This window comes from Geotrypetes seraphini, chromosome 10, assembly GCF_902459505.1.
Source record: "Geotrypetes seraphini chromosome 10, aGeoSer1.1, whole genome shotgun sequence".
Lineage (NCBI taxonomy): Eukaryota > Metazoa > Chordata > Amphibia > Gymnophiona > Dermophiidae > Geotrypetes > Geotrypetes seraphini.
Genome location: NC_047093.1, coordinates 134,731,119 through 134,796,529, shown reverse-complemented (window position 1 = coordinate 134,796,529; position 65,411 = coordinate 134,731,119). Strand labels below are relative to the sequence as shown.

At 43.2% G+C, this 65,411-nt stretch overlaps 2 protein-coding genes across 2 annotated transcripts in view; both read left to right on the top strand.

Moving 5' to 3' along the window:
- Positions 1 to 5,168: 5,168 nt before the first annotated feature.
- On the top strand, positions 5,169 to 40,323 carry LOC117368597 (extracellular calcium-sensing receptor-like). Its single transcript, XM_033962326.1, has 8 exons — positions 5,169 to 5,389; positions 14,789 to 15,080; positions 20,777 to 21,607; positions 26,985 to 27,317; positions 29,822 to 30,073; positions 34,830 to 35,057; positions 37,665 to 37,788; positions 39,413 to 40,323. The coding sequence occupies exons 1-8, from the start codon at positions 5,169 to 5,171 to the stop codon at positions 40,321 to 40,323; spliced, it is 3,192 nt and encodes a 1,063-aa protein (XP_033818217.1).
- Positions 40,324 to 57,294: 16,971 nt separating this feature from the next.
- Positions 57,295 to 65,411, top strand: part of LOC117368596 — a 172,245-nt gene continuing 164,128 nt past the window's right edge. The window contains exons 1-2 of the mRNA XM_033962325.1: positions 57,295 to 57,463; positions 59,292 to 59,581. Of these exons, the coding sequence (XP_033818216.1) occupies positions 57,295 to 57,463; positions 59,292 to 59,581 (459 nt within the window). The remainder of the gene's footprint in view (positions 57,464 to 59,291; positions 59,582 to 65,411) is intronic.

Genomic DNA, 65,411 nt, shown 5'->3' with positions numbered 1-65,411 from the left:
AAACAGATTTATGTGTATGTAGCCTATATCATACAATTACTGAGTTAAAATGAAGCATATAAAGTTAAAACATTTTATAGAGAAAATAAAACGTTTAAAGTAAGTCACGTCACACACATTATGTTATTGTTTAATATTTGTTTAATATGTGTTTTATATTAATGCATGAGTTTTGATGTTGAAATGCTTATCTGTATATGTACAGTAGAGTCTCTGTTAACCAGGTCTCAGATAACCAGGACTGTCACACAACCGGCAAAAATAAATCACCGGTAGGAAAAATAAAGGTCCCCCAAAGCACCAGTGGCAGTGCCTAGAGCTGGTGTAAATATTAACATGCAAAGGTCAGTTACACATGTAACATAAGAAAACCTAAGAGAAGATAAGAAATTTTGATAATTATGTGCATAAGTAGGAGCTCCACCCATGTAAACCCCCTCCCAGACTCACTCTTCCCTTGCCTATCTGTAGGTTGCCATTGCCACTGGCAGGCCTATCTTACCACACTTGTGTGTTTTTTTGGCAAAAGCGATCCCCAGTTGCTTCTCCACATTCAATGGCAACAGTCAAAATGGCTGCCACAAAACTGCAACTAGAGGTTGCAGTAACCATTTTGGGATTGGATCTGGCATGGGAAAGGAGTGACTGTAGATCTCAATAAAACACCAGCATTCATATATAAGTGCCTAATACCATATAATCCTGTGAGAACCTTAAGATCAAATGAACAAAACTTATTAACTATCCCTTCACTTAAGATCATAAATACAAGACGCCAATTTATTTTTTCAGTGACCGCGCCACAGACCTGGAACGCTCTCACAATTTATTTACGAAGCGAGCAGGACCTAGGAAAATTCAAAAGTAATTTAAAAACTTTTCTTTTTAAAGATGCCTTTGATATTTAATTTCTTAATACCCAGGTCATTGATTTTATTCTATTAATATGCTTTTATTTTTTGATCCCTTATGTATCTTTCCTTTTTTTGTTCTACTTTCCTATATTAGATTGTATTTCACTATCCCTTTTTTACCTTATGTTATGAATTTGATGAGTTAATTTTTAACCTATTGTATTGTCTTAAGTTTGTATTGTATTGTTTTGTATTGTTCCCCTTTGAATGTATTTTAAATTGTTCATCGCTTAGAACTAAGCGATTAATCAAAAGAATTAATAAACTTGAAACTTGATCTCTCCTGCCCATGCTGGCTACAGTCTCAAAATGGCTGCCATGACCTCTAGTGGCAAATCTTGTGAGATTGCTGCTGGAAATTGTTGCCGTCATTTTGACTGTGTACACAAGATGGACAGAAGTATCTGGGGCTCTCTCCTGTCCTGACTCACCAAAACGATGAACAAAGGAGCAGAGAACCAGACCTTCAAACTGAAGCTTTTAATGTCAACAATAGGAAGGAACAAGAAAAACAGACTCGACATGGACTGTGTTTCGGCTACAAAACCTGCACTAAAAGCCAAATATCATCTCACAATAACAAACTTCTCTTTATTATGACAGGGGTTGCTATACAGCTTATTTTAAGGAATTGGAAAAACTGGGATTGATTGAACTATACCTTTTGGTGGGAGTCTTTGTGTCATGTCTTTAAAACGGAACGTATTATGGCTATAAAACAGGGGCATTATAAGAAGTTTCTGAGGATTTGGGAGCCAATGACAACATTTTGCAGAGTTATTGTTGATTTTGCCCTTTGATCATGCACGTCCAGGGTGGGTGGGTGGGAGTGGGGATTGGAAAATATTTTTTAATTCTTTAATTTGAGTGCAATTTTTGAATATAAGTATGGGAGGGTGATATATCTATTTGTCAAAGATTACAATTTTGATTGAATTTAAGTGCTTTTATAGTGTAATATGATTGTACAATATGTTGAACTTATTTATGGCTTCAAAATGAATAAAGATATTTTTTTTAAAAAACTGCATCATGAGTTCTCAGGTTATCCATTCAACAATTAGACAATAGAAATAAGCTAATGTAGTAATCTAATTCAATGAACATTCTCATCCAAAAATTTGTTTGAAGGTCTGGTGGTCTCAGATCCTTTTAGTTTTGTGCAGTTTTGTCATCTTCTTTTTGTTTTCCTCCTGACTCACCAAAGACCACAAGAGAGGTAAGGTAGGCCTGGGGGTGACAGACTATGGCAGGTCCAGGAAGGAAGGAAGGGAGGGAGGGAAGACAAAAGTGGGAGCATAAGCTCCTGTGTCCAGTTTTAACTCTCTGTGTCCCTGTTCCCTTCATGGCCACAACCATCTCTTCTGTGTCCCTGCCCCCCCCCCCAATGTCTTGCCTCTTTCCATCCTCCTGTACCCTGACCCCTCTCTTCTCTGTGATCTGACATCCTTGTCAACCTCCATTGGTCCAGTATCTCCATTTATTCTCTCTGCTTCCCCACCCCCAGTCCAGCATCTTCCTCCTATTTCTTCCAGATCTCTCTCTCTCTCTCTCTTTCCTCTGCTTCTCAGCCTGGTTCCAGAATCTGCCTCCTCTCTTCCTCCTTTCTTTGTTCCAGGGTTCTCTCTCTCTCTTCCCTTCCCTTTGCTCACCCTCAGGTCTAGCACCTTTCCCCTATCCCCAGTTAAGCATCTCTCCACCCAGATTGGCTCCAGCTCATTTCTTAGCTCCCTTCCAGGTGCTGAAATTTGCAGCAGAGAGAACCAGCAGGGCCTTTCCTGTGCACATTCTGTGCCCACAGGATGTTGCATCAGAGATATGGAATATGCCCCCCCCCCCCCCCGGCTTAAGTAGTAGCTTTCAGTCTCTCTCTGCAATGACTTATAGCATGTAGAGACCTGATAAGAGGGAGCTGAGGAACTGGAGCTGAAGCGATTGTGGTCCTGGGGGCAGAGGGGGTAATTCAGGTGTGCACAGATTTAGGTGGCTGCAAGAATTTACTGGAATCACTCAATGGTAGGTATCCCCTGCTATGTTATATAAATGTTCTTCTGTGCTGCCTATTATAATAAAGAAAAATGGGGAGACCCAATGATCCACAGTGAAAACAATCCACCAATGAAAAGAAAACAAAAAACTGTGGATACAGATGTTCTGGAGATAATTTATTAAACACTGACATAAAACCATGAAAACTCAATTAAAAAAGTACAATGATAAAAATCCAACCGAACCCTACACGGTCCATGTTTCGGCAAACACGCCTTCCTTAGGGATCCAATGGTTTGCAAACTCACATATAAAGAATTGGACTGAAAACAGTCTATTGTCTTTAAACCTGTGAGCAAAGAACACCACAGCTATCCTTTCCTTCAGGAACATTTCCAATATTTTCCCAATAACTGAAGTGAGGCTTACTGACCTGTAGTTTCCCGCTTCATCTCTATAACCACTTTTGTGAAGAGGGACCACATCCGCTCCTCTCCCATCTCTAAAGATTTTTTTAACAAATCTTTAAGAGGACCCGCCAGAACCTCTCGGAGCTTCTTCAATATCCTGAGATGGATCCTGTCCAGTCCCACAGCTTTGTCCACCTTCAATTTTTCAACTTGTTTATAAACACTTTGTTCCATGAATGGTGCTGTATCCATTCCATTCTCAGGTGTCTAACTTAAGATTGAAATGCGCTATGCGCCACTTTCCTCAGTACCTATGCTTTAGGCGCCATGTGAAGAATTGAGGCCGCGGTCTCCCAAATTCCCAGGTTGCAGAAATTTCGGCATGCAAATATGAATGTAGATCACAGATCCAGGAGTAAACTAATTAGCCAATTAGGTGATAACAGTCAACAACTGTTGTTAACAAGCTCTTGGCAGTAATTGGAACTGCCCTGCACCCTATTCTCTAACATATGCATCTCCTTCATTATGCATGTAACTCCAAAGAGGGTGTGGTAGCAGAGATGGATCGCTCTGGGTGCTGTGGGGGCGCCAGCATCTCTCCTCCTCTCTGCTCCGCTCCTTCCCAATTCTTCCCTACCGCAAACGAGCCTTCACTTCCTTGCCCCGTACCTCTAGCTACAACCTGCTGCTTGCACTGGCTTCGACTCGTCCTCTGACATTACTTCCTGGTCGCAGACTCTTGCATATGCATAACCAAATTTTGGATTGGGCCAGTTCTCATGCATTTCCGGATGTCATCTGGGGCGGGCAGAACAGGGTGTGACAGAGGGGGATCTGGGCTGTCTTGGGGATGTAGCTATGGATCTGGATTTTCCTGAAAGAAAATCTGGTAACCGTACCTTAGAGGCCCCCTATTTATGCTAGGGTTTTCTTGGCATAGATACCGGCGCCTAAGTCCAAAACAGATGCGTACATGAAAAACACGCCCAGGAACTGCCCCCTAACCATGCCTAGGCACCTACCATCCAATTAATTTTAAGACAGTTATGAGGTGCTAGTTGCTTATTATTGGCGCCAATTAAGCTTCTTAAATAATTAAATTAAGCTCCTAGATTGGCTAGGTGTATCAATCTAGGTGCCTAACTTTACACATCTTTTACTACTATTAACGCACTACACTTCTATTCTATATAGGACGCTCCATGCAGTGAGCCTTTTACGAAATTCTAGCTTAGCACGGATCATTCTGGAGCCTACTTTGGGGGGCCATTTATTGAATCTAGCCCAGTATATTTTGGAGTGCAGTTGGGTGCTCACAGAACATGTTGGGGAACAAGAGGTAGAGAGTAGGTTTAAATGGCTAAAGTGCCTAAGTTTGACTTCTGCCCACATCAGCTAAACAGAAATCCAGATGTTGTCCTTTTCTTGGAAGCTCCTCTTTACTGCACCTGTGTATAAAAATCTGTTTTTCATCTCGTTGTGCCCCACAGGATTGTAATAACAGTTCCTCCTGATTACTGCTCTGAAGTGTTAGTTAGATTGTTGACCTTGGATCAAGGTCATTCTATGGTGGTTTACATTTTGTCTGAAATCACAGAGGAAAATACCTGGTTGTTTTTCCACACAGCTTTTAAAGAGCTGCTTTTGCTTTTAAAGAGCTGTTTTGGGGACTGTGTAGAGAGTCAGACAGTATTCCTCTCACTGGGAGATGGTCACATCACCATCAATGCGTATGGATCTCACAGCCATGCCAATAGCTTGGTGACCCGAGAATGGTATTTCTGGCTCATCTGATCAAAAAAAACTACATCACCAGCACCTAAGCCTGGAAAATCTGACTCCGGTAAGCGCTATGTTGATCCTTCTCTCTTTCATGTTTCTGATTGTTGCTCATCTATTTGAGAAAGCTGTGAATCAAGCTACTGGGTTTAACCTGAAAATCAGACAAGACCTGTCCATGTACCATAAGGACGGAGACCTGATCCTTGGTGGAATCTTACAGATTCACATGCAAAGTAATCCCCTTGGTTCTACAAACTTCAAGGAGCCTCCAGCTTCTACGGATTGCTTTATGTAAGTAGCTTCTTGAAGCTTAAATCAAGTTATGAGTGAAAACGTTGAACAGGGTAATAGAAACATGACATCAAATAAAGGACAAATGGTCCATCCAGTCTGCTCATCTGCAGCATCCACTATCTCCTCCTCTCCCTAAGAGGAGGAGATAGTGGATGCTCACCTTTACTGTCTATTGACAATGACAACTACAACACATATGCTGCATCAAATAGATGTTATATTAATAAGTCAAAAAGTCAGTTTACAACATTTGCATCAATAAGATGAATATACAGCAAATGTGCCAAGTGGAGGAGACGACCAAAGGCTAGCAAGTTTGTAGAAGTCTCAATCCACTCTGGCTTGGATACATTAAGCTTGCTTGTTTATAGAATATTACATGGCTACTTTGATTGGTGGATACATAGTCAGTCTGATTGGTTATTACACTTTCAAACTACTAATTGGTTGCCATGTCAGGTAACTTTGGGTCATTCCAAGACTTTGGTGGTGTCACAAATGACTTCCCTATTTCCCATGACAGGGTGTTTTTGGTACTTTATCCTAGACCAGGGGTAGGCAATTCCGGTCCTCGAGAACCGGAGCCAGGTCAGGTTTTCAGGATATCTACAATAAATATGCATGAGATAGATTTAGGAGGAGCTCAGGCTCTCGAGGACTGGAATTGCCTACCCCTGTCTTAGACCATCTGGACATGGGCCCCTCCCTTCTCAGTAGCCATTCTTGCTTCTGCTTTCTTGGATATTGTGGTTATCAGTTCCTTTAGCTTGTTGTGTTCTTAGGTCATATGAGTTATTTCCAGCCTCCACCCTGTAACTATCTATACAGGGCAGATCATGTTGACCTGCTGTGGCCACCAGTGTTTTTTTCTTGGAATTTTCCACAGCAGCTGTCTGCATATTGTTCAAAGTTCATGTTGTTCATAGTTCAGGCAGTTTTTGTATCAGAGATGAAGTCTTTAGAATCCATTTTTCCTAAGTAGGCCCAATTTCTTAGTCCTGATCTCAGGGGTCTCATGAGGGGTCCTAGCTAGATCCCAAGTAGTAAAACTCTTCCACTCTATTCCTTAGACTTGTTTATTTACGAGGGTGGTTTGAAAAGTTTGATAAAAAAAGCAAGTTAAACAACATAGTCTCCATGGAGGACTATACACTTAGTCCAGTGAGTTTCTAGGTTTGTTGAATTGTAGGAAAAATAGCTTATGAAAAAAACCTGGGAACTCACTGGACTAAGCCTACAACCTTCCATGGAGACTACGTTGTTTAACTTCCTTTTTTACCAAACATTTCAAACCACCCTCGTACTGGGATTCACCCAAGGTGTGTTCTGCAGGTACAGCTTAACAAAACGCTTACAATTTGGTTAACAGCTTAATAATAGTAAAATGATCAATTATAAGCTTAAATACAATCGAGGAGGTAAACTTGGAATTAAATCCATTTAACAGCAGTATAAAACAATCATATGATAGAGATATGTTAAATGAAAGCAGAATACAAATGAAACAGCTCATAGGATCCAAATACAAGATTCTTGCCGTTTGGGCAATTTTAACAAAGATATTTTGTATTTTATACTGCAGATTAAGCCATAGTAGCATTTTAAAAAAAAAAAGCATACCACCAATGGCACTTAATAATTTCCCAAATGCAGCCTGAGTGACAAAAAATACTAGATGATTTCGATGGGAATCAGGGAGGGACATAAGAGGTGTCAGGAACAGAGGATACTGAAAGAATTTAAGAAAGTTCTAGTGGCTCTGCTGTCTTATCTATCTAATGCTTCTCCAGAAGGAAACTCTCCTTTGGTCAATGGCTGCCGTAAATTGGAGAACTTGAGTTGACATCCAGCACTGCCTTTCGTAAGAGTGAAGTTCATCTCTGACATTCTATGCACATTGTGGCCGGGCCAGACCCCATGTAGGTGGGAAACCCCGGCTCGGATCATAGGTAAGATTTTTAGGAGCGCCTTTTATATGGTTGGTCAAAGAAAAAACCTGGAGACTGGACTTCTAGCAAAACTTCCTTGGGTTTATTAACGTACAAGCCAAAACATCACTGCATGCACATTTGTCACTGGACACAGTCATTGAGTCCACAGTATATTACATAAGTCCCGGGCACGCTGGATGTGCCTCGGCCTGTGACTGTCAATATTCCTCAGTGCATTGAAATCATACCCCCAAAAAAAACAGAAAAAAAAAATGCTTTTGCAGCTTCTTCACTGCCTCTGAAGCATCCCCTCTCAGGACTAAGAATTCTCCCAACCCAAACTGGTTTATTAATTCACAGCTGAGCACAACAGGTGTCAGCAAGCTTTCCCCTATACTTTGTAGAAAAAAAAACCGTTTTTGGCTTTTATTATTTTTCCTCTTTCTCTCCTAGTCCCTCCCTTTGAAGGACGTTCACAACCTGAACCCAGGTTGTGCGGGCAAACCTCCCTTATGCTAAAGGTCTTATCGCCCACCCGAACATGCCTCTAACATCCAGAATTTTAATTCAAAGGGCACTTAAGAGAACTGAGGTTCAAAAAATTATTTTGGCATTACTTAATTAGGCACTGCTGCCATGCCTTTTCCAGCTCAAGACTCCATGTCCATGTCTTCCTCAAACCTGTATTCTCCAGAGCCTTCCTCACTGAGCATTTCCCAGGCTGGCTCCAGGGGATTAGGGCTCTCTATGAAGTCCTGCACTTCTGCGGGTTCTTCCCATCCCCCTCTTTGAATAACTGCCAGCCCTCTCAAATCATTTTCCCCTTCAGGAACAACCTCCAGCCCCTCACCCCAAAATGTGTTAGGAAAGTGATTGTACTTCCCTGGAGTTAATCTCTCTCCCCGGGTGGGCTGGGTCCTGGAAACTTTCTTAGCTGGCTTCTGTCTGAAGGGAGATAGCAGCTATCATGGTTTGCTGCTGAGCTCCTATAATCAGGAACAGGTGAGCCACCTCCTCCTCCCTGATTACTCTGCCTTCTGCCTATTTGAGGTTTGCTTGGTTGCAAGGCTCGGTGACCAGCTCCACCCCCTTCTACCTGGATTCCTCTAACCTGGGGAAAGGAGTAATAGGGACTGGCATGTGGTTTCAGTGCCCTCCCTTCCTGAATTCTGAGCTGACCCCACCCCTGCTTTTCCGACATGTTATTTGGTTGTGCTACTCTGCTGCTTTTACCAGGAGAAACAGGCTTTATTTTAAAGCTTACAGCCTTAAGGGCAGTATTTCTGACTGGACCCCCAGTCTTTTTACCTGTGACAGGAGCTTTCCTGTCACAACATACAAGTAGAGATAGCGATCACTTCTGGTGACCCAAGGTGGAATTACAGAGTGAATGGTCTTCCAGAATGGTAGTTTTGAATAACATCCTTGATGTAAATTTTTGACCTTTGCAGCTGCTCCAATGTTTCTTTTTTACCATTCTCCTCATGTTATCATAGTCACCTTTTTTACAGTTAAGTGCTGTTGTATTGGATTTCCTGTGTGAACTTATTCCAAGGATTATGTTTAAATGATTTTTATTATTCCAGCAGTAAGAAGCAAATACAAACAGTAGTACCATTCAGGAAATAACATTTTCAACAATATAATCAGTTCCCCTCCCATCCCCCCCCTCCCCAAGAATCCATGGCCGGTCCAACAGCTGAGAGTGGGAATAAAATCTTAAAGATTCAAAAGTCTACTGCGAGCATGCGGTGTGAGGTCCTGCCAGAAGTGCTCCCACACCTGACAAAATTTGCGACCCGGGCCAAGAGTCAAGTCTCCCACCATGCGTCTCTCCAGTGTTGCTTGCACTATCATTAGGGATCTCCATTGTGCATATGATGGGGGATCACGGGAGAGCCAGTTGGTGAGGATGGCTTTTTTCCCCATCAAAAGGGCTCTGGGTTTGGGCGAGGCTATAAAATACAAATAACGCCCTCGGTTGCGGAAGCCATCGCCTTCCCCAAAGCGATGTGGTATATAGGCCAAGATGTCTCCAAAACTGTTGGATTACAGAGCAGGCCCAAAACATGTGACTCAAAGATGCATGAGCCTGGGCCCACTCCTTTTCAACATATTCATAGGGGATCTGACTCAGGGGCTCTAGGGTAAAATAACATTATTCGCCGACGACGCTAAACTATGCAATATAGTAAGTGAATGTAATTTACAGGATAGTATGGCACAGGACCTGCTTACATTGGAAAGATGGTCCTCGACCTGGCAGCTGGGCTTCAACGCTGGGAAATGTAAGGTTATGCACCTCGGTAGCGGTAATCCATGCAGAAATTACACCTTGAATGGAGAAACTTTAACTAGTACTTCGGCGGAACGAGACCTAGGAGTAATCATCAGTGCAGACATGAAAACTGCCAATCAAGTGGAGAAGGCTTCATCTAAAGCAAGGCAGATGATGGGATGTATCAATAGAAGCTTTGTCAGCAAGAAGCCTGAAGTCATAATGCCATTGTAGAGAACCATGGTGAGACCTCATCTGGAATACTGTGTACAATTCTGGAGGCCACATTACCGTAAAGATGTGCTTAGAATCGAGTCGGTTCAACGGATGGCCACCAGGAGGATCTCGTGGCTCAAAGGTCTCTCGTACAAGGAGAGACTAAACAAACTACAGCTCTACACTCTAGAAGAACGTAGGGAGAGGGGAGACATGATTGAGACATTTAAATACATCACAGGACGTATCGAGGTGGAAGAGATATCTTCTTTCTCAGGGGACCCTCTGCCACTAGAGGGCATCCGCTCAAACTCAGGGGCGGGAAATTTCATAGCGACATCAGGAAGTATTTCTTCACAGAAAGAGTGGTTGACCGTTGGAATGAGCTTCCAGCGCAGGTGATCGAGGCCAGCAGCGTGCTGGACTTTAAGAATAAATGGGATACCTATGTGGGATCCCTACGAGGGTGGAACTGAAACATCAGTTGCTAGGTATAGACTTAAGAGGATGGGTCAGCAGACTTGATGGACTTTAAGAATAAATGGGACTTTAAGAATAAATGGGATACCTATAGGGGATCCCTAAGAGGGTGAATCTGATTAAATAGTCACTAGGTATAGACTTAAGAGGAAGGGTCAGTAGGGTGGGCAGACTTGATGGGCTATAGTCCTTTTCTGCCGTCATCTTCTATGTTTCTATGTTTCTATGCATTTCGGGCAAGAATGCGACGCAGTAATCCCCATCCGGGCTGCACGTTCCGGTGGAATGTAAAGTTTAAGAACAATTTTCAATTGCATTTCCCAGTGAGTAATATTGGGTGACACCTTCTGAATGTTCTTCAGGACCCGTTGTAACTGTTGAGCAGTCAACTGGCAATGCAAGTCCTCAGCCCACGCTGTCGCTAATATATCCAGATTCGTACTTGGTTGGCAATCCCGGATCCCCACAATATGAAATCGTAGAGGAATCCTCTGTTGGGCTGAAAGGCTGAAGAGTTCTGATAGCGCCTCCCTGCAGACTTCAGTAAGGGCAGCCACTGGGAGGGACTGAACATAGTGACGGATCTGGTAATAGGCGAAGAGATCATTACCCTGTAGGTCAAAAGTTTGTTGCAGCTCAGCAAATGTGACCAGGCTCCCCTCCTCCGAAAACAGGTGAAAAAGATATTGTAGACATTGTGCTTGCCACCTAAGAAAGGTGACATTTTGCATGCCCGGCTGGAAAGCTCCATTGCCCAGTATAGGCAAATATAAAGACACCCTAGAAGACAATTTGGCTGTTTTACAGACCCATCTCCATGTCCTTCTGGCCGGCGTAAAAATGGGGTAGTGAGACACCAAAGGACGCATCCTCGGATCCGCCACATGTAGAAAATAGCTCACATGGAACGGAGCCAGCAAAGATAACTCCAGTGGTGTAGCAGAAAAATCAGATGTGCCTCTAAATGTTCGTCCTGGATTACCTGGGAGTAATAGTCCCTTAAAAAAGGACTAAGCTGTCCTGAGAGCAGTTTATAAAATTCTGCCGTAAAGCCATCCGGCCCTGGAGCCGAAAAATTTCATTGATTGTGGATAGCTTTATGTAGTTCTTTAGGGGTGATGGGTGCATTAAGAAACCTAGCATCCGAGTCAGAGAGCGGCTGTAAACCGGAATCCGTGAAATAGTCCTTAATAAGGGGTTCAGCTCCCGAGTCCCGGCGCCCATATATCTTCCCGAAGTGGGACTGAAAAAGTTGTGCAATGTGTTCAGTAGTGTGGTGAAATTGGCCCGTACTATCCCTCAATCCCAGAACATAACGGTGACCCCGCACCTGGGAAGTCAAGCGGGCTAATAACATCCCTGCCCGATTTCCATAGCGATGGTAGCGAAATTTTTGATACGAGAGCATTTTCACCGTGCGCTCATGTATATAGAAGTTGAGGGTCGTTTCCACAGAAGCTAAGTGTTCCCTAGCATGGCGGGTTGGGTACAGGGTATACTGATGCTTAGCGCTTGCTAGTTCATATTACATAAGCTATACAATCTCCTCTGAGCACCACCTTAGCCGTGCTCCAAAACAGTGTCGGATCACTGCTATGCTGACCATTAAAGTCTAGGAATTCACCCCATTTAGTCGTTAGGTATGTTTTGAAATGGTCATCAGAAAATAGATAACTAGGAAAGCGCCAACGTACAGGTCCGCGTAAACCGAAGCCCACATTCACATCTAGCCAGATCATCGCGTGATCTGAAATCACCGCCGGGCCTATTACCGCTGTATCCACATTTAGAAATGCTCTGCGCGTGGTAAGGATGTAATCTATCCTAGATTGTGTTATGTGCTCTGGAGAGGTGTGTGTAATCCTGTTCAGTGGTATGGAGAATTCTCCACGGGTCCACCAGATCTAAAGTGGCGCAAAGATAGGGCAAGCCTCTGGTATGAGATATACTCGCACCAGGTCCCGGCTGAGAACGATCACAAGTCGGGTCAAACACCTGATTGAAATCCCCTGCAATGTATACCGGATCAGTAACCCGCCCAAGAAGCATGGCAGTGTGACCCTCAAAGAAGGAATGGTCATAGGTATTAGGTGCATATACATTCATCAAGTAAAAGGAATATGTGCCTACTGACAACTGCGGCCCTGTGGGTCCGAGGCTACTACTTTCGCAGTGTAAGGCAATGTCTTACTAATCAGTATCGCCACCCCTGCCCGCTTATGAGTTGAAGATGCTGCATGCACTGCGGCTACCCAGGACCTCCTCAATTTCTGATGTTCCAAGTCTGTAAGTCGGGTTTCTTGCAGACAGGCTATGTCGACCTTATGTCGTTTGAGTTGTGTTAAAATTTTTGTTCGTTTTATGGGAGAGGTAATGCCCGAAACATTCCAGGATACTATTCTCAAAGTGTTAGCCAGAAGTACCAAAGGGGCTAGTACAAACATATAAAATGCTAAGTGTGGAAAAAATCCACCCCGGGTTCCCAGCCATACCCAGGGCAGCCACATGACGCTCAGGACTTGCCCGAGGAGCACCAGTACCATGGTAAATGTCAGGTGCAGGAGTCTCGCAACAGGATCTGATCCCACCCTTCCCAATAATCGAAAGAATACCAGCAGCAACCACGTAGGCCAAGGACTCCCCCCCCCTGGAACCCCAACCCCCCCTCCCTTCCCAACCTTCTCCCCAATTGCATGGTTGTGGTCACAGCCTCAGGTTCGCCCTAGGCGGTCCCAAAGGTGTGAAAGATCACAAAACAATGCCACTCCGGGCCCCGAGTTCCCATACAGTAAATACAATAGTCATAAGAGCAGTCTGCAGACCAAATGAACGTTAGGATGAGCTCAAATATACAGTATATCAATTTCTGAACTAGAACAGGAAAAAACACAAAATTGTAAACAAACTTAAACCAGAATAGCAAGTAACAGCCATATTATCTGAGATCCAGGCTTCCCCCAAACCAGGAGATCCCGGTACATCCATAATGTCACAGGCACACAGGAGCATGTGACAAACAAGGAAACACACCAAGTGCTCTTTCATGTAAGGTCCGACTGGGGCAACACCTGAGTGTTCACATAAAGGGCCGCCTCAGCCACGGCCTCAAATACCTGCCAGCATCCCTGATGGTAAATTATCAAAGTGGCTGGATATAAAAAGAGAAAGCGTATTTTTTTTTTTTCAGCCAAAGAGGAGCAAAGTGGGTAGAATTGCTTCAGTTAGGGCCACAGAGTAGTCCTGGAAAATGCGCACCTCAGACTCCTCAAATGCTAAAGTCTCCCGAAGTTGTTTATATTTGCGCAAGATTTCCAATTTATGGTTATAGTTTAAAAGTTTGGCTATTACCATGCGAGGCCTCGCCTTTCTTGCTTGTTCTCGGCCTAGCCGGTGTGCTCTCTCCAGTCGAATAGGCCCCAGGCCGTCCTTCAAGGGAAAGGAACTGGTCAGCCAGGCCTCCAGCACCTGCAGGAGCTTAGGACCGGGTACTGTTTCCGGAATCCCCAAAAAATGTAAGTTAGATCTTCTGGATCTATTTTCAAGATCATCCAGTCTTTCTGCTTGTTTTTGAGTCAGAGCCTGCAGTTCCTGTAACGTGGTGTCATGTGCCTACTGTGTATCCTCGACGCTGGAAACCCAAGTCTCCAGCGCCGCGGTGCGGCTAGTAGTCTCCATAAGTAGATTTTCAAGCTTTTGGAGCTGTTCAGAAAGTTTTTCTATGCTGGGTTGCATTGCCACTGTTACTGCTTGAGTAAGGGCCGTCAGCGCCTCCGGCACTATTTGCTGAATCGCGGCTGTGGAGGTGACCGGCGCCATTTTGTCAGCACCGTGCTGCGGGCCGATCCTTTTTTTGGGTGCGGGTTGACATCGGCGACGCAGAAGAGGACAGAAATCTGTCCATATATTGTGCACAGCAAGCACTGCAAAGAGCTGTCTCCCGGCTCACCTCCAAAGGCTAGTAACAGGGTGCTTCAGGACTCGGGGCCCGGGAGCTCAGGCAGCCTGCTTCTGCCTTGGCTCAGTGCATCACGTGATCTCCTATTCCAAGAATTATATAAAATCTGATTCATGTTATGATCACTGTTATCAAGCGGCCCCAACACCATTACATCTCGCTCCTATTCATGCACTCCACTAAGAACTAGGTCTAGAATTGCTTTGCCTCTTATCCTGATTCCTGATCTAGCTACTCCATAAAACAGTCCTTGATTTCATCAAGGAATTTTATCTCCCTGGCATGCCCTATTACATTTACCCAGTCAATATCGGGGTAGTTGAAATCACCCAGTATTATTGTGTTACCCAGTTTGTTAGCCTCTCTAATTTCTGATAACATTTCAGCATCTCTCCGTTCATCCTGGTCAGGTACACATGGAATATCTACCCAAACATAGCATCCTCTGGAGATCCTATGAAGAACGTCCTCATCACTTGTAAACTAATCCATGCTGAATTCTGACATCTCAATAAAATGTATCTCTGTTTCCACAGTCATGTTATCCGCTATTATCGACACCGCTTGGTTTTTCACTTCACAGTGGAAGAGGTCAATAACAATGCTGAACTCTTACCCAACATTACCCTGGGGTATCGGATCTATGACTCCTGTGCTTGGGAGCTAAGAGCCATACATGGAACCTTGAGCTTGTTGTCTGGGACACAAGTGCCAGTCCCTAATTACAGCTGTGAAGACAGAGGAGTACTGGCTGCTTTCATTGGCGATTTGACTTCAGATACAACTTACTCAATATCACAGCTTTCAAGAATCTTCCGCTACCCTCAGGTAGAACTGGTCTGTTTAGTTGGATGTGTTTAATGAGGATTGACATCAACAATCTATTTTTTTTAAATGCTGGTCAATAAAAATCATTGACCGTGAGGATAAATGGTTTCTTTAAAGAGCATGGTTTTGTTTAGTCTGGAGTTAAAAAGAGATTATGTTATTACCTTGACAATATCTTTTCCAGAAGATAATATAAGTGAGACATTCTAGACATGTGGGTTGTGTCCCAAAGGCTGTGTGTCATATGCAGAAGGAATCCAATCTGAATTTATTTTGTGACCCTCCTCTACTTCACTGGGAGCTGTAGCATCATCTGCAGTTAATACCCAAGTACCGAGAGCTCCAATAGAGAATGTGAATTAGAGACATCAAGGGGAAAATCACCAAAAACAACTGTTCTGTCCAAAGAAGCAACATGGAGCAGTGCCAATCAGAGGTTATAGAGCCCTACTATACCAAAATAGCAGCAACTTCCACGAGCCACATAACCAGCACCTACTTAGAAAAACAGTGTACCACAAATACTACAATGGGTACTAGATCATAAATAAACCTATTGGAAAACTGAAGAAGACAGATTAGTACAGATCCATCTCGCACAGTTAATGCTAACACAAAACCATGTCCTTCTTTGCCAAAACTCTTTAGACCAGTACAGCTGTCACTGATGGGTAATAGCTCATTTTGACCAGCAGATGGAGACCGAGACCAAAAGTTTGGTATAGTACAGTGTTTCTCAATCTCTTCAAGCCAAGAACCCCTAACCCTAACAAATACCAACTGAGTACCCCAGCCCAAGCTCCACCTCAGACCTGCCCAAATGCCGCCCCCAACTCCACCCCCCATAATAATAGTACTAATTGTAATGGAATTATTTCCATCCATTTTTCATATATATTAATCTTATCAATACATAATGGTAATTACAAAATGATAAAAATACAAAGCACACTGTACGCAGATAAAATGTTAATTATCATTTATATTCGGGTGTTTTTCAAAGAGGCCAAGGCAGATGACTTTAAAATATGCAATGTCATATCAGTGACAACTATAGAAAAATAGACAAATATAGTGCAAAATATAGACAGCAGATATAAATTCTCAAAATTGATACATTTTGATCACTAAATTGAAAATAAAATCATTTTCCTACCTTTGTTCTCCGGTGATTTCATGAGTCTCTGGTTGCACTTCCTTCTGACTATGCATCCAATATTTCTTTCTTTCTTTCCTTTCTTCTGCATGCTTCCTCTCCTCCAGACCTCATTCCATTCCCCAACCAACATCTCTCTCTGTCCCTCCATGAGTCCAACTTTTCTTCCTCTCTCATCCCCCAGATCATTTTTCACCACTGCCCACCAGCCCCATGCCCATTTCTCCTTCTATCACCCCTCTCCAACACCATGCCACATCTCTCCCTCCATCACTAAGTCCAACACTCCTCACCCTTGCATACCCTTCAATCAATCCCTCTGTTCCCTCTCCACCACCATATCCAACATTTCTCCCTCTCATCCTTCTATTCCCCATGCATCTCTAACTCATTTCTCTCTATATATATGCCCGATTTTCCTCTTCCTTTCCCCATGTGCACCTTCTCTTTCCCTCTCACTCACTTTCTATTCCCTCCCTCTCTCCTATGTCCCAAGTTAGTGCCCCCTTCCTCCCTCCCTTGTGTCCCATGTCCATGCTCCCTCCCTTCCTTCAGTGTCCTGAGTTTGTGCCCCCTTCACTGTCTTCCAGCATTTGGCCCACTCCCTTACTCCCTCCCCTGAAACTGACCCACTTTGAAGCCTACCTGCTTCCCCCATCTGAAGCCTCCGCTGTCATCAGTATGCCTGCCTGCCTCCGTCTGATGCCCGCTGTACACCTCCCTGCCTACTAGAAGCCTCTCCCTGGGAATCCCTGCCTCCCCCCTCCTTCCCCCCCCCCCCCCACTGAAGCCACTGCCATCAGGATGCCTCCCTGCCATCGACGGCACACCCACTGCAAAGCCGATCTGGAGCTGACATGCTCCATCCCTCCCCCTCCGTAGCAGGGACTGGCCATGGCCACGTGCAGCAGCCAGCCCACGAGACTTCCCCCATCAATTCTGAATGCTGAGGAAGAACCGACATTTAACCCTGAGGAAGCCGCATTTTGAGCGGCGAAACGGGCCCCGTCAGACCTAAAGAATGTATAGTGAATGAATGAATGAAAATTAGCAGTTTCTCCAGACTTACCCAAATCACAGTGATCAAGGGCATCATTTAAGATAAGTAACAGTTTGCTCTTAATAGAGTCAGTTTTTGGATATAATAATGAAAGAATAGTGTGGCAAAAGGGTGCCATATTTTTTCTGTGATCACCAATAGACTGAATGCACTGAGAAGGAATTAGTTAAATGAAAATTAAAAGGAAAAAAGTTTAGAAAAATTTAAAAGGTTTAAGAAAAGTATATATTGTCTGAAAAACAAAAAAAGTTTAAATGGACATTTAATATGAGATTATTTAAGCTGTGATAAACGCCGTAAAAAGAGTGAAGGTGTTGTTGATGAAAGAAAACCATCACCATATATATCAAAGGCGACAAACTTTATGATCCTTTGAGTGGTGCTCTCAGACACTTTCCTTCACTTTGGTAGCACTTTGCTAGTGGTTTACTTTGTGGGGATCTTGTCTGCTTTGCAGTAAACTGTAATTTTTCACATTTGATCATAATGAGCTATTACCCATCAGTGACAGCGGAATCGGTCAAGAGAATCTAAAAGAAAGAAAATTAGCAGGTAAGAACCTAATTTCTCCCTTTCATATACACAGAACACAGACCCTCAAGCAGTATAAAATAACTAACCATAAATTAAAAATAGAAATATTAAACTGAACTCCCAACAAGCCACAATACGACACCGATGCATGCTGCAAAATTTAAAGAAAGCAGAAGTAAACTAATTTGGAACATGAAGATGTTACTGGCCAGACTTTACGGTAAATATCCTGCAAACAATGGGATGGTTAGATAAGCTGGAGTGAGTTTGGATGACAACTTCAGCATTTGGAACCTAGGACAATACCAGACTTTACAGTCTACGGCCCTGAAATATCAAAGAGACAAGTTAATTTAATTATGTATTTTTTAATGGGTATAATTTATAGGCAGACTGGATGGACCGTTCAGGTCTATATCTGCCGTCATTTACTATGTTACTATGTTATATTATACTAGTCTTATAGCCCGTTACATTAACGGGTGCTAGAATATATGTGTGTGTGTCTCTCTTTATTTCTTCTCTCCTTAGCCGCTTTCTTTCTTTCTGTCTTTCTTTTTCCTTGGCTGTCCATCACCACCCCTTGCCTGCTCCCCCTGTCCATTCTCCCTTCCTTTTACCTCCCCTGTGTCCACCACCACCCCTTCACAGCTCTCCTTATGCAGCAGCAGCCCTTCTCCCTTTGTTTTACCTCCCCCCTGTCCAGCAGCACCTTCCTTCTCCCCCTGTCCAATATTAGGCCTCTGTTCCTTTTTCTTCACACACCCCCTGTCCATCAGCACCTCTTTCCTTCTCCCCCTGTCCAGCAGTAGGCGTCCCTTCCTTTTTCTACCCCCTCCTCCTTCTTATCCCTATGATACACTTACCTTGCTCTGCCCCTGATCAGAGGCTCCCAACAGCCGCCCAGATGCACCCATTGGAAAAGTTCCCTCTGCGACATCCCGCACCCCTCCTGACGCGACTCCCGCTGTCTTTCTGTCTGTCTGTCTCTCCCTGGCCCCATTTGTCTGTTTGTCTTTCTGAATATCTCCCTGCCCCTGTGTCTTTATTCTTTTCTTTCTGTCTCCCTTCCTCCCTCTGTCTGTCTGTCCGAAGCAGTATTCCTGCCCCCTCCATTTTCCTCCCCCCCACACCAGTTCCCTGTGCACCTGCCCCTGTGTCTTTATTCTTTTCTTTCTGTCTTCCTTCCTCCCTTTGTCTGTCTGTCCGAAGCAGCATTCCCTCCCCCTTCCATTTCCCTCCCCCCACACCAGTTCCCTGTGCAGCAGCATTAGGGTTTCCTCTACCCCCTTTCCCTTCCCACAGTGGCAACTACAAACGCGGGCCCGAGTCCTTTGCCGCCCACCCCCTACCCTTCCCTTCCCGCGGGCCCGACTACACATGGCGATTCAAGCAGCGTGTGCATCAGTCTTCACACGCTGCTTCGGGTCCTTCTACTGCCCTGATTTACTCTGGCACATCCGGAGCAAATCAGGGCAGTAGAAGGGCCCGAAGCAGCGTGTGAAGACTGATGCACACGCTTCTTAAATCGCCAGTCGGGCCCGCGGTAAGGGAAGGGGGGGGGGGGGGGGCGGCAAATGACTCGGGTCCCGGGCAGCGGAAAGTTGCTGGGCTCCTCAGTGGGGGCGCTTAGTGGCTGCGATCCCTCTCCTCCCAGACCCCCCCCCAGAGGAATGGAGATCGAGTTGCCGCCATTTTGAAGATTGTTCTGCCCTGCTCCTTGCCTTAGTATATTTTTAATTTGAAAGACACGGTGGCGGCGGCTCCTCTCAAGACCCCGACTGCATTGGACTTCCGACGCAGGTGGGGATCCTGAGAGGAGCCGCTGCCTCGTCTTTCAACTTAAAAATATAGTAAGGCAAGGAGCAGGGCAGACCGAAGAACAGCAGAGTCTGGTGCAGTTCAAGAGAGGAGCCGGTACCATGCACAATGAGAGCCGGGGGTGAGGAAGGCCGCCGCAGCTGTGTAACTTTTTTATTTTAAAGCCGCCGCCGCAGCCGGTGCCGCGCATTCGCACTCGTGTTTTCGCGACAGAACAGGGAACACGTTTTTTGAGTGCGCATGCGCGGCCTATTATTTTATTATATTAGATATAAATTAACACCAATATTTGAATAATATGATGAAACTATTTTACTGGACTAAATACATTTTTCAATTAGGTTTCAGAAGCCACAACCTCTTTCCTCAGGTCAGGACAATATACAGATCTTATGGTATCTTGTTCTGACATAAGGAAGGAGGGTTTGGTCTCCAAACATTGGCCACAAATGTATTAAAATTAGTCCAATAAAGAGATATCGCCTTATTTCCATTTTCATTATCTTTACGTAACAACATAAGAATAGCCTTACGGGCTCAGACCATCCTCTCAATGGCCAATCCAGGTCACCAGTACCTGGCAAAAACCCAATCCAGGGCAACATTTATTAACATAGATACCACACTACTTTATTCTAAACAAAAAATAAAATTGTTTTTGTTCTACCTTTGTTGTTTTCCCAATTACTTTTTCTAATTTTTCTCTCCTTTTTCACTCAACTTTCTTCAATTTATTTATCTGCTTCTGTCCAGATTTAATTCTTTCCTACTATACAGTTTACAATTTCCCTTTCTTTTTCTCACTCTGGCTCTACTAGTTCACTTCCTCTTATTTCCCAGTCACTAACCCTATCCTCTTTCTTTTCCACATTCGGTATTTGACACTCTCCCACTTTTATCCAGCATCTGCTCCTCCTCTCTCTTCCATCCAGTGTCTTATCCCTCGCCTATTTCTTACTCTTCTACCCAGAATTTGCTCCCTCTCTCTGAATGTCCATTTTCATGTTTCACAGCAGACTGTGTGTCAACAGATCCTGTTTGAGACAAGTTGAGAAATGGGCCTCCATCTGCATTGTACAGTCTTGGGCTTCCTCTCTAAAATGCTATTTTTTGTGTCCTTCACAGATCAGTTATGGAGCAATGGATCCCGTCTTCAGTGACCGGATTCTCTTTCCATCCTTTTTCCGAATGGTCCCTAATGAGCGCTCTCAGTATGACGCTATTATACAGTTACTCCGGCACTTTGGATGGACCTGGGTTGGGATCCTGACATCAGCTGATTATCAAGGACAATCAGCTGGTGAAGAACTTAAGTGGACAATTATTCAGAGCGGAGGTTGTGTTGAGTTTTTAGCAATGATACCAATGATTGGGAATGATCAAACTATACCGGAGGTTGTTCACCTGATTCACAGTTCCACCTGCAGCGTGATAGTCGTCTACAGTAGTATGGTCTATCTGCTCCAGCAGTTCATGTTCAAAGAATGGAGAAAACATGAAATACCTCCGAAGGTGTGGATTCTGTCAGCAACTCTGCCAATTATTACAGATTTCGATATAGGAAAAGCTTTCCAGATCTTAAATGGCTCGATAGCATTTTCTATCCCAAAAGGTGAAATTCCTGGATTCAAGGATTTCCTTTATAGTGTGAACCCTACCATGTTTCCAGATGATGTTTTACTGAAATTAATTTGGCAGGGAAATTTCGGATGTAGGCTGCCAGGCACAAAGAATAGATGGAAACATTTTGATATGTTGCCTAATTGTACTGGGTCTGAGACGCTGCGTAGCCTGGATTCTTCTCTGTATGATGTCTATAATTTCAGATTCTCTTACAATATTTATACAGCAGTCTATGCCCTGGCACATGCTTTACATCAAATGTACACGGCAGAGCCCTTACAAGGACCGATTACTGACAGAGAGAGTCTGTGGCAGAGATTCCAGCCATGGCAGGTAAAATGACACCAGATGTTATAAGCAGGAGGTGTGAGTGAGACAAAAACATATAGCCACCTGCTTATATAGAAAACAAAGACACACACATACAGCCAACCCAGCACAAAGTGATACTATATATAGAGTTGAATGAAGTGATTGGACATCAAATAAAGTGTCCAAAGAGCAAATTTTGAAATTATACAAATATGATGGAACACTGATTAGTGTTCCATCATATTTGTATAATTTCACTATATATAGGGTTACCATATTTGTGAAGTCAACAAAGAGGTCACATGACCCTGCCCCAGGCCTCCTTTCCACTAGTCTCACCCATGCCCAACCCCCCACCTTTCACCAGTCTTGCCCCTGCCCCGCCCTATCTTTCATCCATTTCCTTAGTCGCCTTCTCAACTTCTGTACCCTTTTAGTGCTTTTCTCTTTCCCACCTCCCCCACAGGTACATTTCTCTCCCTCTCCCTAACCCCTCAAGGGTTCTTCTCCCTCCATCCCCCATGGGTGTTTTCTCTCCCTCTTTTTCTCTTTCCATAACCCCCTCTCTTGTGAGTTCTTTTCTCTCTCTCTCTTCCTAACTCCCCTCCCATGGGTACTTCTCTCTCTTTCTATATCCCTCCCTCCAACACCCCCCCCCCCCCCGCGAGAAGGTGCTTCTCTCTCGCTCTCCTGTCCCCCACTTACTTCCTCGCTGAAACTGAATCTTTGGAATGGCTGGAAGCAACAGCAAGGTGATCTTGCTGCCGTTGGCCTTAACCAGAAGCCTTCTCTTTGGAGCAACTTCCTGTTCCTGCATAGGCGGGAAACTCCAGTGAGGCAGCTTCTGGGGCAGGCCAACAACACCAGGCTGACTTTGCTGCTGCTGGCCAGCCTAAAGATTAAATTTCAGCCAAGCTCGGAAGTAGGTTGGGGACAGGGGAAAAAGCCATCTGTACACCCGGATAGCCCTTTATAAAAAGCCATCGAAGGAATTTTAAACAGAAATGTTTTAAAGTTTGGTTTAAATTTAGGGAGGGAGGAATCTTCACGGAGATGGGATGGCAGATTTTTCCATAATGTAGGAGTAGTAACAGAAAAAATTTATTTTCAGGTTGTGTCATAGATTCTGTGGTAAAAAAAGGTTTATTGTTCCATTCGTTGAAAATAAATCACCGCTCATATTGTGATGTTATAATGCCTCATTCCACCAATGCCTAAGAGCCAGCCTCATCGGTGATGTCACAATGGCTTGGTTTCCCTATACTTGTGCCCCTTTACTAGATGTATTTGCCTCATTGAAATGAAAAGTGCAAGAAAAGTGTGGAATAATTGTAATTTCATGGCTCCACATCATGCTCTTCTTGGTTGGGTTGAGAACTTTTCAATGGTCTCTCGTATTGTGATGTCATAATGCCTCATTCCACCAATGCCTAAGAGCCAGCCTCATCGGTGATGGCACAATGGCTTGGTTTCCCTATACTTATGCCCCTTTACTAGATGTATTTGCCTCATTGAAATGAAAATTGCAAGAAAAGTGTGGAATAATTGTAAGTTTCATGGCTCCACATCATGATCTTCTTGGTCGAGTTAGAACTTTTCAGTGGCCTCTTGTATTGTGATGTCATAATGGCTCATTCCACCAATACCTAAGAGCCAGCCTCATCGGTGATGTCACAATAGCTTGGTTTCCCTATACTTGTGCCCCTTTACTAGATGTATTTGCCTCATTGAAATGAAAAGTGCAAGGAAAGTGTGGAATAATTGTAAATTTCATGGCTCCACCTCATGCTCTTCTTGGTTGGGTTGAGAACTTTTCAGTGGCCCCTTGTATTGTGATGTCATAATGCCTCATTCCACCAATGCCTGAGCCAGCCTCATCGGTGATGTCACAACGGCTTGGTTTCCCTCTACTTGTGCCCCTTTACTTTACTTTTTTTAAACTGCTTTCAACTCTTAACTCCCACTCACTGCTATCAGATACCTATACCCACTGTATAATTTCCTCTACCATAATCTCCTCAACCCCAAAATGTCCTGTCTAAATTAGATTGTAAGTGCTTCTGATCAGGGGTCCCAAAAGATCGATCAAGATCAACCAGTAGATTGCAAGGGCAAAACGAGTTAATCGCGGAGCCCATCCAGGGCTCTGTGATAGACTTGCGTTGCCTTTGCGTTCTCTCTGCTTCACTGACGCCGCAAAAGCCAGGCGTGTGCAGCCACTGCACAAGCGCCAGGCCCACAAGCCTTCCCCTCGCATGTCAATTCTGACGTCGGAGAGAAAGTTCCAGGCCAGCCAATCGCTGGCACAGAACTTCCTCTCCTAAGTCAGAATTGACATCGGGGGGGGGGGGGGGGGAAGGCTTGTGGGCCCGGCCCTTGTGCAGTGGGTATATGGGCCTGGCTTTTGTGGTGTCTGGGAAGAAGAGAGAAAACGGCAGCGGTGGCTTGGGGAGCAGGGAGAGAAAAAGAGACAGAAAGTAAAGGGGGCAGGGAGAGAAAAAGAAAGAAAGGGGGCAGGGAGAGAAAGAGAGGGGAGGAGGGTGGCAGGGGGAGAGGAAGAAAAAGTTGGGGGAGGGAATGGAGTGTGTCAGGTGGCTGGCAGGGAGAGAGGAAGAAAAAGTTGGACTCATGGAGGGACAGAGAGAGATGTTGGTTGGGGAATGGAATGAGGTCTGGAGGAGAGGAAGCATGCAGGAGAAAATAAAGAAAGATTGGATGCACAGTCGGAAGGAAGTGCAACCAGAGACTCATGAAATTACCAGACAGCAAAGGTAGGAAAAATGATTTTATTTTCAATGTAGTGATCAAAATGTATCCATTTTGAGAATTTATATTTGCTGTCTATATTTTGCACTATGGCCCCCTTTTACTAAACTGCAATAGCAGTTTTTTCCGCAGGGAGCCTATGAGTGTCAAGAGTAGCACAGGGCATTCAGCGCAGCTCCCTGCACTATAAACCGCTATCGCAGTTTAGTAAAAGGGGAGGGGGTATATTTGTCTATTTTTGTATAGTTGTTACTGAGGTGACATTGCATATTTTAAAGTCATCTGCCTTGACCTCTTTGAAAAAAACCTGAATATAAATAACATTTTCTCTGCGTACAGTGTGCTTTGTGGTTTTTTTTATATTTTATTGTTGGTAGATCATTTTGACTTGGTCATTTTAAAAGTAGCTCACAAGCCAAAGAAATGTGGGCACCCCTGGTCTATTGTATGTTAAAATGTACAGTGCTGCATACGCCTTTCAGCGCTATAGAAATAATAAACAGTAGTAGTACTAGATGCATTTGCCTCATTGAAATGAAAAGTGTGGAATAATTTGCAAGTTTCATGGCTCCACATCATGCTCTTCTTGGTTGGGCTGAGAACTTTCCAGCGGCCCCTCGTAACCGCCACAGACTCACGCCATATAAAGTCATCAGGATACAGACTATTGTTTATCCCACCTTTTTTTGTTGGGACTATTTTTTTACATTGGTATCTTTGTTCCCCACCCTTTTTTTCTCTACCTCTTAATTCTAGCACAATGTGGGTTTGTGCCATTATTCTATAAGGATGTGGGCTGTAAGATGCACCTAAAATGCAGGAAGGGGTGCTGCCCTGAAATACGAAGAACTATCTCTTAATGCATTGATGCTCTGAAAACCAAACACACAAGATTGAATTGAATATGGACATTTGTATTTTGCTTTTCCTTTGACGGTTCAAGGCAGATTTCTGAAATTCAAAGCCAGTAGTATCAATATAGGGAAACCAAGCCATTGTGACAGTAACAAGGAGGGAAGCATGTGGTGCAGTGGTTAAAGCTACAACCTCAATATGCTGAGGTTGTGGGTTCAAATCCATGCTGACCCTATGCAAGTCCCTTAATCCTCCCCGTGCCCCAGGTCCATTAGATAGAATGAGAGTCCATTGGGTCAGACAGAGAAAAATGAATGTGTACCTGAATAAATTCAAGTAAACCGTTCTGAACACACTGGGGAGAACAGTATAGAAAATTGAATAAATATGGTAAATATGCATCAACTAGTCTTTAAGCACGTTACGTTAACGGGTGCTAGACTAGATGTGTGTCTTTGTCTTTCTTTTTTTTCTCTCTCCTTGGCTTCTTTCTGTCTATGTCTTTCTTTCTGTCTCTCTCCCTCCTGCTGTCTGTCTTTCTTTCTGTTTCTCCATGGACAAGCAGTATAAGTCAGCCCCACTTTTGGTGACGTCATCTACGTTCCCAATTCGGATTTGCTCTCCCAGAGCTCAGGTGAGGCTTTAGGAGCCTCATCTGAGCATGTGCAGGTAGCCCTATATATACCTGTGCTGTCCCTCACTAATCCAGTTTAGTTAATCCGCCCTTCCCAAACGGACGGATCACAGCTCTCCATTCAAAAACAAACAAACAAAAAAAAAAAAAACAACAACAACAAAAAACCCAGAAAGAAAGAAAAGAAGAAGAATGGCAAGAAAAAAAACACAAAAAATCGAAAAGCCTGCAGGAAAACCAGGTTTCAAGAAGTGCCCGGACTGCAAACGAAAAAGGAGCTCCTTGGACCCCCATGAGGTGTGTGTCCATTGCCTAGGAGAAGCACACCTCATGGCAGCCTGCCCTCAGTGCCTAAAAATGTCTCAGAGGGCTAGAAGAAATCGGCTCCATAAGCTGCACACCATGGGGGAAGACCAGCGAAGGAAGAGAGAAAAAAAAAAAAAAATGCAGCCAAAAAGCAGCCCCTGCTTACCTGCTGCCTCAGGAAGCCCAGCAAAAACAGAGTAGACTGCTCCTGAAACTTTCCGACTACAGGATAGCTCCCTGACGGTTGCTCCATGGCCTAGGGTAGAGCATAGAAGTGCAGACAGTGGCAAAAATGGCCGAGGGTCTCCTATCCCCTCCGCCGGCCATTCCAGCTGCACCAACTCGGGACTGCTCCGATTTCAAAATCGAAGCCATGCGGCCATCGAAGCCATGCTATGCCTGCAGCCCCGAGATTCAAACTGCCTCGATCTCATCCCAGGATGATATCAGTGCACTGGGCCCCGCCCCCTTAAAGGCACAGACACAGCAAAAAGGCAAGCCTGGATACAGACAGTGACTTTGCAAGCATGGAAAAGAACTCTGCACACCTAAAGGGACAGGACAATGTGCCTCACAAAAGCCAACACACCAGAACCTGCAAGGAGGGAACATGAAGGAGACAGAACATCTTCCTCTTCATCATCATCATCAGCAGCCTCATCAAGACGGCGGAGGCGCAGAAGGTCGAAAGATCACGGGACCAGGAGCAGGGCAGACCCCATCAGCCAGCTGACCACCCACGTGCATCGGCCACAGATCCCAACATCCAGCCATGCCAACTGACCACTCCTACCGCTCACAGACAATTGTTCGACTTTTTCAACATTCATTGCACAGCAACTCTCCGGGCAAAGGGCGCAAAGCAAGAGCTCAGCACCGAATGCAGAGCAGACACTGCAACCACCGGCAACATGGAGGCAGGGAGCAGAGACAGCCGCATCACACTCTCCAGCCACAGACGGCTATGCCTCCGAATGCAGTGGGCGCTACCAGCAAAGCTATGCTTCAACACGGGGCAGCCCACACACATCAACAACCCAAGACACCCCAGACACAGAGCACGCGTCTGGGACAACACAGTCCGACATGCCGGCGGAGGACCTCACTTATCCAAAGTTCCTCCAGAAGGTAGTTTCCAAGCTGGCACTCACCCCAGTACAGGAGCTAGAGGTGACAGAAGAAGCACCGGGACTGCTGAAATACCTAAAGTTGCAAAAGGCCATAGCCGCACTACCAGCTCACAGAATGCTACTAGATTGCCAGGACCAGATCCGGAAAACCCCACGGTCAGGCCCGGCCGTGTCCAGGAGGCTAGACCAAAAAATACCAGATCAGTGAGGCACTGGGCTTTGACAAACCACAGCTCCCTCACCAGTCCACCATAGTAGAAAGTGCGCTTAAGAAAGCTAAGAGCAACCGCATGCAGGCCAACGACCCTCCGGGCAAAGAACACAGGACCCTGGACGCTACCGCCAAAAAGGTCCACCATGGCTCCATACTGAATGCCAAAATTGACTCTCACCTGTTCCACCTTACCCTGTACAATGATGCCCTCCGGAGGAAAATAGAGGAAACCCTAGACACGCTACACCCCGAGGGAAAAGCCTCTATAGCCCCCATATTACAGGAAATGGAGGAATGCGGAAAACACATGATAAAAGCGATTTTTGACGCATTTGAAACATCTGCCCGCACGGCCGGAGTGGCCATAGCATCCAGACACCTGGCATGGCTGCAGGCATCGGGCCTACACGAGGACACCCATGAGCATATCGCAGATGCACCTTGCTCAGGGGAGAACTTATTCGGAGACAAAGTCACGGAAACAGTGGACACAATGAAAGCCAATTGCACAACTCTCCAAACCCTCTCCTCAGATGGCTTCGTAAAACCCCGGCACCAAGGTGGCATAGCACCAACCACTATTGCTGACAAAATAACACCGTAAGGCGTTTCGACAACCAGACAAGAGGGCCGTCCCAGAGACAGAAAGCACAACCCTGCAGCGCCCCTTACTAGTAAAGGCAGCGCCAGAGAGAGGGAAAACAGCAGAAGCCAGCTACTTCCACCACCGCAAAAGCCGGGCCTAGCTTTTGACTCATCAACAAGGCCCTCCACCCCTGTTGGGGGCCGCCTCTCCGCATTCAACAAAGCCTGGGAGAAGATAACAACAGTAAAATGGGTGCTACACACCCGCTAGCCAACCCACCAAAGAACTCATCCTCAGAGAAATCAAAGCTCTCCTTCAAGCAAGAGCAATAGAACCAGTATCCAAGTCACAGCACAACCAAGGGTTCTACTCCCACTATTTTCTAATCCCCAAAAAGACAGGAGGGTTCAGACCCATCCTAGACCTACGAGGCCTAAACAAGTATGTAACCAAGGAGAAATTTCGTATGCACTCCTTAAGAACAATCCTACCACTAATTCAAAAGGACGATTGGCTGGCTTCACTGGACCTCCAAGATGCGTATTCACACATCCCTATGCACTCCTCCCAAGGAATGTTTCTGCGGTTCAGGACCCAAACCCAGTACTTCCAATACAGAGTCCTGCCCCTTTGGACTCTCCTCTGCACCGAGAGTCTTCACAAAATATGTCATGGTAGCAGCGGCACACCTCCGCAAGAGCACCATATGCGTGTTCCCTTACCTGGACGATTGGCTGCTGGGGGGTCCATCAGCCTGGAAAACGACAACAGCAGTCAATACAACGATGTCACTCCTGCAATCCCAGGGGTAAACACCAAAAAATCCGTGCTACAACCAGCATAATCAATAGAATTCATTGGGGCAAGGATCTGCACGCCCCTGAATGCAGCTTTTCTGCCCCACTTAAGGGGACAAGCAATACAAAAAACTGGTTCAGCAAATATCAGAGACATACACATTCACAGCAAGAACAATACTACGCCTCCTGGGCCATCAAGCAGCCTCCATGCATGTTGTCCCACGCACCAAACTCCACATGCGACCCCTTCAGTGGTTCCTCAGAAAGAATTGGAACCAACACACATAGCCTCTGTCTCAGAGTCCCAATGGATCAGAAAATTCGCAACAACCTCAAGTGTTGGACACAACAACAGAATTTGTACACGGGCAAGCTTTTCCAGCAGCCACAACACCAACTGACACTCACCACAGATGCCTCAAAACAGGGGTGGGGAGCCCACCTCCTCCATCTGAGAACCCCTGGTCACCTTCCGAGGCCAAACAACACATCAACCCGCTAGAACTCAGGGCAATTGGGAATGCCCTACAAGACTTTGCTCCCTGGATCTCCAACAAGACCTTACTGATCCAGACAGACAATCAGGTGGCAATGTTCTATATCAACAAGCAGGGAGGCACGGGCTCACTCACCCTCTGCAGGGAAGCCCAAAAAATCTGGACATTTGCTTTATCAACCAATATTCTCATCCATGCCACCTACCTCCCGAGCCTGAACAACGCCCTGGCGGAGAGCCTCAGCAGAAAGCTGGACCCCCACGAATGGTCCCTCCATCCGGAGGTAGCCCAGGATCTCTTCCACAAATGGGGCCTCCCAACAAGGGACCTCCTCGCCGCAGAGGACAACAAGAAGTGCCCTCAATTTTGCTCCAAAGACCGGCACAAAACCATACATTGGGGGGAACGCCTGCTCTATGCTTTTCCCCCCATACCACTCATCCACAGAGTGCTACAGAAGATCAGGCAGGAGGCAGCCACAGTGATCTTCTTTGCGCCCCACTGGCCGAGACAGGTGTGGTTCCCCTGCCTATACCAGATGTCGGCACAGCCGCCAATCAGTCTACCGCTGCGACCGGACCTCATCACCCAGGACCAGGGACAAACTCTGCATCCCAGATTGAAAGCACTAACACTGACAGCATGGATGTTGAAAAGCTAATCCTGGACCCTTTCCACATGTCAACCGAGATGACCGAGGTACTGCGAGCAGCCAGACGCTTGGCAACCAGGAAATCATACAGACTCAAGTGGAAAAGATTCCACATATGGTGTGTCTCGAAAGGAAAAGATCCACTCACCTGCCAGGTCCCAGTAGTATTCCAATACTTACTTGACTTATCCACAGCAGGCCTGAAAACATCCTCCATAAGAGTCCACTTGAGCGCTATATCAGCGTTCCGCAACCGCGTTGAGGACAGGACCCTAGCCACACACCCACTAGTGTCCAAATTCATGAAAGGGCTTATAAACCTGCACCCCCCGCCCACCGCCAGCGTGGGACCTGGGCATCATCCTCCGCAGGGTAACAGCGCACCCCTTCGAGCCATTGGAGGATGCCCCAATCAAATTCATCACCTGGAAAGTAGTCTTGCTCATTGCCATCACATCAGCAAGGCGTATCAGCGAGCTACAGGCCCTGGTGACATACTGTGACAAACCCAGCACCAGCACTAGTCCGGTCCCTGATAGGATCGGATGCAGAAGAGCAGACCAGATCGATTCTGGCACTCACCTTGAGGCTGACCTCCCTTGCCCCCATAACCAAAGAGATAGTGAACTGGAACAGAGGCAGGCAGATTGGCAACAACAGCCTCCTGTCTTTAGAGCAGCTAGAGAAGCCACGAGGAAGGTAGCTGCAGTAGAAAAACCTAGGCAGAGAAAAACTGCTGTAGAGCCAAAACCCATCCCCCGCTACAGGCTGAAGGGGATTGGCTCTGGTCTGTTTAAAAGCAGGCAGAGACAAACAGGAGGAGGAGGAGCGAGTGACCAGGGCGAGTCACTCCCACAGCTCAAGGCAGGTGAAGAGCTGTGGAACAGAGCAGGAGAGGAAAACGTGCTGGATTATTCCAGGCAGGATTTGGAGGAAATCCTGCCTACTTCAAACTACCAGGTTCTAGATCGTGTGGAAGGCATGGAGATAGAACTGGCTGGCCCTATGTTAGAAAGCCAGACGGAAGGTATGGAAGTTGCATGAAAGAATGCAGCAACTGAGAAACCATTAGTGGTTTGTGTTTCTTTCTTTCTTTTGCTGATGTCTGGTTTGTTTCTGCTGTGCAAACTATGCCTGAAGAAGTTAAGATATGTTTGAACTTTATAAGTATTTTGAGAGTAAGAATAATACTTGCTTCAAACTGAGGAATGGATTTAAAAGCAAGTTTGTGAACCTGAAGCTCAAACTGACCTAGTTAAGTTTGGTTTTTGGAACTTTAAAAATCCTGCTGTGACTCCCGTTCTGAAAGCTAATTAGATTATATGTCTCAGCTGTGTGATTTTGCCTGCATGTGGGAGCTGAGAGAAAAGCTGAACTGTTACCAGAGTTTGCTGTGGCTATGTTTACCTAAGGAGTTTTGATATTAGTTTGAATTTACAGTAAAGCTTTATTTTTTTGCAAATTTACTATTTTTGTTGAATGACCTGCAAAAGTGATGTTTGTTTTCTGTGGCATACTTTTGGCCTGTGGGTCAGAATAAACAACTTATTCTTTCCTAAAGAACTTGTTTTGGCTGGTGATATGGTGAAACCTGTTACTTACCTTGCATCTCCTAGGCCCAGGCAATTGCCCAGGGCCACCTGAAAAAGTCCTGAAGGTACCCCTGGTTGTAGGGGACACGCCAGAATCCCTGTGTTTGTCACCCGGCAGCCCTACTTTGCGGAGGGTTGGTGACAATACCCACCAGACACACAGATCCTTCATGATCACGCAGTGCTGAGAACTCATCCAAAGTTTCTATCTAAGGTAGTCTCATCTTTCCATGTAAACCAAATTGATAGTGCTCCCCTCCTTCTGCCCGGGACCACATACCAACAGCACGGAACAACTCCTACACATCTTGGACTGCACCCGTGCACTTTGCCTATACATTTAACGAATGCAACACTGGCGAAAGGCAGTACAACTATTTGTCTCCTTTGACTCCCAACAAGTTAGGAACACCAGTGGGGAAACTCACTATACCCAACTGGATCTCAAACCGCATTGCCTCCTGCTACGAGCAAGAGGGAGGGTCCCTTGAGAGAAAGACCACAACACACCAACTAAGAGCCATGGCCGCAACATTGGCAAACCTCAGCAACACGCCACTTCAGGACATTTGCAGAGCAGCCACATGGTCTACCCCACACACCCTCACCAGACACTATTGCCTGGATCGCCCGAAAACAGACCTCCAATGACTTTGGTCTCAACATACTACGAATGGTGACCAAAACAGACACAGCAAAAGACATCAATATCTGGACTAGATGAACAGGACTATCTAATCTGTCTGAATCAGACAGAAGAGATTGTTAGACAGCTTATATTCTGCTATGTTGGCACAATTTGCACAATCAAAAAAAAAAAAAGTGTTACTCATACAACACGTTGGTGATATATATTTGTTATAATCGCTATCTGTTATTGAGATACATACTCTACCATGTTGGTAGATTTAAAAAAAAGAAAAGAAAGGGAGTGTTGGTCCAGTTCTAAGGACCAACATAAAGTTCCTATTGTTTACAATGCATAACCTCTGACTGGTCTCAGTACTTGGGGCTTTGTCTCTGTCCCTCACCTGACATTTATGCAGCCTCACCCTACCGCAGCGAGGTAGCGGGGACGCAGAGGGGACCATACCCGACGGGGACCCCGTCCTCTTACACACTCCGCACCCCGCAGCTGGAGAGTCACCAAAAGTGGGGCTGACTTATACTGCTTCTCCATGGAGAAAGCGAAGTTACTTACCTGTAACGGGAGTTCTCCGTGGACAGCAGGATAAGTCAGCCACACTGACCCTCCCTTCTCCCCTATGGGTGACACTGCAATAAGACTCAAGCTAGGGGAATCACTGGATTAGTGAGGGACAGCACAGGTATATATAGGGCTACTTGTACATGCTCAGATGAGGCTCCTAAAGCCTCACCTGAGCTCTGGGAGAGCAAATCCGAATTGGGAAAGTAGATGACGTCACCAAAAGTGTGGCTGACTTATCCTGCTGTCCACGGAGAACTCCCGTTACAGGTAAGTAACTTCGCTTTCTCTTAACTCCCCCTGTCCATCAGTAGCCCTTCTTCCTTCCTTTTACCTCCCCTGTGTTCACCACCCCTTAAAGTCAGGGGGTTGGGTCATTAGAGTGGGCAGACTTGATGGGCTGTGGCCTTTTTCTGCCGTCATTTTTCTATGTTTCTCCCTTCGTTTTACTTCCCCCTGTTCAGCAGCACCTCTTCCCTGCTCCCCCTGTCCAGAAGCAGCCCTTCTCCCTTCGTTTTACCTTCCCCCAGCCCAGCACCTGTTCCCTGCTCCCCCCTGTCCAGCTATAGGCCTCCCTTACTGTTACATCCCCCCTGCTCAACAGCACCTCTTCCCTGCTCCCCCTGTCCAGCCATAGGCCTCCCTTCCTGTTTCCTCCCCCCCTGCCCAGCAGCACCTGTTCCCTGCTCCCGCCTGTCCAGCTGTAGGCCTCCCTTCCTGTTACATCCCCCCTGCTCAGCAGCACCTCTTCCCTGCTCCCCCTGTCCAGAAGCAGCCCTTCTCCCTTCGTTTTACCTTCCCCCTGCCCAGCACCTGTTCCCTGCTCCCCCCCTGTCCAGCTGTAGGCCTCCCTTCCTGTTATATCCCCCCTGCTCAGAAGCACCTCTTCCCTGCCCCCCCTGTCCAGCAGTAGGCCTCCATTCCTGTTTCCTCCCCCCCTGCCCAGCAGCACCTCTTCCCAGCTCACCCTGTACTGCAGCATTCCTTACCTGATTCCCCTGTCCAGCATCTGACTGTTTAGAAGAGGAGGACAGAAGAACAGCAGAGGGCCTTACAGTACTTCCTGGCTGTGGATAGGCCTGCCGCTGCCTGGAGGAGCTGAAGAGCAGGGTGGCCCGCGCTTAGAGGTTCCTCAGGTGCGTGGGAAGCTGTTTTGCCCACTAGTGTGTATGAGGAACGGTCGGGATCGCGTGCAATGTCCGATGTTCTTTCGCCGACCGTTTAGTTCTGTGCTGGAGGTATTTTTAAGTTTAAGTTTCAAGTTTCAAGTTTATTAAAATATTTGTTATACCGCTTATTCAAATTTCTAGGCGGTGTACAGCAATAATAAAATAATGAGTCTTTAAAAGTAACAAAACATTTTGGAATTAAAATATTAAAAACAAGACAGTATTAATTTAGTAGACGTTGACAAAGAACAAGTAAGATAACTACGCAGAAATGGGAAAGAGGGAAGAACTACAATATTTAAATAAAGCGTACATCGACGTTAAAAACAAAAGCCGCTGCGATGGATCGTTTCATGATCCCCGCCTGCGTCGGAAGACTTCTCCGACTCAGGTGGGGATCTTGAGAGGAGCCACCACCGTGGCTTAGAACTTAAAAATAACTTTGCTCAGAACATCCTTGGATTCCACGAGGGTGGTGCTGTTTTTTCTCCCAAGGTAATAGAACCCTAAGCGCACATGCGTACTCCTGCCGCCACGGCCATACGGATCACGGAACACGCAGTTAGGAGTGCGCATGCGCGTTTAGGGTTTTATTATAGCAGATAGGAATTTACCTTCATAAAATTCACATATCTGCTAAAACACAAATTAATGTCCCCTGCCATATACCTATCTTACATATAGACTTTGCATTCTTGTCATGCCTACACATCCAGTCACCTCTCACTGGTACTGAAAATATTGCTCTCTGGTACCTCACCTCATACATTCAGGTGAGAGTTTCCAGCAATTTCTCCATGTAATTTCCAGATTGTTTCCTTTTTTTTTTTTCTAGCTGAATAATTTTCTTAGGAATATTCATTTTAAACCTTCTATTGGAAATGAGATTTTCTTTGATGAGAAAGGGGACAATCCCACTCGATATGACATTCTAAATTGGATTTATTTGCCCAACGGAGCCCTCATCCAAACCGTTGTGGGCAGCTTTCATCCTTCTGCCCCTTCCGATCAACAACTCTTCATCAATGAGAGCGCCATCCGGTGGCAACCGCTCTTTAAACAGGTGAGGGTGAATTACATTGTTCTAATACTCAGGGTAAGCATCCTCATATTAAGAGACAGTATTACAGGTCATCCTGGCTGGCATTAAAAAGGTCAGAGTGTCATTGAACCACCAGCTCAGTGACAGTATGTAAATTACTTTATGGGTGACCTGGGTTCACGTTCTGTGGCTGGCATTTGTGCTGTGGGATCATGAGGACCAGGAACAGCGTCAGTCATACTTCAGTGATATCTGGACACCAGACAAAGTCAATATTAGCTCAGCTCTAGATACATACATGTAGCTGCCCTTGATTCAGTTCATTACTAACAATAAAATCCATCACAGAGGCTCAATCTCAGTCACTTCACTTTGGCTGATTTGCTGTTTTGATCGCGGTCTTGGATACTTCGTTTTGGCCAATTTGCTGGTTTGATTGCAGTCTTGGTTACTTCAGTTTCATCGCGATCTTGGATACTTCATTTTGATCACGGTCTTGGATACTTTGTTTGGCTGATTTGCTGGTTTGAACGCGGTCTTGGATACTTCATTTTGATCATGGTCTTGGATACTTCGTTTTGGATGATTTGCTGGTTTGATCGCGGTCTTGGATACTTCATTTTGATCACGGTCTTGGATACTTCATTTTGATCGCAGTCTTGGATACTTCATTTTGGCTGATTTGCTGGTTTGATTGTGGTCTTGGATACTTCAGTTTGATCGCGGTCTTGGATACTTTGTTTTGGCTGATTTGTTGGTTTTATCTCGGTCTTGGATACTTCATTTTGATCGCGGTCTTGGATACTTCATTTTGCCTGATTTGCTGGTTTGATCGTGGTCTTGGATACTTCATTTTGATCACGGTCTTGGATACTTCATTTTGATCGCAGTCTTGGATACTTCATTTTGGCTGATTTGCTGGTTTGATTGCAGTCATGGATACTGCATTTTGATTGCCATCTTGGGTACTTCGTTTTGGCTAATTTGCTGGTTTGATCGTGGTCATGGATACTTTGCTTTGGCTGATTTGCTGTTTTGTTCACAGTTAGATGAAGGTTATTCTATGATTAATATGTTTACTTCACCTAGCTAATTGTGATAATATAGTTGACATCCAAAAACGGCATACACTGGCACTTGGACGTTTTAGTTATCAGGATGTCCAAGTGCCAATTTTCATAACCAACTTTCAGGAGATTTGGAGAGGGGTCCCAGCTACTGTGCATCCAAAATTCAAGAATGGTGTTTTGGTGGTGTGCTATGGGTGGGCTTTGGGCATGCTTAGACTTGGATATCTTGCAGGGATAATTGAATTTTTCAGAAAGATGTCCAGAACAGAATTTAAATGTTCGGAGCTAGACCTGTTTTAAAAGCATGTTAAAAAAATACCCAAACAGACCAAATGACCACTGGAGAGATTAAGTAATAACCCCCCACACTCCCCCTGTGGTCACTTTCCCCCTTCTCACCCACCCACCTCAAAATCTGAATAATACATACCTGTGTCAGAAATACCTAGAAGAAGCAGGATAAGAGAAGGGACACCCTTTATCTTATGTCTTTCTCAAAATGACTCTGGGATTATGTGGACATTGGAATTAGAAGCAGTCTCCTGTGATTTGCTGTTTTGATCGTGGTCTTGGATACTTCATTTTGTTCACATCTTGGATACTTTGTTTTGGCTGATTTGCTGGTTTGATCGTGGTCTTGGGTACTTCATTTTGGCTGATTTGCTGGTTTGATCGCAGTCTTGGATGCTTCATTTTGGCTTATTTGCTGGTATGATCGTGGTTTTGGATACTTCATTTTGGCCGATTTGCTGGTTTGATCGTGGTCTTGGATACTTCAGTTTGATCGCGATCTTGGATACTTCATTTTGATCATGGTCTTGGATACTTCATTTTGATCACGGTCTTGGATACTTCATTATGGCCGATTTGCTGGTTTGATCGCGGTCTTGGATGCTTCGTTTTGGCTTATTTGCTGGTTTGATCATGGTCTTGGATACTTCATTATGGCCGATTTGCTGGTTTGATCGCGGTCTTGGATACTTCAGTTTGATCATGGTCTTGGATACTTCATTTTGATCACGGTCTTGGATACTTCATTATGGCCGATTTGCTGGTTTGATCGCGGTCTTGGATACTTCATTTTGATCACGGTCTTGGATACTTTGCTTTGGCTGATTTGCTGTTTTGTTCACGGTTAGATGAAGGTTCTTCTATGATTAATATATTTACTTCACCTAGCTAATCCAAAAACGGCATACACTGGCACTTGGACGGGTTGTTGTTTTTTTAGTTCAAAGAGTTTTATAAATCATAGAATACAATACGAACAATATGAGTGTTCCCTGTAGAGGAACACATATTAACAATAAGCATTAACACATGTGAAGTGCATCAACAATAAAATAATAGTCTGTGGTCACTTTCCCCCTTCCCACCCACCCACCCCAAAATCTGAATGATACATACCTGTGTCAGAAATACTTAGAAGAAGCAGGATAAGAGAAGGGAAACCTTTATCTTATGTCTTTCTCAAAATGACTCTGGGATTATGTGGGCATGGGAAATAGAACCTGTCTCATGTGAATGCTCACAAGTTGTCCTTTCTGTTGTTCCTCAGACTCCTCGTTCTGTGTGCAGCAAGAGCTGTAGGCCAGGATATAGGAAGGCTCCCAAAGAGGGGAGCCCGAAATGTTGCTATGACTGTGTCCCTTGTGCTGAGGGAGAGTTCTCCAATGCAACAGGTAAGAAAAACAGTAACCAAGAAAAAAAAGGATACAATAAAAGAAAAAATGAAGAAACTTCATTTCACTTTGTCTGTTATGTTTATACCCATCCATTGTTACTACTTCACATGCACAATAAATAAAGATAAACTGATATCATATATTAAAACCAAATGAATATGACAGTATTTAAACCAATAAAACACCACATCAAACAAACGAGCCTTTGGTTTCTCGTGAAGTGTCATTCCATACCTTGTATTTTTCACATAACTGCTATCTTATGAACACTTAAAAGCTCCTGCTTTAACAAGAGAAGTTATTGTGATGGTTGATAACATTACAAAAATGAGTCTGTTTGTATTGTGACATTCACAGTTATTTTATTCCAGAAATTTTAAACAAGAATAAACGAGAAGACCAATGCTAATACAAATACAGATAAAGAACAAAGAGCTCAACCAAATAGTAGATTATAATTCTTCAGGGCGCACAAAAGGGTACACAGTTGGGTATACTCCTATGTTGTGCTCTTTTAGCAGTGTGGCTCCACAGGTACATTTTAATCATTCGGGTCACTTATGAAGGTGATTACTGTGGTAACTGAACTGAAGCCCACTGGGAATTAATGAGCTACTGAGCTGTGGCTGCACGGCTTTGAAAAAGAGGAAAGTTTTCTTTCTGTAAATAAATATTTTCACAGACTATTCCTGCTTCAACACTCTTTCCCTTTCCTTGCGCCTGATATTCAAAAGTAATTACCTGGATAATGAAAGCTATAATGGGAATAATTCCATTACAGGGCAGCAACTTTAAGCTGTAAATTACATGGTAACGTACATGTGTAAAAACCCTTCCAAGAATACTGCCTAGTTGAAAAGTATGTGCCATGTTGCATGTACTTTGCTCATGTAAAATAATCCTTTGTGTGATTAACCCAGTCAATGAACCGTAGATTCACAATTACAAGCGTTATAAGACTCTTCTCCTAATGAAATAGTACCCTTATAAGTAGGCTAATTTCTTACCCTTTTATGATAGGTGCCCTGTTAAAAAATTTATTTCCACCTTCATCTGGATAATTCCCCTAGCCAATGCTACCACTGATTTGCAAAGCACAGCTGAAAATCCAAATAGTACTGAGGCGGTGGGTGGAGGAATATCTGGATGAAAGGGCAGCAGAAACAGCAGATATTGGCATTGAATATATGAGTTTTGTTTAATTGCCACAGCTGGTGTTGAAGAAAAAAAATGCTGACCATGGTGGGTGAATATTGACCCAAATAGTGTTGTTATCAAAATGTGAGCTTCAGACTTAAATTTGTTCCCTTAAAAATAGTACCTTCTCATATTCGCTATATGGACTCATGGGAAAACTCTTCTAGTACTGATACTCTTTGGACCAAGGTGTGGGCTTACCTTTTCAAATCCGCCTTGTTTCTCCCATACGGAAATACACAACTTAGAATTCTCTACAATTGATTGATTGTAGTTATTTTTTGAAATGAATATTTGATATTTGTTTTACAGATAACTGTTTTGTATATATTTGTTCTTAGTTTTCAAACTACAATAAAAAAAATTTAAATATAAAAATAGCATATTTTATTCAAATGCTAACAAAAATACAGTTCATTTTTAGATATGGAAAAATGTCTGAAATGTCCCGATGACCAGTGGCCCATGAAGAAGCGAGATGGCTGCATTAAAAGAACCATCGAGTTTCTTTCCTACGAGGATCCACTGGGTGCGGCTTTGGCTTCCTTGGCCATTGTATTATGTGCAATCACTGCTGGAACTCTAGGAATATTTCTTAAATATCGAGAGACTGCTGTAGTGAAAGCCAATAACCGGGATCTCAGCTACATTCTCCTCCTCTCCCTCATGCTCTCCTTCCTCTGTTCCTTGCTATTCATTGGGCGTCCGGAGAAGCTGACCTGTCTGCTCCGGCAAACTGCTTTTGGGATCATTTTCTCAGTCTCTGTTTCTGCAGTCCTGGCAAAAACCATCACAGTTGTCATTGCTTTCAAAGCCACAAAGCCTGGAAGCAGGTTAAGGGAATGGGTGGGGTCCAGAGCACTCAGCTTCTTGGTCCTTCTGTGCTCCCTGGGTGAAGTTCTGATCTGCACTGCGTGGTTACTCATCTCTCCCCCATTCCCAGACTACGACATACAGATAGATCCTGGTAGGATGATATTAATATGCAATGAAGGCTCCCTCTTTGCATTTTACAGTGTGATCGGGTATATGGGCTTATTGGCTATATTAAGTTTCATTGTTGCTTTCTTAGCCAGACGTTTACCTAACAGTTTTAATGAGGCCCAATTGATCACTTTCAGTATGCTGGTGTTCTGCAGTGTTTGGGTGTCCTTCATCCCGGTTTACCTGAGTACAAAGGACAAATACATGGTAACTGTGGAGATATTTGCAATGCTGTTATCTAGTACAGGACTGTTGAGCTGTATCTTTATCCCAAAGTGCTACATTATTCTGCTCAGGCCTGAGATGAACACAAGGGAGCATTTAATTGGAAAACAATCTACCAGTATATAAAAGAGTATAACTAAAGTCACGGACTTTATATTCTACCCTCCAGTACTGAAGAAATGAACCTGTAGAAAGATTAAAATAGTGGTTGTACTGGGAGAGCAGAGTCAATAGGATAATCCGATGGGGTGCATTATAGGAATTTGTTTTTTAAGAAAAGTAATGGAGAATGTATAGAGAAGGGCAAAGGACTAGCATTAGAAGGAAAGCAGAAGGATGCAGTTGATCAGAGGTATACCTGACTGGTGTCATTTCTGGAATGGCACCAGTCAGAGTTGCAAAGACAAAACAAGAAAAAACTGCAGACAATCTGTACAAGAGGCTATGTTTATTATATCAAATATTAAATGCGGTCAAAGATACCACCTTTTTACAAACCAAGGAACCCGAAACGGTCCTTGTTTCGGTAAACACGCCTTCCTCAGCGGTCCTAACAAATGCATTCACACCTTTTATGCATTATTTCTTCAGACTATGATTTTTCATCACATTATACAGATTATTACTTTATCACTTTAGCACACCATATGTCCAATAATTGTATATCAATTGCATATTCTTGGGTTTTTATTATTTTTATTTACTTTTGTTAGGACCCCGAGGAAGGCGTGTTTACCGTGTCGGGTCCCTTGGTTTGTAAAAAGTTAGTGTCTTTGACCGCATTTAATATTTGATATAATAAACATAGCCTGCATCTTGTACAGATTGTCTGCAGTTTTTTCTTGTTTTGTGTTTGCTGTTCCTGCAGTACAGTCTTCGTTGGATTTTCCTTTGGTTTTTACCAGTCAGAGTTGCACATCACCCACTCACTATGAGAGCAATTCTATAACAGGGGTCATGGTAGGCACCTACTTTTCTTTATAGAAACATGATGGCAGATAAAGGCCAAATGGCCTCTCTAGTCTGCCCATCCGCAGTAACTATTATCTCTTTCTCTCTCTGAGAGATGTAATGTAATGTAATGTAATTTATTTCTTATATACCGCTACATCCGTTAGGTTCTAAGCGGTTTACAGAAAATATACATTAAGATTAGAAATAAGAAAGGTACTTGAAAAATTCCCTTACTGTCCCGAAGGCTCACAATCTAACTAAAGTACCTGGAGGGTAATAGAGAAGTGAAAAGTAGAGTTAGAGGAAAAATAAAAATAAAATAAACATTTTAACAAGACAGCATTGATCTAAATACTTTGGAAGGTAGAAGAGAGGAGAGAAAGGAATAGAAGCAGAAGGGGGAGCCGTTGAACAGTAGAATTCTGGAGAAATTTAAATGATAGAAATAGAACAAACAAAGACAAAAGGTAAAACAATAGATAAGATTAAAGATAAATCATAAGCTGGAAAGAAAAATAAAATAAAACTTTGTCTTCAATCCACGGTTTCATGCGTCAGTGATGAAGTGGAGCAAGTAAGTTTAGGAGGAGCGATTGACGTTTCCAGAAAGAGATCCCATGTGCCTATCTATAGAATAACACAGTAAACCCTTGAAGAGGGAGAGAGAACAATAGCAGAACGAAAATCTCCCTACGCCCCACTCAAAAACAAAAGGGCGAGGGGGAGAGACAGCCCAAACCACTCACTATCAAATCAACAATATAAATAAATTGTTAATAGTGAAAGGAAGCCCTCAGTCACACAGCCCTGCAGTGGGGACAAGCCTCTGAAGCTCCAGCTGTCACCAAATATACACCCAGACAGGGTGTTAACTGTGAAACATCCCCAGGCTCTCTTAATGTGAATTTAGTGAAAAACCAATACACAACTAAGTGTTGACGGTGAAAAATAATAACAAATATAACTCACTCATAAAGTGTTAAAGGCTGTCCTCTACCCCCTCGTCCAGGGGGCAAAAAGCAGCGTCCAAAATAGAGAATTGCGTGGGGACAGAAATCTCACCCGTTCCCCACCCGTCCCCGTCAAAGTCCCACCCGTGCCCTGTGAGGAATCCCACAGAAATCATGAGAGGTAGCATCTGCAGTTTGACTATATGACCTTTAAGCTAGGTAATTCTCTACTCTGTGACATTCCAGGAGGCCTGTTGGCTGTTTCAGACCTCTTTTAAACCCATATTAGGAAATTCTCAGTAAGGGGTGTAGGAATGAGGCTTCACACAGGACTCAGGTTGGGATAAGGCAACCCTTTTATTGAGTATCTTAACTCCCTTAATTACTTAGCTCATGCTTTGCAAGGTTACAATTTCATCATGCATTTAGTGTGGATTATAACAAGATAACTCATTGTTTACATTTCTAATGTGATTCTCAAAGCTACTATCTCACATGACATCTGAATACATCATAGCAGTTACAATAAAGAGATTCCCTTGTGTACACTTTTAATATGTCTATAATCTTACTATAGAAAATCCACTAAAGTTCAATTGAACTGTTCTTCGCTGATTATATGTATCAAGATAATATTACTAGATGCCTTTTACAGCCCATATAGTATACAGAACTACATGGATATTAAAGTGTTATATTCTTAAGATCTTCTTGTTTCTTGCTTGTAATCTATATATGTATGGACCTTCGGACTGCATCCAGGCAATGGATTACCGGTTGCTGTATACTTCATGAGTCCAATCTTTATTAAGTATATGTAGTGCTAAACTATAAACTATAACTATTCAATTAAGATTTTTTCATTTTTTTCTTTTTAATTTATCATTATTGAATATAGTAAAAGCCGTAATATCAACGACGGCCTGCTGTTGAAACTCTTTCATTAAATCGGGAAACTAATGTGTCAACAACCCAGAAATAAGAAACTCCTTAAACATAGCTTAAAAGAGAGAAAACGTCAATCTTACCGATTCACGGAGCCAGTTTCAAAGTGTGTCATGGCCGCGGAGTACAGGAAAAGTCATAAAATACAGCTGGCCCGGCGCACACAAACGAGCAACGTATGACGTTAGTCATACTCGTCGTGCGTGGCTCAGCTTACACATTAGTTTCCCGATTTAATGAAAGAGTTTCAACAGCAGGCCATCGCTGATATTATGGCTCTTACTATATTCAATAATGATATCAGTGTTTATGTTTTAACAGTTTACCTCGACCCTGAAGAAAATTTGTTCTTTGAAACATGCATGTCGGTAGGGGTGAAAGAAGATAATATCACAGATAAGTCATGTGATGTTCTTCATATTATAATAATGAAATTAAAAAGAAAAAAATGAAAAAATCTTTAATTGAATAGTTATAGTTTATAGTTTAGCACTACATATACTTAATAAAGATTGCACTCACGAAGAATACAGCAACCGGCAATCCATTGCCTGGATGCAGTCCGAAGGTCCATACATATATAGATTACAAGCAAGAAACAAGAAGATCTTAAGAATATAACACTTTAATATCCATGTAGTTCTGTATACTATATGGGCTGTAAATGGCATCTAGTAATATTATCTTGATATAATCTTACTATAGCATGTGAAAGTCCAAAGGTTATAATGAATGCTCTTTAAGCACCTTGTGATTAGCCTTAAACTCAGGGCCTGCTTTTGCATGTAGGCAAAGGTTGATTGTTGCCCATATAAGGAATAGTTAAACAAGATAAGGAATAAGATAAGGGTAGACTTGGGTCAGGTTAATATGTGACAAGGATCTTGTGAGAAAAAGGGAATGCCTCAGCATTCTGTCACAAGGTGCTAACATTTTCCTTGCTTTGTCTACGTGGTAGGAGGGGAGAGGGAATGAGAAAGGATCCATACTTCTTTCACAAGGCCTTAGATCCTTACACAGGGCCTTAGATCAGTGTTCTGATCTTGTCCTGGTTCAGAACTGCATCCCTTCAAAGAGGTGGTCTGGGTCTTTCTTTTCTTGTGTGTGTCAGTGAAATTTGAAGCTGTCAGATTTCTCCAAAGCACGAATTCTGACAGAGAGCTGGTTTTGGATTCAAACTTTTCCTGTAATGTGTTATACATTCAGAAATTGGCTGTGTATAATTTGTAAAACTTTTTTGAGCTGGTAACTATGTTAAAAGGAATTTCTTTGTTCAAAAAATCTAAGGACATCCTCTGTTGGCTGATTGGTTGACAGGTGCGATGTCATACTAGGCACTGCGAAAGTATATAAGTGAACCTGGTGGCAGGGGTTTCCCTGAGACCATGTATTGCTTCAGAAGATGTGCAATTTTCATTCCTGACGGGTCTCCATTGCACATATGCCTTTTGATGCAAGAATTTGCTGTTAATATTAATAAACAATATTGGACTGGTAATATATGTGCAATTATCATTATTCCTGAACACTTAAGGGCGGGGTTAGCGCAGTATGCTGCTTACCATCCCAAGCCCTTTTGAATTCAGACAGGCTCTATCTCCACCACATCTTCTGGGAGACTATTCCATGCATCTACCACCCTTTCTGTAAAAAAGTATTTCTGTAAAAAAGTATCACCTCTTAACTTCATCCTATGCCCTCTCATTCCAGAGCTTCCTTTCAAATGAAAGAGACTCGACTGATGCGCATTTACATTACATAGGTATTTAAACATTTCTATCATATCTCCCCTCTCCCGCCTTTCTTCTGAAGTATACAGATTGAGATCTTTAAGACTGTCCCAAATGCCTTATGATGAAGACCACATACCATTTTAGTAGCCTTCCTCTGACCGAATATCAATTCTTTTTATATCTTTTTGAAGGTGGCGGCCTCTAGAATTGTATACAATATTCTAAATTAGATCTCACCAAAGTCTTATAACAGGGGCATCAATACCTCTCCCTAGGCAACCTAACATCCTTCTAACTTTCACCGTCACCTTTTCAACCTGTTTGGATACCTTAAAATCATCACAAACAATCACACACAAGTCCCGCTCTTCTGCCGTGCATATAAGCTCTTTACTCCCTAAACTGTACCATTCCCTCGGGCTTTTGCAGCCCAAATGCATGACCTTGCATTTCTTAGCATTAACTTTTTATCTGCCAAATTTCAGACCATTCTTCAAGCTTCGCCAGGTCTTTCTTCATATTATTCACACCATCTGGTGTGTCTACTCTATTGCAGATTTTGGTAGCATCCGCAAAGAGGCAAATCTTACCTGACAACCCTTCAGAAATATAGTTTATACAAATGTTAAAAAGGACAGGCCCATGAACAGAACCTTGAGGCACACTACTGGTAACATCCCTTTCCTTAGAGTGATCTCCACTGATCACTACCCTCTTTCGCCTTCCACTCAACCAGTTCTTGACCCAGCCCGTCACTTTGGGACCCATCTCGAGGGCACTCAGTTTATCTATTAGATGTCTGTGTAGAACACTGTCAAAGGCTTTTGCTAAAATCTAAATATGAGTACACCACATCTAGCGCACATCCTCTATCTAATTCTCTGGTCACCCAGTCAAAGAAATTGATCAGATTTGTCTAAGACCTACCTCTAAGTGAATCCATGTTGCGTCTGTTTCTGTAATCACAGGATTCCACAAACTTGACCATTCTCTGTTTTAAAATTATTTCCATTAATATGCTTTTGACAGAAGTCAGACTTAACGGCCTGCAATTCCCTACTTCTTCCTTACTTCCATTTTTATGGAGAGGGACCACATCCGCCCTTCTCCAGTCCGGTACCATTTCCGACTCTAGAGACTCATTGAAAAGGTCAGTCAGCGGAGCTACTAGAACTTCCCTAAGTTCCTTCAGCACCCGGGGAAAATGGCGGGAAGCATTGATAAAAGAAAACATCGATGAACATTTTGAAAGAAACAAACTTCTGATAACCAGCCAACATGATTTCTGCAAGGGGAGATCGTGCCTAAACGAACTTATTACACTTCTTCAAAGGAATTAACAAACAGATGGACAAAGAGACCCCATAGACATCATGTATCTAGATTTCCAAAAAGCCTTTGACAAGGTGCCCATGAACGCCTACTCCGGAAACTGAAGAACCATGGGGTGGAAGGAGACGTACATAGATGGATCATAAACTGGTTGGCGGGTAGGAAACAGAGGGTAGGAGTGAAGGGCCCACTACTCGGACTGGAGGGAAGGTCACGAGTGGGTCCCACAGGGCTTGGTGCTCGGGCCGATGCTATTTAATATATTCATAAATGATCTAGAAACAGAGATGAAGTGTGAGATAATAAAATTTGCGGATGACACCAAACTATTTAGTGGAGCTCGGACTAAAGTCGACTGCAAAGAATTGAAAAGGGACTTGAACAAACTAGGGGAATGGGCGACGAGATGGCAAATGAAGTTCAACGTTGAGAAATGTAAAGTATTACATGTGGGAAACAGAAACCCGAGGTACAACTATACGATGGGAGGGATGTTATTAAATGAGAGTACCCAAGAAAGAGACTTGGGGGTAATGGTGGACATGACAATGAAGCCGACGGCACAGTGCGCAGTGGCCGCTAAGAAGGCAAACAGAATGCTAGGCATAATCAAGAAGGGTATTACAACCAGAACGAAAGAAGTTATCCTGCCATTGTATCGGGTGATGGTGCGTCTGCATCTGGAGTATTGCGTACAATATTGGTCGCCGTACCTTAAGAAGGACATGGCGTTACTCGAGAGGGTTCAGAGGAGAGCGACGCGTCTGATAAAGGGGATGGAAAAACCTTCCATACGCTGAGAGATTGGAGAAACTGGATTTCTTTTCCCTGGAGAAGAGGAGACTTAGAGGGGATATGATAGAGACTTACAAGATCATGAAGGGCATAGAGAGAGTAGAGAGGGACAGATTCTTCAAACTTTCAAATAATAAAAGAACAAGAGGACTTTCAGAAAAGTTCAAAGGAGATAGATTCAAAACGAATGCTAGGAAGTTCTTTTTTTTACCCAACGTGTGGTGGATACTGGAATGCGCTTCCAGAGGCCGTAATAGGGCAGAGTGCGGTACTGGGGTTCAAGAAAGGATTGGGAACATATTTCCTGCTGGAAAAGGGATAGAGGGGTATAGATAGAGGATTATTGCACAGGTCCTGGACCTGTTGGGCCACCGTGTGAGCGGACTGCTGAGGCACTATAGACCTCAAGCCTGACCAGCAGAGGCATTGCTTATGTTCTTATGTTATGTACACCATCTGGCTCCATCACTTTGTCTACCTTTATTTTAGCTAGCTCCTCATGAATACAACCCTCTGAAAATCGATCAGGGTCTATTACTCCTCCATCCCTATTTTCGTTTGTGTTCTGCGGTCCCGTTCCCAGCGCTTCAGCCATGAACACAGAATAGAAATATTTGTTAAGCAATTTGACCTTTTCTTTATCAGCTTCTACATATTCCTCCCCTTCACCTTTGAGTCTCATAATGCCACTTTTGCACTTGTTCCTATCACTAATATATCTAAAAAAAATGTCTTGGCTCCCCGTTTTACTGTGTCAGCTATTTTTTCTTCCATTTGCATCTTTGCTTTCCTGACTACACGACCAGCCTCTCTTAACTTTTCCAGATATTTTTGCCTGTCTTCCTCTTTCTGCAATCTTATTCCTTACTTTCTCAGCTACTACTTTTGGGCACCAAATCGGCTTTCGTTTACTTACTTGCCTTATAAAAAGGTTTGGAGATCCAAGATGGCTGCTACGAGTCAGACACGCTGAGCTGCTCGCGTCGGACCTGCTCATAAATCAAAGAAATTCCTTCTATTGAACCTTGTAAGGGGTTTTTTCTTACTTACAACTATGCCCAAGAGAAGAGGACGGAGCGCCGCTGCTGTCTCGCGGCGTCCCGAGGTTCCCTCTCTGGGCAATATTGAGCGGCTCTTGAGGCGAGTGCAGGAGGTTTCCCGGGCGTCGGAAGGCGGCCCGCTGAGGGCACAGGGAGGCGAACCCGTAGCTGTTCCTCCAGGGCATGATGTTATACTGAGCCCCGATGCAAGGGCGCCGCCCCCACAACCTCAGGTTACCAGTTCTCCCAGGGGCGGGGAAACCCCGGAGTTGGTGGCGTTCTCTCCCTCAGAGGCAAGACTAAATCTGGGAGAAGTTTTGGAGGTTGGGGCTCATATTCAAGGAGCTCTAACAGATATACCTGAGGAGAATCCAACTTTATAAGGGGGCGAAATCCAAGAGACAAGCCTCAAAGAATCTCCACAGAATGGTGAGCACTCTACTATTTTACAAACTTCAATTTCTTTGGTTAAAACTGAAGTTGTAACCTTAGATTCATTATGGGACTTAATTGCTGGTTTTATAAAGTCTACTACGCCTAAATTTCAATATCTGGAAGAAAAAATTATAAAACATACAAAGGAACTTAAAGATTTAAGGAAAGAATTGTCTGATTCAGATGCATCTATTCAGAAAATTGAAAAGGAAATAATTACATCTAAACAACTTCAAGAGACTTTAATTAAAGACAATACCAACTTGAGAAGGAAAGTTGAAATGCTTGAGAACAATTCTCGTAGTAATAACTTAAGGCTAATTAACTTTCCTAAATTAGAAATGGTAAATCCAAGAGAAATGCTTAAGAGATACTTGATGGAAATCCTAGAAGTATCAGAAGAAGTGCTACCACCATTCACACGTGTTTATTATTTGCCGATGAAAGTTTCTGTAAATCAACAAAAAGAACTGGCTCAACAAACTTTAAATGTTTCAGAATTGTTGGAGACATCTGATAAAGACTTGGCATCGCCAGCAACTTTGATTCTAACTGTGGCGCTTCCGTTAGATAAAACATGGTTATTAAGACTTTACTTTAAAAATAGACAGAAAATTTTTCTTGGTTGTAAAGTACAGATGTTTCCTGATCTTACAAGGGAGACACAGAGGCGTCGCCGTGAATTTCTTCTTTTGAAATCTGGGGTTACTTCTCTGGGGGCTACCTTTTATTTGAGACACCCATGTAAATGTATAGTGTGTTACCGTTCTGTTAAATATGTATTCTTTGAGCCATCTCAATTGACAACTTTTGTAGCTATGTCTCGTCTGGATGGAGGATTATCTTGAACCCTAATATAATTAAGAAACCTTTTTTTTCAGTGCTTCTGCCTTTAGCATCTTGCAAAAAAATTTCTGTTATTTTAATTTTTCGCTAAATTTAAAACTTGGATCCAGTAGGAGGACTTGAGCATAAATAGTTAAATAATGTTTCTTTATTGGATGTTAATTACCTTATGATTATTTGATTATGACTATTGCTTTCTGTACAAGTGGTTAGCTTGATTTAAATTGAAAATTAATAAAGAAATATAAAGATAAAAAGGTTTGTCACCCTTACAATCACTCTTTTCAGTTTTGCCCACTGCATTTCCACTCCTTCCAGATGTTCCCATCTATTCAATAATTCCTTGACGTAAACCCCCATCCAAAAAAGGTAGTTTAGAACCCATGTGTAACAATATGTTGCCTATAACCCTTCAATTCATAACCCTACTGCCCACCAACCTTCCTTTAACTGTATCTGTGACATCCTGTTTGTCTTGCATGTTTTTAGATTATAAGCTCTTTCAAGTGGGGACTGTCTTCTTTGTGACTCTGTACAGCGCTGTGTGTAACAAATTGTATATCTATAATTTTGCTTCCTTAAAGTTTTTACACTCTGTATTTCCTCTGACTATCTGCACATTGTAATTCGCTGAATGTCCAGCTCTCTTGATTGTAAACCGCCTAGAAGTCACAAGATTGTGGCGGTATCTAATATAATAAAATGATAGGCCGCGCATGCGCACTCAAAAAACGTGTTCCCTGATCCGTCGCGAAAACACGAGTGCGCATGCACGGCCCCGGCTGCGGCGGCGGCTTTCAAATAAAAAAAAAGTTACACAGCTGCGGCGGCCTTCCTCACCCCCGGCTCTCACTGTGCATGGTACCGGCTCCTCTCTCGAACTGCACCAGGATCGAGAGAGGAGCTGCGGCGGCGGCGGCTTTCAAATTAAAAAAAAAATTACACAGCTGCGGCGTCCTTCCTCACCCCCGCCTCTCACTCTACATGGTACCGGCTCCTCTCTCGAACTGCACCAGACTCTGCTGTTCTTCGGTCTGCCCTGCTCCTTGCCTTACTATATTTTTAAGTTGAAAGACGAGGCAGCGGCTCCTCTCAGGATCCCCACCTGCGTCGGAAGTCCAATGCAGTCGGGGATCTTGAGAGGAGCCGCCGCCACCGTGTCTCATAAATTAAAAATATACTAAGGCAAGGAGCAGGGCAGAACGATCTTCAAAATGGCGGCAACTTGATCTCCGTTCCTCTGGGGGGGGGGGGGTCTGGGAGGAGAGGGATCGCGGCCACTCAGCGCCCCCACCGAGGAGCCCAGCAACTTTCCGCTGCCCGGGACCTGAATCATTTGCCGCCCCCCCCCCTCTTCCCTTATCGCGGGCCCGACTGGCGATTTAAGCAGCGTGTGCATCAGTCTTCACACGCTGCTTCGGGCCCTTCTACTGCCCTGATTTGCTCCGGACGTGCCAGAGTAAATCAGGGCAGTAGAAGAACCCGAAGCAGCATGTGAAGACTGATGCACACGCTGTTGAATCGCCATGTGTAGTCGGGCCCGCGGGAAGAGAAGGGAAGGGGGGGCGGCAAAGGACTCAGGCCCGCGTTTGTAGTCGCCACTGTGGGAATGGAAAGGGGGTAGAGGAAACGCTAATACTGCTGCACAGGGAATTGGTGTGGGGGGAGGGAAATGGAGGGGAAGGGAATGCTGCTTCGGACAGACAGACAGAGGGAGGAAGGGACACAGAAAGAAAAGAATAAAGACACAGGGGCAGGTGCACAGGGAACTGGTGTGGGGGGAGGGAAATGGAGGGGGAGGGAATACTGCTTCGGACAGACAGACAGAGGGAGGAAGGGAGACAGAAAGAAAAGAATAAAGACACAGGGGCAGGGAAATATACAGAAAGACAAACAGACAAAGGGGGCCAGGGAGAGACAGGCAGAAAGAAAGACAGCGGGAGTCACGTCAGGAGGGGTGCGGGATGCCGCAGAGGGATCTTTTCCAATGGGTGCAACTGGGCAGCTGTCGGGAGCCTCTGATCAGGGGCAGAGCAAGGTAAGTGTATCATAGGGATAAGAATGAGGAGGGGGGAGAAAAAGGAAGGGATGCCTATTGCTGGACAGGGGGAGAAGGAAAGAGGTGCTGATGGACAGGGGGGTTGAAGAAAAAGGAACAGAGGCCTAATGTTGGACAGGGGGAGAAGGAAGGTGCTGCTGGACAGGGGGGAGGTAAAACAAAGGGATAAGGGCTGCTGCTGCATAAGAAGAGCTGTGAAGGGATGGTGGTGGACACAGGGGAGGTAAAAGGAAGGGAGAATGGACAGGGGGAGCAGGCAAGGGGTGGTGATGGACAGCCAAGGAAAAAGAAAGACAGAAAGAAAGAAAGCGGCTAAGGAGAGAGAGACAGAGAGAGAGAGAAAGAAATAAAGAGAGACACACACACATATATTCTAGCACCCGTTAATGTAACGGGCTATAAGACTAGTAGAAGAATAAAGTTATTATTATTATTATTATCTTAATATTAAACCATACCATGCATTGATCACTGGATGCCAGATGATCACCCACTGTAACATCAGAAACACTTTCCCTGTTTGTAAGCACTAAGTCCAGTTTGACCCCATCCTATGTGGATTCCATTACCAATTGCTGAATAGTTCTCCTTGTAGAGAATCAAGAATCTCCCTACTTCTAGAAGACCCTGCAATAGGGATATCCCAATCAACATCCGGCATGTTAAAATCACCTATTAGCAAGACTTCCCCTTTTTTAGATATGTTCTGAATGTCTACTATTAAATCTCTATCTACTTCTTCCATCTGTGAAGGAGGCCTTTATATCACACCAATGTAAATATATTCACCATTCCCTCTTTCCAAATTGATCCACAGTGCCTCTTCCTTGCCCTTCAGATCCTGCAATTATGTGGCTTTAATATGATCTTTAACATATAATGCTACTCCTCCTCCTTTTCTTCCTACCCTGTCTTTCCTGAAGAGATTATAGCTCGGAATAACTACATCACAGTCATGGTTCTCTGTGAACCACATCTCCGTGATCGCCACTTTATCCAACTCCTCTTCTTCCATCACAGCTTCTAGATCCAGAATCTTGTTTCCCATACTTTAAGCATTAGTATATACTGCTTTCCAGACATTGCTCCCTTTTCCCATCCATGTAGAGGTATTCAGTGATTTACTTATCTGAGGGATTATACTCATCCGGGTATATACACGCATAAATATTAGGCCCCAAAAATACTTAGTGCCAGGCCTAGAGCTGGTGTAAATATTAACATGCAAAGGTCAGTTACACATGGGGAAGGGGTAAAACGCGGACTTCACGAACCTGATGGACCTCACGGATCTAAACCTGCACGTCCTTAAAAATCTGAAGTCCGTGCCACTTGTAGTTAGTTTCTGGCTCTGACAGACCTCGGTGACAGTTTAGTGCTGTCGGATCCGTCTCGGCATAGGGAGGAAAAAGTATTAGGATCCGTCATCACTAAAATGTCACCGATATCTGTCAGAGCCAGAGACTAGTGCTAGTGCAAGAGCGGCTCTAAAATGAATCCTTTAAACTGGTTTCCTGCAGCCCCAGTAAATCAGCTCTGACAGACCTCGATGACATTGTAGTGCTGACGGATTCTAATACTTTTACCTCCCTATGCTGAGACGGATCCGTCAGCACTAAACTGTCACTGAGGTCTGTCAGAACCAGAAACTAACTACAAGCGGCACGGACCTCAGATTTTTAAGGACATGCGGGTTTAGATCCGCGAGGTCTGTCTGGTCCGTGAGGTCCGCGTTTTAACCCTTCCCTTACACATGTAACATAAGAAAACCTAAGAGAAGAGAAGAAATTTTGATAATTTGCATATGTGCATCAGTGGAAGCTCCACCCATGTAAACCCCCTCCCAGACTCATTCCTCCTCTGCCTATCTGTAGGTTGCAATTGCCACTGGCAGGCCTATCTTACCACACTTGTGGTTTTTTAGAAAAAGCGATCCCTGGTTGCTTCTCCACATTCAATGGCAACAGTCAAAATGGCTGCCACGAAACTGCAACTATAGGTTGCAGTAATCATTTTGGGATTGGATCTGGCACGGGAAAGGAGTGACTGTAGATTTCTCCTGCCCATGCTGGCTTTAGTCTCAAAATGGCTGCCATGACCTCTAGTGGCAAATCTTGTGAGATTGCTGCTGGAAATTGTTGCCTTCATTTTGACTGTGTACACAAGATGGACATAAGTATCTGGGGTTCCCTCCTATCCTGACTCACCAAAAGGATGAACAAAGGAGCAGAGAAGACCAGAGCTTTTAATGTCAACAATAGGAAGTGGAACAAGAAAAATAGACTCGACATGGACTGTGTTTCGGCTACAAAGCCTGCACTAAAAGCCAAATATCATCTCACAATAACAAACTTCTCTTTATTATGACAGGGGTTGCTATATAGCTTATTTTAAGGAATTGGAAAAACTGGGATTGATTGAACTATACCTTTTGGTGGGAGTCTTTGAGTCACGTCTTTAAAATGGAACGTATTATGGCTATAAAACAGGAGCATTATAAGAAGTTTCTGAGGATTTGGGAGCCAATGACAAAATTTTGTAGAGTGATTGTTGATTTTGCCCTTTGATCATGCACGTCCAGGGTAGGTGGGAGTGGGGATTGGAAAATATATTTAATTCTTTAATTTGAGTGCAATTTTTGAATATAAGTATGGGAGGGTGATATATCTATTTGTCATAGATTACAATTTTGATTGAATTTAAGTGCTTTTATAGTGTAATATGTTTGTATAATATGTTGAACTTATTTATGGCTTCAAAATGAATAAAGATATTTTTAAAAAAAGCCTGCATCATGAGTTCTCAGGTTATCCATTCAACAATTAGACAATAGAAATAAGCTAATGTAGTAATCTAATTCAATGAACATTCTCATCCAAACGTTTGTTTGAAGGTCTGGTGGTCTCAGACCCTTTTAGTTTTGTGCAGAGTTTTGTCATCTTTTTTTTTGCTTTCCTCCTGACTCACCAAAGACCACAAGAGAGGTAAAGTAGGCCTGGGGGTGACAGCCTATAGCTGGTTCAGGAAGGAAGGAAGGGAGGGAGGGAAGACAAAAGTGGGAGCATAAGCTCCTGTGTCCAGTTTTAACTCTCTGTGTCCCTGTTCCCTTCATGGCCACAACCATCTCTTCTGTGTCCCTGCCCTCCACCCCCCCCCCCCAATGTCTTGCCTCTCTCTTTCCATCCTCCTGTACCCTGACCCCTCTCTTCTCCATGATCTGGCATCTTTCTCAACCTCCATTGGTCCAGTATCTCCATTTATTCTCTCTGCTTCCCCTTCACCAGTCCAGCATCTTCCTCCTGTTTCTTCCAGATCTCAATATCTCTCTCTTTCCTATGCTTCTCAGCCTGGTTCCAGCATCTGCCTCCTCTCTTTCTCCTTCCTTTGTTCCAGGGTTCTCTCTCTCTCTTCCCTTTGCTCACCTTCAGGTCTAGCACCTTTCCCCTATTCCAGTTAAGCATCTCTCCAGCCCGATTGGCTCCAGCTGATTTCTTAGCTCCCTTCCAGGTGCTGAAATTTGCAGCAGAGAGAACCAGAAGGGCCTTTCCTGTGCACATTCTGTGCCCACAGGACGTTGCATCAGAGATATGGAATATGCCCCCCCTCCCCCCCGGCTTAAGTAGTAGCTTTCAGTCTCTCTCTGCAATGACTTACAGCATGTAGAGACCTGATAAGAGGGAGCTGAAGAACTGGAGCTGAAGCGATTGTGGTCCTGGGGGCAGAGGGGGTGATTCAGGTGTGCACAGATTTAGGTGGCTGCAAGAATTTACTGGAATCACTCAATGGTAGGTATCCCCTGCTATGTTATATAAATGTTCTTCTGTGCTGCCTATTATAATAAAGAAAAATGGGGAGACCCAATGATCCACAGTGAAAACAATCAACCAATGAAAACAAAACCAAAAACTGTGGATACAGATGTTCTGGAGATAATTTATTAAACACTGACATATAAAAACATAAAAATTCAATTAAAAAAGAACAATGATATAAAATAGTGATAAAAATCCAACCGGACCCTACATGGTCCATGTTTCAGCGAACATGCCTTCCTTAGGGATCCAATGGTTTGCAAAGAATTGGACTGAAAACAGTCTATTGTCTTTAAACCTGTGAGAAAAGAAAACCGCAACTATCCTGTACTTCAGCAACATTTCCAATATTTTCCCAATAACTGAAGTGAGGCTTACTGGCCTGTAGTTTCCCAATTCATCTTTACAACCACTTTTGTGAAGAGGGACCACATCCGCTCCTCTCCCATCTCTAAAGATTTTTTTATCAAATCTTTAAGAGGACCCACCAGAACATCATGGACCTCCCTCAATATCCTGGGATGGATCCCGTCCGGTTCCACAGATTTCTCCACCTTCAATTTTTCAACTTGTTCATAAATGCTTTGTTCCATGAACGGTGCTGTATCCATTCCATTCTCAGGTGTCTAACTTAAGATTGAAATGCGCTGTGCGCCACGTTCCTCAGTACCTATGTTTTAGGCGCCATGTAAAGAATTGAGGCTGCGGTCTCCCAGATTCCCAGGTTGCAGAAATTTCGGCATACAAATATGAATGTAGATCACAGATCCAGGAGTAAACTAATTAGCCAATTAGGTGATAACAGTCAACAACTGTTGTTAACGAGCTCTTGGCAGTAATTGGAACTGCCCTGCACCCTATTCTATATCATGTGCATCTCCTTCATTATGCATGTAACTCCAAAGAGGGTGTGGTAGCAGAGGTGGATCGCTCTGGGTGCTGTCTTGATGGGGGCGCCAGCACCTCTCCTCCTCTCTGTTCCGCTCCTACCCAATTCTTTCCTACCGCAAATGAGCCTTCACTTCCTTGCCCCGTACCTCTAGCTACAACCTGCTGCTTGCGCCGGCCTCGACTCGTCCTCTGACATTACTTCCTGGTCGCAGACTCTTGCATATGCATAACCAAATTCTGGATTGGGCCAGTTCTCATGCATATCCGGATGTCATCTGGGGCGGGCAGAACAGGGGGGGATCTGGGCTGTCTTGGGGATGTAGCCATGGATCTGGATTTTCCTGAAAGAAAATCTGGTAACCGTACCTTAGAGGCCCCATATTAATGCTAGGGTTTTCTTGGCATAGATACCGGCGCCAAAGTCCAAAACAGATGCGTACATGAAAAACACGCCCATGAACTGTCCCCTGACCATGCCTAGGCACCTACCATCCAATTAATTTTAAGACAGTTATGAGATGCTACTTGCTTGTTATTGGCGCCAATTAAAGCTCCTAGATTGGCTAGGTGTATCAATCTAGGTGCCTAACTTTACACATCTTTTACTACTATTAACGCACTACACTTGTATTCTAAATAGGACGCTCCATGCAGTGAGTCTTTTACGAAATTCTAGCTTAGCACGGATCATTCTGGAGCCTACTTTGGGGGGCCATTTATTGAATCTAGCCCAGTATATTTTGGAGTGCAGTTGGGTGCTCACAGAACATGTTGGGGAACAAGAGGCAGAGAGTAGGTTTAAATGGCTAAAGTGCCTAAGTTTGACTTCTGCCCACATCAGCTAAACAGAAATCCAGATGTTGTCATTTTCTTGGAAGCTCCTCTTTACTGCACCTGTGTATAAAAATCTGTTTTTCATCTCGTTGTGCCCCACAGGATTGTAATAACAGTTCCTCCTGATTACTGCTCTGAAGTGTTATTTAGATTGTTGACCTTGGATCAAGGACATTCTATGGTGGTTTATATTTTGTCTGAAATCACTGAGGAAAATACCTGGTTGTTTTTCCACATAGCTTTTAAAGAGCTGGTTTTGCTTTTAAAGAGCTGTTTTTGGGACTGTGTAGAGAGTCAGACAGTATTCCTCTCACTGGGAGGTGATCACATCTCCATCAATGCATATGAATCTCACAGCCATGCCAATAGCTTGGTGACCCGAGAATAGTATTTCTGGCTCATCTGATCAAATAATAAAAAAAACCACATCACCAGCACCTAAACCTGGAAAATCTGACTCCGGGAAGCGTTATGTTGATCCTTCTCTCTTTCATGTTTCTGATTGTTGCTCATCTATTTGAGAAAGATGTGAATCAAGATACTGGGTTTAACCTGAAAATCAGACAAGACCTGTCCATGTCCATGTACCATAAGGACGGAGACCTGATCCTTGGTGGAATCTTACAGATTCACATGCAAAGTAATCCCCTTGATTCTACAAACTTCAGGGAGCCTCCAGCTTCTAAGGATTGCATTTTGTAAGTAGCTTCTTGAAGCTTAAATCAAGTTATGAGTGAAAAAGTTGAACAGGGTAATAGAAACATGACATCAAATAAAGGACAATTGGTCCATCCAGTCTGCCCATCTGCAGCATCCACTATCTCCTCCTCTCCCTAAGAGGAGGAGATAGTGGATGCTCACCTTTACTGTCTATTGACAATGACAACTACAACACATATGCTGCATCAAATAAATGTTAAATTAATAAGTCAAATTGTCAGCTTACAACATTGGCATCAATAAGATGAATATACAGCAAATGTGCCAAGTGGAGGAGACGACCAAAGGTTAGCAAATTTGTAGAAGTCTCAATCCACTCTGGCTTGGATACATTAAGCTTGCTTGTTTATAGAATATTACATGGCTACTTTGATTGCTGGATACATAATCAGTCTGATTGGTTATTACGCTTTCAAATTACTAATTGGTTGCCATGTCAGGCAACTTTGGGTCATTCCAAGGTTTTGATGGTGTCACAAATGACTTCCCTAGCTCCCATGACAGGGTGTTTTTGGTACTTTATCCTAGACCAGGGGTAGGCAATTCTTACAATTTGGTTAACAGCTTAATAATAGTAAAATGATCAATTATAAGCTTAAAGAGGTAAACTTGGAATTAAATCCATTTAACAGCACTATAAAACAATCATATAATAGAGATATGTTAAATGACAGCACAATACAAATGAAACAGCTCATAGAATCCAAATACAAGATTCTTGCCCTCTGGGTAATTTTAACAAGGCTATTTTGTATTTTAAACTGCGGATTAAGCCATAGTAGCATAAAAAAAAAAAAAAGCATGCCACCAATTGCACTTAGTAATTTCCCAAATGCAGCCTGAGTGACAAAAAATACTAGATGATTTTGATGGGAATCAGGGAGGGACATAAGAGGTGCCAGGAACAGAGGATACTGAAAGAATTTAAGAAAGTTCTAGTGGCTCTGCTGTCTTATTTATCTAATGCTTCTCCAGAAGGAAACTTTCCTTTGGTCAATGGCTGCCGTAAATTGGAGAACTTGAGTTGACATCCAGCACTGCCTTTCGTAAGAGTGAAGTTCATCTCTGGCATTCTATGCACATACAAGTAGTTAGAGATATCGATCACTTCTGGTGACCCCAGGTGGAATTACAGAGTGAATGGTCTTCCAGAAAGGTAGTTTTGAATAACATCCTTGATGTAAATTTTTGACCTTTGCAGCTGCTTCAATGTTTCTTTTTTACCATTCTCCTCATGTTATCATAGTCACCTTTTTTACAGTTAAGTGCTGTTGTATTGGATTTCCTGTGTGAACTTATTCCAAGGATTATATGAAATCTGATTCATGTTATGATCATTGTTATCAAGCAGCCCCAACACCATTACCTCCCGCACCAATTCATGCACTCCACTAAGAACTAGGTCTAGAATTGCTTCGCCTCTTATCCTGATTCCTGATCTAGCTGCTCCATAAAACAGTCCTTGATTTCATCAAGGAATTTTATCTCTCTGGTATGCCCTGTTATATTTACTCAGTCAATATCGCGGTAGTTGAAATCACCCAGTATGATTGTGTTACCCAGTTCGTTAGCCTCTCTAATTTCTGATAACATTTCAGCATCTCTCCGTTCATCCTGGTCAGGTACACATGGAATATCTACCCAAACATGGCATCTCATGGAGATCCTATGAAGAATGTCCTCATCACTTGTAAACTAATTCATGCTGAATTCTGACATCTCAATAAAATGTATCTCTGTTTCCACAGGTATGTTATCCGCTATTATCGACCGCTTGGCTTTTCACTTCACAGTGGAAGAGGTCAATAACAATGCAGAACTCTTACCCAACATTACCCTGGGGTATCGGATCTATGACTCCTGTGCTTGGGAGCTAAGAGCCATACATGGAACCTTGAGCTTGTTGTCTGGGAGACAAGTGCCAGTCCCTAATTACAGCTGTGAAGACAGAGGAGTACTGGCTGCTTTCATTGGCGATTTGACTTCAGATACAACTTACTCAATATCACAGCTTTCAAGAATCTTCCACTACCCTCAGGTAGAACTGGTCTGCTCTGTTGGATGTGTTTAATGAGGATTGACATCAACAATCTATTATTTTTAAATGCTGGTCAATAAAAACATTGACCGTGAGGATAAATGGTTTCTTTGAAGAGCATGGTTTTGTTTAGTCTGGGGTTAAAAAGAGATTATGTCCTTACCTTGATAATATCTTTTCCAGAAGATACTGTAGGCGAGACATTCTAGACATGTGGTTGTGTCATATGCAGAAGGAATTAGATCTGAATTTTTTTTGTGGCTTTTCTCTACTTCACTGGGAGCTGTAGCATCACCTGCAGTTAATTCCCAAGAACCGAGAGCTCCAATAGAGAATGTGAAGTAGAGACATCAAGGGGAAAATCATCAAAAACAACTGTTCTGTCCAAAGAAGCAACATGTAAACTCAAATTGAACAGTGAACAAGTAGCTCAAGAAAGACCCCAGCATGCTTTAGCAACATATATGCAGAATCCTTCCCAGCCCAGAGGGCTAACTGGCATCCAAGAATCAGCTTGGAAAAGCATAAATAGAATGAGACAGTAAGCAGGTGTAGGAAGGACAGAGTAGGAATCTAGAATTTTATTCATTCATTCAATTTTCTATACCGTTCTCCCAGAGGAGCTCTGAATGGTTTTACAAGCATTTTTCCCTGTCCTGGTGGACTCACAATCTATCTAATATGCCTGGGACAGTGCCAATCAGGGGTTATAGAGCCCTACCATACCAAAATAGCAGCAACTTCCACGAGTCACATAACCAGCACCTACTTAGAAAAAAACTACCACAAATACTTCAATGGGTACTAGATCATCAAAAACCTATTGGAAAACTGAAGAATACAGATTAGTACAGATCCATCTCGCACAATTAATGCTAACACAAAACCATGTCCTTCTTTGTCAAAACTCTCTAGACCAGCTGTCACTGATGGGTAATAGCTCATTATGACCAGCAGGTGGAGACCGAGACCAAAACTTTGGTATAGTACAGTGTTTCTCAACCTCTTCAAGCCAAGTACCCCTAACCCTAACAAATACCAACTGAGTACCCCAGCCCAAGCTCCGCCCCAGATCTGTCCTAATGCCGCCCCCGACTCCACCCCCCATAATAATAGTACTAATTGTAATGCAATTTCTTTTATCGATTTTTCATATACACACATTATTATCTTATCAATACATAATGGTAACTACAAAATTATAAAAATACAAAGCACACTGTACGCAGATAAAATATTAATTATCATTTATATTCGGGTGTTTTTCAAAGAGGACAAGGCAGATGACTTTAAAATATGCAATGTCACATCAGTGACAACTATAGAAAAATAGACAAATGTAGTGCAAGGTATAGACAGCAGATATAAATTCTCAAACTGATACATTTTGATCACTAAATTGAAAAGAAAATCATTTTCCTACCTTTGTTGTCCGGTGATTTCATGAGTCTCTGGTTGCACTTCCTTCTGACTGTGTATCCAATATTTCTTTCTTTCTTTCTTTCCTTTCTTCTGCATGCTTCCTCTCCTCCAGACCTCATTCCATTTCCCAACCAACATCTCTCTCTGTCCCTCCATGAGTCCAACTTTTCTTCCTCTCTTATCCCCCAGATACTTTTTCACCACTGCCCACCAGCTCCATGCCCATTTCTCCTTCTATCACCAATCTCCAACACCATGCCACATTCCAACACTCCTCACCATTGCATCACCTTCAATCAATCCCTCTGTTCCCTCTCCACCACCATATCCAAAATTTCTCCCTCTCATCCTTCTATTCCCCATGCATCTCTACCTCATTTCTCTCTCTCTATGCCCAATTTTCCTCTTTCTTTCCCCATTTGCACCATCTCTTTCCCTCTCTCTCACTTTCTATTCCCTCCCTCTCTCCTATGTCCCAAGTTAGTGCCCCCTTCCTCCCTCCCTTGTGTCCCATGTTCATGCCCCCTCCCTTCCTTCAGTGTCCTGAGTTTGTGCCCCCTCCCCCTCACTGTCTTCCAGCATTTGGCACATCCCCTTACTCCCTCCCCTGAAGCTGACCCACTTTGAAGCCTACCTGCCTCCCTCCGCTGAAGCCGCCGCTGTTGTCGGTATGCCTCCCTGCCTCCGTCTGATGCCCGCTGCACACCTCCCTGCCTATCAGAAGCCTCTCCCTGGTAATCCCTGCCTCCCCCTTCCCCCCCAAACTGAAGCCGCTGCCATCAGGATGCCTCCCTGCCATCGACGGCACACCTGCTGCAAAGCAGATCCGGAGCTGACATGCTCCATCCCTCCCCCTCCATAGCAGGGAATGGCCATGGCCACGTGCAACAGCCAGCCCACGAGACTTCCCCCGTCAATTATGAATGCTGAGGAAGAACCGACAGTTAACCCTTTAGGAAGCCGCATTTTGAGCAACGAAACGGGCCCTGTATAGTGAATGAATGAAAATTAGCAGTTTTTCCAGAATTACCCAAATCACAGCAGTTGGGCTTTGTGCTAAAAAATGATCAAGGGCATCATTTAAGATAAGTAATAGTTTGCTCTTAATAGAGTCAGTTTTTGGATATAATAATGAAAGAATAGTGTGGCAAAAGGGTGCCATATTATTCCTGTGGTCATCAATAGACTGAATGCACTGAGAAGGAATTAGTTAAATAAAAATTAAAAGAAAAAAACTTTAGAAAAATTTTAAAGGTTTAAAAAAGTATATATAGTCTGAAAAGCAAAAAACGATTACAGATGGAGGATGGATGATTCTGGATGTTGAGGAAAGACTCGTTGGAGTTATAATTTTCATGTTTCTCTCTGTTTCCTCGTACTGAATGCTCAATGTCTTTGCTGGTGACTGGTGGTTGGTTTCTGTGAAGTAGGCGAGTTCATGTGCGGCTCTGGTTGAGTCAAGGGAATTCTGCATATCTCTACTTGTAGACTGTGTTTCCACAGCTCGCAGGTGTTTCCAGTCATCAGTTCAACAATTGAGGTTGTTTTCAACTTCAGCCATCTTTTGGGTCACTTCTGCAGGCTGCCTGTGTACTGATGGGGCTCCAGAAGTGGTCTGGTTTGAGTGCCCCGGTGGTCCTGTGTGGGTCTCCTTCCTCTTCTGATTTTTTGACTGGTAGGCTTTTATGCAGCTTCTTCAGCATGGAGTTTGATGCTCTTTGTTTCAAGGATAGCAATAAAGGTCATTATTGTGCTTCTATCAATGACCTGACTCTGAAGTTTAGAAATGGTCACTAATAAATGATTACGAATATAAACAATATTTTTACTGAATGAACTTATTAATATAGATTAATCAATTAATTGGATGAATTCTAAAATGCATTCTATTATATAATTTTACCCATATGAATAAATAATATGAAATGGATGAATGGATAATACTAAATTTTATGAAGTACAGAATAGATAGACTGAAACATTGTAATATATTCATATTTTTTTTAAAAAAAGAGGAACTTTTTGATAAGTTCAAGAGGAAATACATGGTGAATTCCTATGTATTCAAGATAATTATATTAATTTAAGTTTATAATGAAATATTTATTGTTACACCTGGTTATGGAAATAGTTTAAAGTAGAGACTTATGAAATATGCTGAAAGTAAATATTTTAATCAATTATAATATTAAAAGTAATTATATGAATTGATTATTCTCTATAATAATAATAATAATAATAAACTTTATTCTTCTATACCTCCATAGTCGAAAGATATATAATATATAAGATATAGAATGATATAATGAAATAGGATGCTTAGGGGAGGGGTAGGGTGGCCTGTCTGATTTTATGTTTTCAAGTTTTCACAAAAGGGAGGGATTATGGGAGGAAATAGGGAAGGGGTTTTGGGAATATATAATAAGATAATAGGGGGAATTTTACAAAGCAATTTAAGGGAAATGAGATTTGTAAAGAAAAATTATAATAAGATAATATATGTGATATGGTTCATGTGTTCAAAAAATAAATTTCTTAATGGAGTTTAAATTATTTCCGCTAAATGTTAATGGCCTCGACCATCCAATAAAAAGGAAGAAAACACTTTTATTTTTAAACGAACAGAATGTAGATATATGTTACATTCAAGAGACTCATCTATTAGCCTTAGAGTCCAAAAAATTGGAAGGAGATTGGATAAAACATTGTTTTTTTGCCCCAGTTATAGGGAAAAAGGCAGGGGTAGCAATTTTAATTAATAAGAAATGTAATGCTTTTTTTAAGATGATTAATGCTGATCTTTCAGGAAGATGGATACATGTAGACATGAAACTGGGAAACGCTACCATGGCACTTTTCAATGTATATGCACCTAATTCAAATCAAATTGAATTTTTTAGATATCTACAACAATTGTTACAACCACTGGCTGCTTCTAATTTAGTTGTGGCATGGGATTTTAATGCTGTTATAAATCCTTTAATGGACAAAAAACCTAGCAGAATTATGAAATCATTAGGATTAGATAATTTGGTACAAAATTGTGATTTGAAAGATATATGGTGGATATTTCATTTTAATGATTGGGAATTTTCATTTTGCTCCCATGTTCATAAATCGTTTTCCAGAATAGATTATATATTTGTTTCAAGTACATTAGTTCAACAAGTTATACAAGCCTCCATAGATCCAATTATTTTGTCTGATCATGGTGGGGTGAGGATTAAAATTAAAATAATTAACCGGTATGCTATTAGATCTGTATGGAGATTCGATAATACATTGCTTGTAGAACCAAATTTTATAGAAGAAATTCAATTAAAAATAAATGATTATTTTCAAATTAATAATACAGAGGATATCTTAATGGAAACATTGTGGCTTTTAAGGCCACCATGAGAGATCAAATTATTTCTTTTTCAGCATATATTAAAAAACAAATTAAAAATCAATTTTCTAGATTAGAACAAGAAATAAAGATATTGGAATCAAAATTAATTGAAAAATGGGAATATTCTACACTACAGGATCTCTTGAAAGCTAAAGGGAAATATAATGAGATTTCTTCTAAATTGATAAGAAAAGATTTAATTTTTTCAACAGGCATTGCATTATGGGAATTCAAATAAGGCAGGAAGATTATTGGCAAATTATCTAAAAGCAAAAAAACGGAAAACAAAACTTGTGGCAATAAAAGGGAATACTTATTGTCAAATTGGTCCTATTCTAAAACAATTTTTAAAGTTTTATAAAGATCTGAGCCTTATTTAGACAAAGAAAAGGATGGATTAGAATTTTTAAAATTAATTAAGGGACCAAAAGTTCCTGAGCATATAAAAGAAAGTTTAGAAAAGCCAATATTAATAAATGAGTTGCAAACAGCATTGAAGTCCCTTAGAGTTGGATCCGCTCCAGGTGGGGATGGTTTTACTGTAGAGTTTTATAAATCATTCCAAATTACCCTATTACCTTATTTGTTAAATTTATATCAGACTCAACTAATTAAAGGTTGTATTACAGGTACCATGGCAGAATCATTAACTATAGTTTTACCAAAGACAAATAAAGATCCCACACTGGTTTCAAACTACAGGCCTATTTCCTTAATTAATGTAGATGGAAAACTTTTAGCTAAAACATTGGCTATACGTTTGGCTAAAGCTCTCCCATTTATTATTGGAATGCACCAAACAGGATTCGTTACTCAGAGACATTCTTCGAATAACACTAGGCTGACCTTACATATGTTGAATTTGTCAAAAGCCTTAAATGATCCGGCTTTTTCTGTATCCCTGGAAACAGAGAAGGCCTTTGATCGAGTTGAATGGACCTTCATGTATCAAGCCTTGGAGTGGTTTGTTATAGGTTCAGGATTTATACAAATGATTCAAACGTTGTATAGCTCCCC

What these genes read in the sequence shown, in the direction of transcription:
- LOC117368597 (XM_033962326.1), top strand. Translation starts at nt 5,169, where the DNA reads ATGTTGATCCTTCTCTCTTTCATGTTTCTGATTGTTGCTCATCTATTT. An exon ending in GAATCTTCCGCTACCCTCAG is followed by an intron (nt 15,081 to 20,776) that starts GTAGAACTGGTC and finishes TGTCCTTCACAG; the next exon opens with ATCAGTTATGGAGCAATGGA. An exon ending in AGAGATTCCAGCCATGGCAG is followed by an intron (nt 21,608 to 26,984) that starts GTAAAATGACAC and finishes TTCATTGCACAG; the next exon opens with CAACTCTCCGGGCAAAGGGC.